The 67,867-nt window shown below is 37.0% G+C and overlaps 8 protein-coding genes across 17 annotated transcripts; 4 read left to right on the top strand and 4 right to left on the bottom strand.

Moving 5' to 3' along the window:
* The first annotated feature begins 7,735 nt into the window (after positions 1–7,735).
* LOC120261160 (phosphatidylinositol/phosphatidylcholine transfer protein SFH8-like) lies at positions 7,736–13,881 on the top strand. 2 transcript variants are annotated; one of them, XM_039268912.1, is made up of 15 exons: positions 7,736–7,895; positions 7,996–8,048; positions 8,369–8,669; positions 9,565–9,664; positions 10,354–10,620; positions 10,719–10,796; positions 10,878–10,979; positions 11,075–11,124; positions 11,229–11,328; positions 11,416–11,514; positions 11,608–11,724; positions 12,253–12,382; positions 12,880–13,274; positions 13,385–13,459; positions 13,552–13,881. In XM_039268912.1, the coding sequence occupies exons 2-15, from the start codon at positions 8,015–8,017 to the stop codon at positions 13,570–13,572; spliced, it is 1,869 nt and encodes a 622-aa protein (XP_039124846.1). In that variant the 5' UTR covers positions 7,736–7,895; positions 7,996–8,014; the 3' UTR covers positions 13,573–13,881. The 2 variants fall into 2 exon arrangements, with proteins under 2 accessions (XP_039124846.1, XP_039124845.1); XM_039268911.1 differs by having other exon boundaries at positions 12,874–13,274.
* A 6,652-nt stretch (positions 13,882–20,533) lies between these two features.
* Positions 20,534–26,355, top strand: LOC120261006 (vacuolar protein sorting-associated protein 45 homolog). Of its 3 annotated transcripts, XR_005536537.1 has the most exons (14): positions 20,540–20,817; positions 21,366–21,561; positions 21,650–21,729; positions 22,430–22,657; positions 22,806–22,931; positions 23,021–23,101; positions 23,203–23,344; positions 23,464–23,642; positions 24,009–24,164; positions 24,524–24,631; positions 24,714–24,835; positions 24,948–25,079; positions 25,647–25,763; positions 26,262–26,355. XR_005536537.1 is itself a non-coding variant. In XM_039268659.1 (13 exons), the coding sequence occupies exons 1-13, from the start codon at positions 20,728–20,730 to the stop codon at positions 25,702–25,704; spliced, it is 1,698 nt and encodes a 565-aa protein (XP_039124593.1). In that variant the 5' UTR covers positions 20,540–20,727; the 3' UTR covers positions 25,705–25,935. The 3 variants fall into 3 exon arrangements, 2 of the variants coding, with proteins under 2 accessions (XP_039124594.1, XP_039124593.1); XM_039268659.1 differs by lacking the exon at positions 26,262–26,355 and having other exon boundaries at positions 25,647–25,935; XM_039268660.1 differs by lacking the exons at positions 24,948–25,079; positions 25,647–25,763; positions 26,262–26,355 and having other exon boundaries at positions 20,534–20,817; positions 24,009–24,169.
* Positions 26,356–26,385: 30 nt separating this feature from the next.
* Positions 26,386–29,445, bottom strand: LOC120261008 (iron-sulfur assembly protein IscA-like 1, mitochondrial). The gene is made up of 4 exons (XM_039268661.1): positions 29,308–29,445; positions 27,868–28,117; positions 27,016–27,133; positions 26,386–26,927 (listed from the first exon to the last, which is right to left on the bottom strand). Exons 2-4 carry the CDS (start codon positions 28,055–28,057, stop codon positions 26,825–26,827), a joined length of 411 nt encoding a protein of 136 aa, XP_039124595.1. The 5' UTR covers positions 28,058–28,117; positions 29,308–29,445; the 3' UTR covers positions 26,386–26,824.
* Positions 28,445–33,986, bottom strand: LOC120260166 (phosphatidylinositol/phosphatidylcholine transfer protein SFH3-like). The gene is made up of 14 exons (XM_039267607.1): positions 33,953–33,986; positions 33,551–33,848; positions 33,353–33,452; positions 33,005–33,271; positions 32,832–32,909; positions 32,647–32,748; positions 32,522–32,571; positions 32,333–32,432; positions 32,147–32,242; positions 31,686–31,803; positions 31,185–31,603; positions 31,030–31,110; positions 29,308–29,398; positions 28,445–28,581 (listed from the first exon to the last, which is right to left on the bottom strand). The coding sequence occupies exons 1-14, from the start codon at positions 33,984–33,986 to the stop codon at positions 28,445–28,447; spliced, it is 1,971 nt and encodes a 656-aa protein (XP_039123541.1).
* A 1,260-nt stretch (positions 33,987–35,246) lies between these two features.
* On the top strand, positions 35,247–39,041 carry LOC120261955 (diaminopimelate decarboxylase 1, chloroplastic-like). Its single transcript, XM_039269977.1, has 8 exons — positions 35,247–35,775; positions 36,096–36,270; positions 36,396–36,545; positions 37,084–37,245; positions 37,796–37,981; positions 38,319–38,441; positions 38,531–38,620; positions 38,722–39,041. Exons 1-8 carry the CDS (start codon positions 35,288–35,290, stop codon positions 38,797–38,799), a joined length of 1,452 nt encoding a protein of 483 aa, XP_039125911.1. The 5' UTR covers positions 35,247–35,287; the 3' UTR covers positions 38,800–39,041.
* Positions 39,042–41,578: 2,537 nt separating this feature from the next.
* Positions 41,579–47,171, top strand: LOC120261325 (putative bifunctional dihydrofolate reductase-thymidylate synthase). 4 transcript variants are annotated; one of them, XM_039269177.1, is made up of 13 exons: positions 41,579–41,727; positions 42,929–42,973; positions 43,158–43,747; positions 43,834–44,239; positions 44,332–44,376; positions 44,555–44,620; positions 44,793–44,854; positions 44,937–45,011; positions 45,087–45,252; positions 45,616–45,739; positions 46,250–46,356; positions 46,456–46,622; positions 46,813–47,171. In XM_039269177.1, exons 2-12 carry the CDS (start codon positions 42,929–42,931, stop codon positions 46,564–46,566), a joined length of 1,797 nt encoding a protein of 598 aa, XP_039125111.1. In that variant the 5' UTR covers positions 41,579–41,727; the 3' UTR covers positions 46,567–46,622; positions 46,813–47,171. The 4 variants fall into 4 exon arrangements, with proteins under 4 accessions (XP_039125111.1, XP_039125113.1, XP_039125112.1 ...); XM_039269179.1 differs by having other exon boundaries at positions 42,929–43,048; XM_039269178.1 differs by lacking the exon at positions 42,929–42,973.
* Positions 47,172–47,514: 343 nt separating this feature from the next.
* On the bottom strand, positions 47,515–53,284 carry LOC120261445 (toMV susceptible protein tm-1(GCR26)). Of its 4 annotated transcripts, none has more exons than XM_039269335.1 (10): positions 53,221–53,284; positions 52,900–53,118; positions 51,226–51,885; positions 50,826–51,032; positions 50,276–50,491; positions 49,943–50,168; positions 48,682–48,929; positions 48,378–48,556; positions 47,899–48,152; positions 47,515–47,803 (listed from the first exon to the last, which is right to left on the bottom strand). In XM_039269335.1, the coding sequence occupies exons 2-10, from the start codon at positions 53,083–53,085 to the stop codon at positions 47,646–47,648; spliced, it is 2,334 nt and encodes a 777-aa protein (XP_039125269.1). In that variant the 5' UTR covers positions 53,086–53,118; positions 53,221–53,284; the 3' UTR covers positions 47,515–47,645. The 4 variants fall into 4 exon arrangements, with proteins under 4 accessions (XP_039125269.1, XP_039125270.1, XP_039125268.1 ...); XM_039269336.1 differs by having other exon boundaries at positions 53,238–53,280; XM_039269334.1 differs by lacking the exon at positions 53,221–53,284 and having other exon boundaries at positions 52,900–53,141.
* Positions 53,285–53,494: 210 nt separating this feature from the next.
* On the bottom strand, positions 53,495–55,130 carry LOC120260847 (salicylate carboxymethyltransferase-like). Its single transcript, XM_039268423.1, has 5 exons — positions 55,092–55,130; positions 54,835–55,010; positions 54,344–54,739; positions 53,999–54,271; positions 53,495–53,912 (listed from the first exon to the last, which is right to left on the bottom strand). The coding sequence occupies exons 2-5, from the start codon at positions 54,928–54,930 to the stop codon at positions 53,577–53,579; spliced, it is 1,101 nt and encodes a 366-aa protein (XP_039124357.1). The 5' UTR covers positions 54,931–55,010; positions 55,092–55,130; the 3' UTR covers positions 53,495–53,576.
* Between the last annotated feature and the right edge of the window lie 12,737 nt (positions 55,131–67,867).

The following is a 67,867-nucleotide window of genomic DNA, read 5'->3' as shown; positions in this document are numbered from 1 at the left end:
GAATCTATTCGACCTTCAGCATACGGAGTTTGCTTAGCCACGATCAAGAAAAGTACCCGCACAGATCGGCTACGTAAAACCCCACGCTAAACAAGGAAAGGCCGATCGACTACCGGCCCACGCCATGCGTTTATCGAGCACCATCGTGAGTGAGAAGTTACTAGCCACGCGCATGTACGCTCTTACCTCGACACTGACAAGTCACCCGCATACTCTGAGGGAGTGAGGGGCCAGGCCCATGACAAAGTAGGGTCGCTGCTGCGTGGTTAAATTGCTTTTGAATAACATGTCTCAGATATCCGATCGTCAATTTTGTTTTTTCACGTAACTGACAAATTCAATTCATTGTTTTCGTGTTCGAAGAACACTACTGTATATCTTAATGTAAATTTTGTTTGTTTTGAATCATGAAAGCGGGTTAAATTCCATTCGGGTTTTTATTTCATCGTTTAATTTTACGCTGCGATTGCAGTACATTTCACTTTCATTGTTTTAAATATAGTATATATCGCTTTAAACATCGCTTTTAAATATTTTCAAATTACGTTGCACTCGCTTAAAATAACACTTTCTCCTGCTTAAATGAACGCACCCTATTGTTTAACTAAATACGGAAAGTTGCCCCATCAATACACAATTCAATTCATTGTTTTTGTTTTCAAGAACACGACTAGATATCTCAATGTAAATTTTGTTTGTTTTCAATCAGAAGGCGAGTTAAATTTCATTCGGCCATTTCATTGTTTAATTTACGCTCAGAAGTTGTGTACATTTCCGCTTCACTGTTTAAATATACCATATATCGCTTTAAACATCAGCTGAAATATTTCAAATTACAAAACAGATCCGCTTAAAAATAACAATGTCTCCGCGTAAATACATTCAATTGCTATAAATACACAATGTTTCCGCTCATCGCTCGGCTTATTAACAATGCCTAGCCTGACGAGCTCATCGTAAAGATCGCTCGATCAGCGACCGGATCCTCGCGTCGGGCCGCAATGTAACTCATGGACATCAAACGCTGGCGACTCGATCCTCTTTCGCTCTAGGCCGCCCAGTCGCCTTTCTAGTCACAAAGTGTCGCAAACGAAGCTCACGCATTTCCGTCAAGGCCTCGCTCATCGCTTGCATGGGAATATAGCTTCCTTTGTACGCCACTTTGTAATTGTCGACGCGAAGTACCCGCTCATAAATCGATGTACGCCGCGTGTCTGTCTGCATTATTGGCCGCAAGCATGTTTCGCAGCGATACCATAAACCTGCCACCTCTCGATTACGAACAAGTTCTCACTGGCGAGATCCACGGAGTCACGCGATCGGGTCAATCACTTCGTAACGATCATCGACACAACGACTCAACACGAAGATTTCTACTGCCCTCAACAATGATCTCTAACTTCAAACGTATGTCCGGCATAAGTAGGTCTCCCATTTGGTCGCTTGCTCACGCCTGCTATATAACATGCGCATCAACTCAACCCTGCAAATAAGGTTAAACAAAGACAAAACGATGGTTAAATAATTCCAACATGTTTAAACATTATCGTAATTAAATAAACGAAAATGATTAATATTTAAAGTCGAAAAGTGTAATTAAACAAAGATTGAGAACGTTTAAAAGGGTAATACTAAATGTTAAGCTGTAAATCAACATTCGCAGCACCTTACGGAGTCGACCATTTTCGCCACTCTAGAAACGACGAGCTTCCTCGATCCAAGCATCGAACGACTCCGCGACGCTCGAATACATCTCACCCCAACGATCACCTCCGAATGTATAATTCCACCAATGTGCCATATCCGATTTATTAATCAACCAAACGATGAGCTTCGGTGATACGGGCTCAGCAGCTCATTCTACTGTGATCATCGAAATCTTTAGTCCGTGATGCCCACGCAACGCGGAAAGCATATGCACCAAAGACTCCTCCCTCAACGCCTTCCCAAGTCCGACATCGCTTTCATAAAATCGGGCCTCCAAACGTCGAAGACGCAGACGCATGGGCGTAAGAAGCAAGACTCTCAATCGCGCCTACAAGGCCCTCGACCCGTCCGACACGTAAGGTAATTATCTCACGATAATCTCCACCCTCGTACGAGGCATCGCCCAACTTAGATACTGAACTAAGTCCAATTGGCATCGGGTCTCGCTGTCGACTCATACCCAGGCGACGTGGAAAAACCATTGCTACTATCTTTCCCCGCGGCACCCAAGAGTGTAATCTCGACATTTTTCCAAGGAGGCGTGGTACCATCGAGAAACACGCTAGCCGCTCCCGCAAGCCCTCTCAATCCCACAATACACGCTACCGAAAAGAAAAAGAACGCACGCTTAAAAACGATCACCGCCTTCTCCACGATCGCAACGCCGCCGGATTTGTCTCACGCACCTTATCCACATACCAAAAGCAAACAAATGCATAGCTCGGAGATGCCACCGCGGCCGAGGACCACCCGCATGCTCTTTTCCCAACCAAGCTCGCTCAGACGGTATGTGACACCATGCTCCCCGCAACACGTCCTTCCGAACGTCGACGGCCTCGCATAGGGACTCGGCCCCTGAGCTTCGAATCACTCGCAGCGCTAACCCATTTTTTGACGCTTTGACGCGACGAACCTACGCCACCACCGCAAAGTGCGTGCGACGGTCGATTGTCTTGATTCCGAAAGTATTTTTGTTATACTCTTTTGACGCACGATACGCCCAACGACAACCATCTGCGATCGCATTCCACGTCATCTCGACGTTTTTTTCGCTCTTTACGAATTTGAAGTCAAAAATTCCTTTTCGATCGCATGATTTCAAGTACATCCCTCGAAATGTTCGACACCGTCACAAACGCTGACCAATATCCAACGACAACACTTCGTGAACGATCCGACGAGGAAGGGAAGACATCCCACACCGCTGTGGTCACCATGGGGATGAATGGGAGCACTCGTAGATCTCAATTCCCCGCCAACACTTCAAACTAAATGAAAAGATCAATACGTTAAGCTTTGAGAATATAATGTTTAAGCTGATAATGACAATAGTTAAACGTTAAATTAAATACTTAAACAATTAACTAATAACGTAAAAGGACTGAGTACAATATGTTAACCAGGTGATTTGGGACATATTTAAAACAATAACGACCCCCTGCACAACCGAAATAATTAAAAGAAAAGGAACTTACAACGAGTAAACCTCGCTTTTCATTAGGATTCAGCAATGGCACATTTTACTGCCCCTCGACGACAAGATCAACTACAGAGACATTTGAAGATGGAGTGGGACGTCGACACATCCGATGGAAGTCAACATCGCTTTTCTATTGGGCAAAACCGCTTTTATATCCATCCGGTGTGATGAACTTAACTCGACAAGAGAAACTTCGAGACCCCATCGCTCACATATCTCGCCTAACACCAATTCCCAAGAAGTCTCGAGCCGTGAACATTAGCACTCTTCCCTCCCCCGTTTGAATCTAGCAATACCACAAAAAACTCTCCATAATATATCGATCGAAAACCAAATCGTATAAAACCAAATGAAATGAAGAACAAAACGAAGACGACGAAGAAGAAGTAGAAGATGTAGAACAAACAAAGCAGTCGAGATCGCAAACAAAAAGTGCTATGATTGTACGATAGAGGTTAGATTAGACGTGATGTGATTGGGCGGTATTTTTCCCTCCATCCCAAGAGCAAAAAAAGTGAAATATATGTCATTGTCAGTGAGGAAGACATGTTGTCATCGCTCGAATGAAAGTTCTCAACTCAACATGAGTCTCGTGTAAACGCTCAAGCTTTTTTATGTTTAAACAGATACATATAGTGTTTAAAAATAACTGTTAAGCTGTTTAACTAAAAGTCTATATCATGTAAATAATATGTTATTGTTTAAATTGAATGCTTTCATCGACATCGCGTCATGCTAGATGGGTACCTCCCGGGTCATCTGTTTAAACATATTTACGTATTTTTTCTTAAACACCGTTGTCATTGTTTAAAGAGTAACTTGAGTATTGTTTAACTTTTTTTCTATTGTTTACAATGACGTTTTTGTTTCCCACATTGTTTTTACTAGGTCTCTGTTTAAATTTCGTAGTTCACAGTCAAATACGATTGTTTCGCTTTTATTTATAAAAGATTTACAACATTTACTAACATTTACAACGTCCGCTCGGACTTTGGACACTCACGACTCGACCCTCGTGATAACGAAACAAGTGTGCATGACATTCGAACGCTCACAGGCCGTGCATAACAAGCGCATCAACTCGAACCTCGCAAAAACGTACTAACATTAAAAAAAGGTTAAACAACACACATTCATGAAAAACGACTATTAATCAATGTGTCATGGTAGGGACTTAAACGACGATCCCGATAGTTAAACACGTAGCGTAATAGCTTGTCATCGACGTCATTTTCTTAAACGCTAACGTAAAAGTCTCAGTGGTAAATGTCAACCCTCGTCTTTAAAGGATGTTTCAGCGATCTCCTCCTCTAGAGAATCCTCCGCAATCACGCAATACGTGAAAACTTTCTTTTCATACCCAAGTCAAAATGCTCTCTTAATTGCTTTCCCGTCATCCACCTGGAGAATCCTCGCGATTCGAGCAATTATGAGAGGACTTGCTCAGGGCGTGAAAAGATAGTTTAACTAGTTCAGATGATTACGGCTAATCGATTCTCAAGATAAGGAAGAAGGCTCACGAAACATCCTTTCGGATAGAGTGGTCTGTCCATGGGAAGAGGAGGAAGAGGAGGAGGAGGAGGAGGAGGATGATGAGGACGACGAGGAGTGGTTGTCCATGGGGAGGGTTCTTCCTGGTTATTTATGGTGTGAAGTCCATAGCAGTCGACTCTTCAGATCCGAGAAAAAAAGTTAAACGACAGATGGCCGACATCGATCGACGAGAACGAACGGGTGTTCGGGAAATTTATGTTCTGCGCATAAGAATTAATGCCATCATTAATTCTTACGCACGGATACCATAACCCTTGCCACCGCCACGCGCCACATGCCAACAATTCGGATCAAACGAAAAAGATCACCGCTTTTACGCAGAGACTTTGAGAATTTACACGCTTTATGAATAGTTATACATGTAAAGATAATGTTAAACGGAGATGGGAAGTATTAAACGGATATGACAATTATTAAAACATATTAGTAAAATATTTAAACGGATAATAGCAAATAGTTAAACATTATTTAAAAATATACAAATAGATAACCATAAACGAGAAGAACTTTACAACGAAATGAACTCGTCGTAATTCATCGTTCTTCTCGTCGTAATACAACTTTACAACCATAAACGAGAAGACGACTAATGGCACATGCTCGCCTCGACAATAAAATCGACTGCTACTCATTTTGAAGATGAAGTGCGACTTGACCAATCCGATGGAAATCAATTTCATTTTTTCGCTCGGAAACCGATTTATATATTTCGGGTATGATAATGAGGAGAATAACAAGATGTAATGTAACTCCTCGGCATTGCTCTATCGAAACCAAGCTAGAAAGTCCCTTCAAAAAGGTCGAACATGATGTGATTTTGGCGCTTTCCTTTCCCACCATTTTCAGTACTAAAATGGGATTTCACAACACGGACCCATTTGAAGTGAACAGTAGGGGGTAAAAGGGAAGTTAAACACTAACTAAGCAATCGTCAGTGGGTGTAAAAGTAGGAGGGTTTTGGGAAGTTTTGAAAATTACGAGGGGTGAACAGTAATTTTCCCTTAAATAAATCAATAAAGAGTATCTACACTGTGTTTTTGGGGCTTTTGACTTTGTAAGATGGTCAACATCTTTTGGACCAAGTCCCTTTTGACTTAAAAAAATATTTCTTAGTTCTTGATAACGTTTTTCAGTTTGTTTCTTTAATAGCATTCCGGATTTAAATTTTAAATGAAACAGATAAATCACATTCCCAATGCTTTTTTTTTTTTTTGGTCTCTTATCATTATGAAATTTATTTTGCAGCAAAGCTTTAATTTTGTTGGGTTCCATTGTTTTCCATGAAGATGTTGAGAACTTGCAGAGCATCATAAACTTGTCTCACTAATCCTCTGTTTCTTTTGTTTCCATTAGACTAACGATGTTTCTTAGGGTGTTCAATTTAATTAAAAATTATATATATATACACATACAAGCATATGCTTCCTTTTGTCTTCTTTCATTAGGCTGTTTTCTTTATGAATGATGCACATTTTTTTAAAAAAAAAATTTCAGTCAATTATGCAACATTATTTATTGCATTTCTATCCTTGTTACTTTCCGTGTGATCTCATTTATCTCATTGCACCACAAGCACTCAAATCTTATCCTTGAGTCAATGACTTTTAATAAGATGAAGTGAACTGATGAAGCAATTGAACGCTGGGTGCTTGGCTAAACTCCATCTTTTTGTATCATGAATGGTGTGTCCTTTTATAAATTCCTCCATTTGGTACAATGACTAAAAAAAAAAAAAATCAAATCAAGAATCTAGATCCTCATAAAGTTTTGTTCGTTATTCAATAAATTGTTACAAGATGGACGGCTATCAAGCAAACTTTTTTTTTTAATTTTTTTTATAACGTTGACAAGTGATAAACCAAAAAATAAACTGGTATAAAAGTGCACCAATTATAATAATTTAACTGGTCTTCTAGAAATAAATCTCCTGCTATATAATTTTGGAGGAGGGAAAGTGACTCTGCTATGTAATTTTGGAGGAGGGAAAGTGACTAATCTACGCTTCCTTAAACAAATCTTATTCATTAAAAATATAGAAATATATGAATATTTTAAATATAAATACACAAAACAAAAAAAAAAGTGTGGTTATATATATATAATAATAATAATAATAATAATAATAAACATTAAAGAAGTTTTATTTGTCTCCTGTTAAAAACATGCCTTATGCAAAGATTTATAACACAGTAGTATTAGCCTCAATATGAAAAATGAGTGATATATTTAAAAAGTCTCAAGTTCAAGTCTTACTGAATACAATGGTGGTAGCGATTCCTGGTTGTGGATTTACATCCCAAGTTTTATATTCTTAGCTAAGAATGAAACCCCAGTGTGGGCCAAGGACGCATAGGTATATCATTTTTGTTAACAAATTTTGGGTATTAAAAACCACTATATAGTTAAGCATGAAACTTGAAAAAAAAATGACAATATTTTTTTTTTCATAAAATATTAATTATTATTCAAATATCCAAATTTATTAAACAATAAATATATGTATATATTTGCAAGGAAAACATTTTATTACATTAAACTTTTATACCAGTGATTTACCTGTTTTAGTCAAAACAAAGCAAAAAAAATGTGAATTTGTCTAAAAAAGAAGTGCAAAGCCGAGGTTGTTTTTGAAAATAAAGACAAATGTCAGGGGCTAAAATATTAAAATGCATCCCAAATTAAAAGAAAAAAAAAAACTCATTTAAGAACCAGCAGCCATCTTTGGATGACCAAGCTGAAAAGTCTAACCCAGCAAGCTCATCTCATTAAAATCCACATTAATAATACTAATCATTGTGTTATTATAATTATATATATTTATATTAATTAAAATTCCTTTTTTATAAATTAAAAATTAAAATAAATAAAAATTCGGACCTCTTCTAGTTCTTGCTCGCCGGCTGCTATCGAATCAAAGACCTTCTCACTGCCACCTGTCACACGTGGGTCCCACTCATAGTTTTAATATTAATATTTCTCTTTCACTCTTTCCACCCTCTCAAATTTTTTCTCCTCAAAATCCCTAGAATTTATTCTCTTGTTAAATCGGCGATTTCCATCTTGATTCTCTCCTTGCGTTGTGGATCAAGCTCAGAAGGAGCTCAACCTGAGATAAGTGGGTTTTTTGAGGGGAAATTGAGCTATTTGGTTCCAGGTTTGGAGGAATTTTGGTCTTGAATTGCTGTTTTTGTTGTTATTTTTTTTTTTTTTCTAGGAAAAAGGATTTCTTATCGGGATGTTGCTGTGTTTTTTAGGATTGTATGATTGTTGGAGATGTCGGGACCGCTGGATCGATTCGCCAGGCCATGTGGGTTTTGTTCTGCTTGGAATTCCTTATTTTTGTGAATTTTGTTGATTTTTTTTATTTTTAATTTGATTCAGAGGATGTTTCAGAAATGGGGGTTTTTATTGATATGCTTGATATGAGCCTTTTTTTTTTGGGTGGGGGGGTTGGGGTTTGGACTTGAATCTAGGGTTCCTGCTTAGAATTTTGGGTAGTTCTTACTTTTTATGCTTGTTATTTGGATTTCATGGAAATTGATTAAATGTTCACTATGATGATTCAATTTAATTTTTTTTATTAAGAATTCCGCCATTAAATCTTCATTTCTTGTTTAATTGTTACAGGTTTTGATGGGTCCTCCAGTGTTGATGACAGGAAGGAGAGAAAATCTGATTTTGACTGCTCAGAAGATGAAAGGAGGACAAGAATTGGATCGCTGAAAAAAAAGGCAATAGATGCATCCACTAAATTCAGGCATTCTTTGAAGAGGAGAAGCAGGAGGAAGAGCAACGGCCGTATCAATTCTGTTTCAATTGAAGATGTGAGGGATATCGAGGAGCTTGAGGCTGTTGACGCGTTTCGCCAGTCTTTGATTTTGGATGAGTTGCTACCTGCAAGACATGATGATTACCACATGTTGCTAAGGTATATTTTGTCTTTCATATTGTTTGATTTAGCTGCTTAGGTTCTCACCAACAAAGAGGGCAATTAAACTATTAATTCCAAGCTAAGTTAATAGTAACTCTGCCAATCATTCTGCTTTTCTGAATTTTTAAACTTAACTTGTCCAACCAAACATCAGTTTGTAATGATGGTAGTTGTTTATAATAACAGTTTTTGCTGAGGGGTTTTTGGAGTTTTGGATGAGTTAGTATTGGCAATTTACAACTAAGATTATAGATCTTATGAACAACAGATGGCTTCCCAACTTTATATGTCAAATTTGTGGGTTTTTACTAGCATTAGGTATCTCTTCTGCTTAATTTGGTAACCAAAGGGTAACTTGCTTGAGACTTAAAGAGTTTCTTTCTTTCCTTTTTTTTTTTTTTTTTTTTTTTGTGCTTTTATGCACCTCAAGATTTTGTGTAGAATTCTTTTTTTCCTCTTGATGTTTTCTGTAGCATTATTCTGATTTTTATTTTGCTTGAAAAGAATTGTTTTCTTTGGGATAAATTTTTTAAAGTAATTTCATATAATGATAACTTGTAAGATTTTCAATGTATTGAATATCTCCTACTTCTCTCGTGTGGGTTTGGAGTTAATTTTGAAAGGCTTTTTATTTCGCTGTTGTTTAAAAATTGTTTGAACAGTTACCTATTTTTCAGTAGTCTATTGTTACTTGTATAGGAATGATAATGGTTTTATCAGATATTAGCTCATGAAAAAAATACAATTGTTCACCTGATTCTTGTTCTTCTTGTAACTTTTTGGCTAGTTAAATTTTTTGTGGATTGCAGTATCTAGTAAACTTTTCTTTCTTACCATGTTTGATGTCACTGATTGGGGTCTTGCATCTAATTTTGCCAATTTTTTTCTCTAGATTCTTGAAGGCTAGGAAATTTGATGTTGAGAAAGCAAAACATATGTGGGCTGAAATGCTTCAATGGAGGAAGGAGTTCGGTGTTGACACTATTTTGGAGGTAAAAGTTATCATCACTGGCACCTTACATTGAAAGGTTTTTAAGAGAAATTGTGCAACTATTATAGCATTAGACTAAGTGAGCATAATCTACCTAAATGTTTTAAAGACTAGAGAGAACAAAACATTAAAATGGAATGTGTAAATGTAATCAGCAGTCCTACTATCTTTCTTTGCAACCTGGCACCGAACTGCAAAAGTTTGTCCTCATGAAGTAGGGAAATTTCCTGATTGATATGGCCCATAGTTCCACTAATTGCACTCATGAAGCTTGACCCTGCGACTCAGTAGTAATGGGAATTTCAGAAATTTCTACTACAATAAATTATAAATTTGTAATTTCTGTATTAGAAAGGCTTAACTATTATCTTATTAGTGCTATAATATCGCACCAATATGACATGTTTTCTCTATGAACCCTTTCAACAGAATGCACATGCATGCCAGCACCTCATAATATGCTATACCATCGGGTGTTGCATTTCTTTTCAACCATCATTTCACTGCCCCCATTTGTTATCCTGCTTTAGACATTTTGGCCTATCTTGGATTCTATGCATTGAACTTAAATCTGAATCTCTTCTTGAAGTTTTTGGACTAGATTGGAAACAAAACTTCAGTTTTGTGGTTTACTTTTGTCATTGATAATCGGTTATAAATTTTTTTTTTTTTGCTTCTATTTTCTAACAGGACTTTGAGTACACTGAGTTGGATGAAGTGCTTAAGTACTATCCACATGGTTATCATGGTGTGGACAAGGAGGGTAGGCCTATTTACATTGAAAGGCTTGGAAAAGTTGATCCCAACAAACTCATGCAAGTGACGACTTTGGATCGATACGTAAGATATCATGTGCTGGAGTTTGAGAAAAGCTTCCAGATTAAGTTCCCTGCTTGTTCAATTGCTGCAAAAAAACACATTGATTCTAGCACAACAATTCTGGATGTTCAAGGCTTGGTATGCTCTCTTTTCTCTTTTTTCCCTCACTGAAATGCAATTTTTTTTCTTGCCTAATTTAATTGAAGTTTTACTCATAATATTCTTCTTTTCTTTAGGGCATGAAGAACTTCAGCAAAACTGCTCGAGAACTGATTCAGAGGCTGCAAAAAATTGACTCTGACAATTACCCAGAGGTATGCAACTGTGTTAATGTTGTGTGGTTGAAACATCTATAAACTTTAATTCTGCCTTAACCTGTGGCTATGTCTCTGCAGACTTTACACAGAATGTTCATCATCAATGCTGGCACCGGTTTTAAGCTTCTGTGGAACACTGTTAAATCTTTTCTTGATCCTAAAACTACCTCAAAGATTCATGTAAGCAAAGCACCAAATGATCCTCTAGTATCTTATATTGGATTCATGGATTGCAAAAGCATATGGTGTTCATGTACTGTTAATATCTCTTTCAGGTTCTTGGAAGCAAGTATCAGAACAAACTGCTTGAAATAATTGATCCAAGGTAAGTGATTTGTCATTTTAACTGATATGTATTAACCATTGAATCTTTTCATATTTGAGAGGCTTGGAAATGGTGAAATTTGTGTTTATCTGGATTTTCTTTAGTGAATTGCCGGAGTTTCTTGGTGGTACTTGTACCTGTGCTGATTTAGGTGGATGCCTTAAATCAGAAAAGGGCCCATGGAAAGATCCCAACATTTTGAAGGTTTTCAATTTTTGCTTTTACTTTTCCCTTCGATTTCCATTCAGTCTTTCATTGTTTCATTTATGTACCTTTGGTTTTGTTATCCAGATGGTTGAAAATGGTGAAGCACGATATTCCAGACAAATTGTAACTGTTTCCAATGGTGATGGAAAGATCATTGCTTATGCGAAGCCACCATACACAGCAGTAAGAGCTTCTACTTTGCTTGATCCTTTCCTACTTATTCAATTTTATTTATCAAAACATATACAAGTTTGTCTTTTTCGCTTGTTGATTCAGGTAAAGTTAAGTGATACATCTACCGCTGAGTCTGGTTCCGAAGCAGAAGACATGACTTCACCAAAGCCAAGAAGAAGTTACATGTCACATCCTCAATTGACCCCTGTGCATGAAGAGGTAAGCTTACTTGTAAGAGTGTTTAAACAACTTATCCTATTCTTTTATGCCAAAATGCTTTATTATTCTGAATTCTGTGTCATAGTTTATTGATGGATGCGTGAAATGACAAATTTTCTATTGTTATTCTGTTGTTAATTTGTAATATCCCACACAATTAGACGATCATTGGCATGAGATATGCTTCAGAAGCGCTCTATGTTGATACTCATACTTGCATAACAATCAATCTAGGGTATGCACTTCTTTATATATTAGCCGCTTGCATTAACAAGAGCAATGCTGAGTCAAGATCAATTGGAAAAACAGACTGTAAGATGATGCACAGAGCTTTTGATGCTTTGTAGTGATGCTAGCTGCCAGCTAGTGATCTCCATATATTAAATCTTTTTTCCAGTGTTTGAGAATTAGTCACTAAATATTTTTTATCTTAAATGATGTAAAGGATCAAATCCAAGAGTATTCCTTTGCCTATAATAAGTGCTTGATCAATTTCCTCAATAAGTAATTTCTACAATTATTTGGCAGGCAAAGCTCGGAAAGGTTGGGTTGTCTGTTGGCTTTGTAGAGTATGAAGAGTCTGTTCCCATGGTTGACAAGGCTGTAGTGACTGGTTGGAAAAGGGAGGATTCCAACCCAATGCTTCCAGCCTCCAAAGGTGTGTTGATTTTATGTGAGCTCACAGGGCAGTTTCGTTTATGTTAATTTATGTTATAGTTTTGACTTCTGAGCATATGCTTGGTAATAAATTCTTAAATCTGTTAGACTACCTAGCTTCATGTTCCAAGCCCTATTCATATTTTATTACTCATTTGCTTGGTCTATTACTAGTTTTTATTCAGTTGATAAGAATCCCACCTTGTCATTATATACTTTGTCTAAGGTATAGTAAAAATAATTGGATGTCTTTCATAATGTGTTTTATCAAGCAATATTTCTTTATAGAAATCTGGTTGGTAAGGTCAAAACTGTCAAATAACTGTGGCATTATTGTTTGATTTAGATATTGTTGCTTGTTTCTTGTGTACAAGAAATTGATAATTTCATGACAAGAGATATAGCTTTTGTCATTGCAGCCTGAAATTGATTTTTCCTAAAGGCTTCATCATGAACTCCGCTGACTGGGTTGTGTTGTTTTTCTTTTCTTAGGGGCAGTTTACTTATCTGACACAGTGAAGTCTCAGGAAGGATACTGTACACAAATAGTTGCATTCCTTATGACCTTAATCATGACTCTTTTTACATTATGCTGCTCAATGACTAATCATGTGATGAAGAAGCTTCCTGATCAAGCTCAGCAAAATAGCCAATGTCATTCCTTGTCATCGGAGTCATCACCCAAAGAAGAATTTCGTCCACCATCACCAACTCCAGGATTTACACAGGCTGATCTACTTTCATCTCTTGTAAAACGGCTGGCAGAGCTGGAAGACAAGGTGGACACGCTGCAAGCAAAGCCATCTGAAATGCCCTATGAGAAAGAGGAATTACTCAATGCTGCTGTTCGCCGGGTTGATGCATTGGAAGCTGAGCTTATATCCACAAAGAAGGTAAATTTCTGCTGTTAACCTGTGTATAATGAAAGCATATTTCAAGTTGTTTTATATTGCTGAAGTAGTGCGCGGAGGCTTATATTTAATTGTTTCACCATGCTGTTCAGGCTTTGTATGAGGCATTAATGAGGCAAGAAGAGTTGCTTGCATACATTGATCGGCAACAGGATGCCAAGTTCCGGGTGAGTGAGACCCTTCTATTCAATTTTATCCTTATATAATCTTTGCATCTCTTGTTAATTATCACTGACAAATTGTTTTCACATATCTCCAGAAGAAGAAATTCTGTATATGAAACATGAGGAATGCACAGATCAATCTGGCCAAGGTCGTCTGTACTGCCTCGTCATGCTTTATGATGGGAGAAACAGGTTCTCATTAGCATGTGTTGTTGGAGAACTTACTTTATCCTGTAAAAATCTTAACATTATTTTTCATGTTAAACACTTTGCCTTGCATTCTTTGTCATCGTGTCAGCAGAGTGCGATGCTACTGTGACGAACTTGTGTGCTTGCAGTGTTGCAGTTGCATCTGAGTTTGTAATATAATGGTCAATGTTGTTGTGAGGAAAAAAGGCTCAAAAGATGATCTGTTTTAATGTTAATTATGTCTCTTTGTGTTTTATTATTTCTTATCTTCCTTTTTTTCACTGAGGATCAAAATGGTTCATTTGATTGAAAGAGCTCCAATTTCCAACCATCATTTATATAAGTGGAAATTGCCAAAAAAACCCTACAACTTTTGCCAAATTGCCAAACAAACCCCCATAGTTTCGGAATACCCAAAAACCCCTTCTTTTTCAACTCCATGATTTTGAAACCCCCAAAGTACGTAAATCGGCATTAAACGGAGTGTATTTAAAATTTTATGGACGAAAAACGCCCTCAGACTGGAAGTCGTGCTCGCACTCCATTTCAGGGCGTGAGAGGAAGTGGGTGGGTTTTTTTCTTAGGCATTACACTGCTTGTCTTATCTCAACTCACTGACTCAGCTCAACTCGCTCTCCAGCTCTTCTCTTCCCACCCTAAGACTCTTCCCTTTCCACCGTGTCTCAAGAAGAAGTCCCGTGCAAAGTATTCTGCGATTTCGTCACTTTGCAGCCCTAAGGTATTCATTATGGTTTTTGTTAACTATTCTCATACGTAAGAGACATTTTTTTCGGTTTTGGTTTTGTGATTTTGTTTTTGTTGGAAGACATCAAGCTTTCGTGGGGATTAATCTACCGGGGTTTTTGTTAGTCCGCAGGGAGATGTCCTCAGCTAGGGTTTTTTTGTTTTGTTTTACATTTTCCCTCGTCAGTATACGATCGAAATGGTTTTTCCGATTGTTGTGCTTTGTGTAATGTTTATAATCTACGCTACTCTTTCGGCTGATATGGTTGCAGCTTGTAAAAACGAGGTCTCCGCTTAAACAACGAGCTTTACCGCTTAAGTTAGTTCGTCTCGCTTTAATTATTTGTATCTCGCTTTAATAGTATATGTCATCGCTTAAAAAAATGATATCGGTGTTTAAGAACCGAGTGTTTACCGCTTAACAAATTACATTTCCGCTTAACAATGTGTCATATTGTCGCAGTGCTTGTGATTACGGCGGTCAATCTAGTTAACGGGCGATGCTACTTGACACCCGTGAGTGGAGACCGTGGGTCGAATTGAAAGTTCACATGATCCCTCGACATCGGGAGATCATCCGAAGCGACACCGCTCACGAGATTTCATCGAGTTGAAGTCAGATACCAAGAGCGGGCCCTTCTCGACTCTCTGCAGAGATACGATAACCGCACCAATAAATTCAGGATCGGGGAAAGCATGCCGACTTTCGAGCCCGAAGATGTGGCAATCGTTTTGCCTCGCTGCGATGGGGAGGCAGCGTGTTTCGTAAGAAGAAAACACTGCGCCTTTCAAGAGAGGTATTTATCGAAGACGACGAGAGACACGGAGACTCCATCAGAGCACTCTTCAAAGAACTCGTCGGACGGAGGGAGAAGAGGAGAATTTTGCCAAACCATCGATGGTGTACTCTCCCGGTACAATCCTCTTCCCAAATACCTCCCCGCTCGGTTCCCTAACCCGGATCGCTGATTGCGTCGATGATCTACCCGGAATGGGGCGCCACGCACGGGCGCAAGCGACACACAAGCTGGCTTATGGAGGACATACCACAAGCCGCTACCCGAGTGCAATCTAGATGCGCGGGAAGAAGACCAACACCGGGTATGTTAAGGGTCGCACGTGAGCGCTTAACATCCGGTTTTACGAGTCGACCGGAACCGGAAAGAAAGTCCGCTTTCGCGAAGATCCCAAGGATGCTCGTGCTACGGTGAAAATACTTTACCGAAGTAAGCTGACGATAGAGACGAGTTTGTCATCTCTCGAAGGAAAAGAGGTAATAATTCAAAAATATTTTTGTTTAATCGTAGACGTTAACGCTTTAACCATATCATTTACCGCTTAACTTTATTCATCTATCGCTTTAACATTATAACTTCACCGCTTTAACTTTGTTCAACTACCGCTTAAACTTTTTTAGTTTAATGTTTAATTTGTTTGTTTATCTGCTTTAACACAATAGGTTATAACGCTTTAAATATACTGAGTTACATGTGTAAATATAGTTTTTAATTGTTTAAACTAAATAATTTCGCTAAGATTGTTTGCTTTTACACATGCTAGTTTCTCGAAATGGTTCCGCGAATCGTCGATGAAGAAGTATTTGTTCAGCCAACCGCTCGGTCGGATGCTATTGCTCCCGAACCGCTGGCTCAAAGGCAAGATGAGAGGGCAACCTCTTCCTTGCGCTACGGACGCCCGCTCTCCCGCCTCGAGCCAAAACGCATTCGCCGAGGCCGAGAAGCCCCTACCCCACCCCGCCCGACCGCGGCTTCCCCCGACCGTGTCAGCCCTCGAACGTGGCGCCTCACGGCACTAGGCGAGGATGTCACTCGCAACTCTCGCAGTGCTTGCGATTTTGATGACCGAGTTCCCTCGACTTGTCGCCGGGTGGAGGCATTGAAGGCCGGTCACGATCACAATCGATCGCGCCTTCCCTTCAAACAAAATGAAGCACCCGGGATCGGATACGCGGTCGGAGTTCGACGACGAGGACATCATCGGGGTGGCCCTTCAAAGACGGCCTCATTCGAAGAAGCTTGCAAAAAGAGGAAAACAATAATGCCTCCGTCTCCACCCGCGCTACGGGCGACGATGAAATAATAGCAAAAGACCATCGGCAGCAGCACCATCACCGGGCCGATGTTGTTAACGCTGATGACATGCCCATCACGGTGGAGGAGATCGAAGATGGCGCTGAGTTTGCCGTGGTGGAAAAAGATCGTCGACTCGCTGTTGACGACATCATGCATCACGGTGGAACCGGCGCTGACAAATGCGGCATCAAAGATGGACACAATACATGAAGAAGAACAACCGGACAACGCTGTGTCTCCCATCGATGCCGCCGCGTGGAACTCATGGTTGAGAAGGTCGCTGAGTCTATCCTCAACGAAGTGGAATTCACTGTGGAACCAACGGTCGACCGCTGCCGCATCGAAGCGCGTACACAATCCCACAAGAACAAGAAGCATGTAAGGAAGTGTCTCCGTTGATGCCGTGCCGTCGTCCCCCATTAAAGGAAGCCAATAAAAAGTAGAAGAACTTCGGAAAGTCTTCATTCGAAGAAAAAAATACGCCGCCAATCGCGCCTCAATAAGTACGAGCAGGAGTTGATAAGGATCTTCCTCAACCCGCCCCTATGGACAAGTAAGTTTGAAGTTTTTTTATGATATTGTTTTAAAACTGCTTTTTAGTTACCGCTTTAAGTAGGAGCGTTAACGCTTTAAAAATTTACGATAACATTTAACTTATAAGTGATACCCTTTTAAATATTATCGCTACTGCTTTAAACATTCAATATAGAATTTAAAGTTTATAGTTTAACGCTTTAATTTTATACTTACAACATTGTTTACATGTCTTTGTTCCGCTCAACCACGAAAGACCGTCGCTGTGGAAGAACGACTGCTGCACGACCACACGGGCCAATCTATTCGACCCGCTCGAGGGGAAGGAGATGGTCACGCATCGATGTGATGGACGATTCGTATGTATCTTGCAAAAGACGACGAGCGAGTGCCATATCGCTATAAGAGGCGCGCCTCCATCACACCCGCCACCCGGCCTTGTTCATGTCAAAGCGAGGCGACGACGCACATGAATCCACGATGGCTATGATTGGAGATGCCGCGCGCAACTTGCACTGAAGTGGACATCGTCATCCTCCCGATAATTATGAGTGGGCACTTCCATGTCGTCGTCCTCGACAATGAAAAAAACAAGAATACGTGCATTATTCTTCATGCCAAAGCTAAGAATACGATAAAAAAATGCGCTAGAAATGGTAAGTGCTTTAATAATTTGTGTTTGTGTAATAGTGTTCGTAAAATAATCGACATTCTAATATGAACTTGTATATCTCGACAATGGAACCTATTCGACCTCTGATCGACATGGAGTTGGGCGAGTCGGCGATCAAAGTAGCACCCGCTTGTTCACGATAATCGAAGCCCCACGACGTAAAAAGGAAGTGTCGATCGCAGTCGTCTATGTCATGCGGTTTATCGAGCGAGCTACTCACGGGTGAGAAGCTACGGGATCACGCAGATCGACGTCCCTTATCTCGCGACTAAGGTATGTTTCCGCATACTTAGGGAGGGGAGGCGCTAAGCATCACGTAGAAGAGGGGAGTCTTCGCAAGCGGGTTCTTAGTCATTCTTTTCTATATTTGTATACACGATTCTTTCTTTAATAATCCAGATTCATTGTTTAACATACACTTTCGGTGTTTAAGTATATAGTTCATTGTGTAAAATATCAATGTAATTGTTTAAACTCCGCTTTTACTCGTGTAAAACGAACCGTAGGGGAGTGTACGCAAAGCGGGTCATAGTCATCAGTATAGGTGTAATAGTTTCAAAATGTAAACCGCTTTTAAATTCAATTCATTTTCAAGAACATGACAAATTTTTGTCAATGTAAATGTACATGTATCTAAATTCAATTAAATTCATTCTGCTTTCGCTTTTGAGGTTCTGTTCTTGTTGGATGATATTGTAGTCCGCAGGGTACATTATCGGGTAGGGTTCTGTTTCATTTTCATTTTTCATTATCGGCTAATATCAACATTCATTTTTAACTCAGTATAATGATAACTTTTCGCCCTTTAACTTTCGCTTTTCTCTGTTTAAGTTTAGGTTTCTCTCGCTTTAAATTTAATATTTTTCTGCTTAAAAATATCCTTATTATTTAATAATATCAATGTAATTACAACAAAAAAATATACTTAATATTTTTCTCGCTTTAAAAATATCCTTATTACTTAATAATCTCTTATAGAATGTAATGTAATGTTCCGATTTTTATGTGCGACGGGAGTGGAAACGCTTGGGGAACCGAGCGTGTATTAATTACGCTTGGGGAACCGCTAGCACCATCCCGGTTGTACATTTTTAAGCGGATACAAATTTATTTTTAAACGATAAAAAAATAATGAGTTAAACAGAGAATAAAATATTTAAAAACGTAAGAGATATATTTAAATATGAAGTTCAATATTTAAACAATAATAAGAAGTATATACACAATGCCTAGTCGGCAATGTATTCATTCCACGATCCGCGATCATGACCGAAACGTGGCAATGGCTACAACGCAACTTGCGGACCTCTGACGCTCACGACTCGATCCTCTTCGCTCTAGGACACCCGTGTCGCTTTCTCGCCACAGCGGTCGCAAACGTAGTTCGTGATTTTCATCCATCGACTCGTCATTGTCTCGGTATGGGGAATATAGCTTCCTTATACGCCATTTTTGAAGTCGAAGCTTCCTTCCACGATCACCCGGTGTTTCTCGTTCTTCAGAATTTGAAGTCAAAATTCCTTTTGATTGCAAAAATTAGTAAGTGCGTCTCGAAATGTTCAACGCCTTCAAAAACATCGTCCAATATCCAACGACAACACTTCGACTTGATCGGATGAGGAAGGAAGGCATGCCACACCCTCGGGCTCGCCATGATGTGGGAAATGAAGCGTTGCCAGATCTCGAATTCTCGCCAACACTTTAGTTTAAACGAACACGATCAATATTTAAACAGAGACACAAAAATATTTAAACGATAAACATAAATCTTAAACGTTAAAACAAAAAGTTAAATAATAAGTTAATAAGTTAATCGGAGACAATAGTGTTTAAATGGAAACTTGATAAATGTAAAATGATGCATGGGGATAATAAACAATAATTAACTTCTACAACTATATAAACATAAACGAGAAGAAACTTACAACGAGAAGAACTCGCTTTTCGATGAGGATACGATGCCACATCATCCGCTCTCAACAACAAGATCAACAATGTAACATTTTGAAGATGGAGTCGCACGTGACATACGCGCTCGGAAGTCAACCTCGCTTTTATATGAGACATACCATTTTTATGTCCATCGGGTGTGATAAACTTCACTCGACACGGAAATATCGAGACCCCATCGCTCACATATTTCACCTAACACTCGATTCCCAAGAAGTCGGGCAGTGAACATTAGCACTCGTCCCCTCCCCGTCATGTATCTAGCAATAGCACAAAAACTCTCCATAATTTAATCGAAGAGCTAAAATCGAATACACCAAACGAGTAAGAAGAAAAAGAAGAAGAAGAACAAGAACAAGAAGAAGAACAAGATATGAGCCTTCTAAACTTTGTTTGAGAAAAAGCAAGCAGGAGAAAAAAAAATTTGAAAAAAACTATGCATAAAGAAAAGTTATGATTGGGCGCTATTTTTTTCCCACCTTTTGCAAGGGCAAAAAGGAATTTCATATCGTGACCCACTTCAACTTACCGGCGGGGGGTTAAAAGGAATGTAAAATATAACGGAGGGCTGTCCGGGGTGTGCAAAAGTTGGAGGGGGTTTTTGGGAAGTTTTGAAAATTACGAGGGGTGAACAGTAATTTTCCCTTTATATAACTGTGTATGATTATGCCTTTTTAAAGATAACAAGCACTACAATAATAAACTACAAAGAGAACCAAAAAAAGGTCATTTTTTAATATGTATTTACAAAGAAAGTATTACTATTTATTTATATTTATTTAAAAATAACTAACTTTTAATCGTGTATGTATAAATGTGAATAAATGTGATTTTATAAACGAGGCGCAAATGAAAATAATTTTAGTTCCTCGGTCACTGTTAGTTCCTCGAGGTTGGCCTGAAGCGATCCGACCCGAACTGGGTCGTAAATATCCGAACCGATCCGATCCGATCCGGTCCATTAAGCCAACTATACAAATCTACAAAGCTCTCACCGTTCGTCTTTTCAGGGAGTGGGAAGAAGGGAGGAGAAACGGAGAGGGAGAAGAAAATCGAAAGGAAACCCTAGATCTCGAGTCGAAGCGAAGATGGTGCTGATCTCTCTGACACGGGACTATATTGGGCGCATGCTCCAGGATATCTCCGGCATGAAGGTCCTCGTCCTCGATTCCCACACGGTATTGATCTTCGTTATCCTTCTCATTTCTCCTTTATTTCATGATATAACTTGCGAGTAACTTGGAGAAATGTTTGATTCCATGGTTATATTGATTGATCTCTCACGCGATCCACCTTCATTTGTTCGTGTTGTTGAAAGAATCGATTGAGATCTTGCGGTGAATTCCATGAATTTGATAGAAAGGATTTACTCCATATCATGTTTGATCAGCTTGTTGAAGTTTAGGGTATCTTGTTTGCTTTGTTTTGATTTGTTTCTTAACAGGTTTCTCCTTGATTATGTTCCTGTGGCAGCTGCAAATGCTTTATGAGCAAAGAAATCATAAGAGGAACACTCACTAGTTTTTGTGTTCACTTAATGTTATGATTTCTTCATAGTGATGAGATCTTTTAGTGGGTGTTTGGATTTGAGGGATATACAGTAAACGAAAATGGAAAATGAGAAAATAGAAGAAAGTATATTAGAATATGGTTTATTATATCTAATTTAATTGGTTATACAAAAGAGAGTTTAATTTGGTGTATGCTATGTGATGTCTGCTTTCAGGTTAGCATTGTGAGTGTTGTGTATTCTCAGTCTATGTTGCTTCAGAAGGAGGTGTATTTGGTAGAACTAGTGGATTCCATGTCAAAAGAATCAATGATGCACCTTAAAGCAGTTTACTTCCTTCGTCCTACTTTGGAAAATATTCAGCACTTACGGAGGCAGTTGACGAACCCGAGATTTGGAGAATATCACCTTTGTATGCTGTTTATAATGTCTATTTTGTTCTGGTTTTTTAAATTGTGTTTTCCAAAGGTTAGTGCTAGTTATATTTAGTATTTTTGCAGTTTTCTCCAACATCTTGAAGACTAACCAAATTCAAGTTCTTGCTGATTCGGATGAGCAAGAAGTTGTCCAACAAGTTCAAGTAAGTTCAGTTTAGTGATTCAGTAATATCTCTCCTTAACCTTCTTGCTTACCTTAATGATCATGCATGCATGTATGCACTAGTTATTGATGAGGCTAGTTTATTCAGGCTTTACGTGGGCTGCATACAACACAAAGTATTTTCTAATAACTGGTTAAACTCAGGATTTTCCTTTGAAATATAAGTTTTAGTGTTTCAATTTATTAGAAGTTTAGTTCTGAAACTGCATGATGCAGAAGGAAGGCAGCAGCCTTTTAAAACTGCAGATGAAGTGGCCACGCCTTTTGAAAATTACAAACACAGTCAATTCTGCAGCTGCTAGTTTATAAGTAATGATAAATAGTTATCTAGGCTATGGTGAAAGGAGGTGATCTTTTGCTGTATTTTAGAGACAAGATTGCATGGAGGATCAGACATGAACGCTCACTAAAGCAACCAATTTAATTATAATGGCACAAAGTAAGCAATTAATATGTTGGAACAAGTTGATGAATAATGATAAAGTCTGCTTATTCACCTAGAAGGGAAATTTTAGTCCTCTTTCCCCTGTTAGTTAGAAACTTAGAATGCGACAAAGGATTTGTGGTCGTCCTACTACATGTTCTTCTCCACGTGCAAAATCCACAATTTATGTAGAAGTCATGCAATCATTTATTTCTCAGTTTTGCAATAACTAACATTAATTATATTAAAATTGCAGGAATTTTATGCCGATTTTGTCGCGATTGATCCTTATCATTTCACTTTGAATATGAACATGAATCACATATACATGTTCCCAGCTGTCATTGATCCCCCAAGTTCACAAAACTTTTGTGATCGAATTGTTGATGCAATTGCGGCGGTTTTTTTGGCGTTGAAGCGTCGTCCTGTTGTTCGTTATCAGCGCACCTCTGATATTGCAAAGAAGGTTGCTCAGGAAACTGCTGTGAGTAAATGAAAATGCCCTACTTGTTGTTTGCAACTTTATGACAACAGATAATTTCCCTTTCACCATATGTTTATGTGGTTTCTAATTAATATTCATAAACTATGTAGTAGTTGACACTGAATTTTATTGCTTTTAACTTCTGCAGAAGCTTATGTATGAGCAGGAGAGTGGTCTATTTGATTTTAGGCGTACAGAAATATCTCCACTATTGCTAGTAATTGATAGAAGGGATGACCCTGTGACACCGTTGCTGAACCAATGGACATATCAAGTACCTTTGCTAAACTCTTAATTTGGCTCTTCGGATACTTGTTCCAGCTGGCAGTCTAAACTAGCCATGGTGTTTCTTCTGTTCAACAGGCAATGGTCCATGAACTTATTGGCATTCAAGACAATAAAGTAGATTTGAGGAACATTGGCAAAGTTCCTAAAGATCAGCAGGTTTCTTTCTGTTTTTACTTGTTGGGTGGGGGAGGGGGCACCCTTTTCATTATTTTGATGCATACACAAATTGACTCATGAATTTTCTTTTTTGCCCACAGGAGGTAGTACTATCATCAGAGCAAGATCTTTTCTTTAAAGCTAATATGTATGAAAACTTTGGAGATCTTGGGATGAATATTAAAAGGATGGTGGATGAATTCCAACAGGTTGCAAAGAGCAACCAGAATATTCAGACAATAGGTGCACATATGAACAAAGTCATACACTTGTACAAGAAAATATATGTGCTCTATTATTTGCTATACCTGCATTATTTTTCTTAAAGTTGATTGACATTTTCCCCATGTTGGCATCTGAAGAGGATATGGCCAAGTTTGTTGACAACTATCCGGAGTACCGAAAGATGCAAGGCAATGTCTCAAAGCATGTCGCAATGGTTACAGAGATGAGCCGGATCGTTGAAGAGCAGAAGCTCATGTCAGTTTCCCAAATAGAGCAGGAGCTGGCATGTAATGGTGGCCAAGGGGCTGCTTTTGAGGTAACTAACCGTCTATATGGTATACTCACAGTGGTTGCAATTATCTTGCTTTTTATATTTCTATGGTGTTACATCATTATCCCTTTTCTAATGGGATGAATTAACTAGTAACTGACGCATTATGTATTTGTAAGACTTCATTTCTAAGTTGAACCTGTTGGATCGCCATTGTGTGGTAATCTGCATCTTTCTTTTTTTTGCAAAGAAGTTTGAAGCAGCAGTGCCTACTTATGTTTCAGGGATTGATCTAGATATATATTGTCATATATCTAGTTATCTTAGCCTGTAGATTGTTACCAAAACAACATAATCTTCTGTGTGATATGAAGCTGTTGTGTGATCCTAGATGCTCGTCTTTGTTTTCAGGCGGTCACGAGTCTTCTAAACAATGAAGGTGTTTCAGATGTCGACTGCCTTCGGCTTGTAATGTTGTATGCTTTGCGATATGAGAAGGAGAGTCCTGTTCAGCTAATGCAGCTTTTTAACAAACTAGCTTCACGATCTGCAAAGTATAAGTCTGGTGTAATGTAACTAAACTGACTCCCAATTTGTTATTTTGAAATTTTAAATTCCTAACTGCAATCTCAGATTTTGCAACTTGCATACTATATGGGCATTTCTCTTTGTTCTTGCATAACATTTATCATCCAAATGTTCATAATAGTTGTTCTTAAGTAGAGAATGTTTACTGGCAATTTATATATATATATATATATATATGATCAGCTGGATTATTGTGTTAAAAGTTCAGATGATAATCTTGCTCTCTATAAACATACTTGTATTTAAGTCTCTGGTTTTTTCATTATTGTTATCATTATTATTATTTTGAGTTTTTCAACTGTTAACAAATCTATTTGTTTATATATGTGTATAAACAGCTGGTCCAATTCCTCCTTAAACAAGCAGGTGTTGACAAGAGAACTGGTGATTTGTACGGTAATCGTGACCTTCTGAATATTGCTCGCAATATGGCCCGTGGGTTAAAGGTTCCCAAGTTTGCTTTTGTCTATTTTATATACATTACTTCATTAGCATACTTTTAAGCCAATTGAGGGCCGTTTGTTGCAGGGTGTTGAGAATGTTTACACCCAACACCAGCCGCTTCTCTTCCAAACCATGGAAAACATCACCAAGGGGCGACTCAGGGATGTTGATTACCCATTTATTGGCAATCACTTTCAACAGGGCAGGTAAATGTTGCAAAATTATTTTTTAATATTGATCGAACAATTGTTAGTTATAACTATCTGTGCATGTATATGAGTACAAATAATTGAAGAGGTATCTGGTTTGTGATGGCAGACCTCAGGACGTAGTCATCTTCATTATAGGAGGGACAACCTATGAGGAGGCACGGACTGTGGCTCTCCATAATGCATCCAATTCTGGAACGCGGTTTATTCTTGGAGGATCTTTCGTTCTTAATTCCAAGAGGTACTACAATTTGACACCCTCATTTGTGTTGGCAACTCTATCCAGTGCAAACCTAAAAATAGTGCGTGGTTATTTGTGTTTGTGTGTGTGTGTGTAACTTCGATTGCTTTCATGGATATTTTGCAGGTTCCTTGATGTGTGTGTGTATAATCTGTTAACTGCTGACAGAATTTGTCTTGAATTTGTGTGTGTGTGTGTGTATATATATATATAGTAGTAATTGTTGAGTTTGTGGCTCTTGAATTTGTGCGTATATATATTTAGTAGCTGAGATTTGAATATGGAGCATCATTCACAAAATTTGGGGTTTCAAATTTGTATGTATGCATGTTTGCATATTCATTGGTGATGACTGACAACTCATGAATTTAGATCATCATTCACTTTAGTTTTTGCATGTTACGAAATTTATGCATGCATAGCAATGACTGCTGACAATTCATGAATGTCAAGCATCATTCTCTTATATTTACATGTTTCTAAATTTGGGCATGTATAGTAGTGTCTGTGGAGAACATTTGAATATGTTGTTCCTGAATCTGCATTTATTATGCTAATATTTTGCAGGTTCCTGAAAGACCTAGAAGAGGCACAGAAGATGAGCCGCTCAAACAGCGCTGTTTAAACTGAGGATTATTTACATTTAAGGGGGGTTTCCTGTCTTGCCAAATGACCCCTTTTGAGGTGTATACTTAGTTGTAAAATTCATTTGAGTTATAGCTTTTCTTTTTCCTTTACTTTTCTTTTCTTTTCTTTTCTTTTCTTTGCGTTCTCTATTTCATTCGACTGTAGCATTGAATGCACATGCGCATGTTTAGCAACACTTGAGAGATTGAAGGATGTAAAGGTTGTAGAATGGTTGTTTTAGCATCAACTTTTCACAAGCCGTAATCCCCAGCTCTATTAAGCATATTTGTGGCATGAAGTTTAAAAAAATAATAGAACTAAATAAACTAAAAAAATAAAAAAGCGATAAGGCTAAGTTAATTTATCCAACGGCTCTATGAACTTCATCAATCCACTGTTTGTTTTATCAATGCTCACCCTGCCATTCATTCTTTTGAGCCTGTGCAATGCTGCATCTTGGTCCAAATTCCCTCATCTCCTCCCTACCGCAACATCACCCGTATCTCTTGCCGTTGACCTTCTCTGAACAATAGAATTTTTTTTTTCTTAATCCAGGCATTTTCTCATGAAGAAACTGCGGATTTCTGTTGGAACATGAAAAGGAATTTGACTGGTGTGGGTTATACTTGAAAAGTCAGCCCAAGCAAGGAAGGACGGTGAAGAGGGCAGGCAGAACTGATTCAAGCAAATTCGACAATATATAAATTTATCTTTATAATAAAGTTTCTATTGTTAAACCCAAACTTATGGGTGTGATGGGCAGCACAATGAAACACATACATATCAGCAATGAACAGCATATTAGGGTTCGGATACAAAACATCTAGAACCTGGATATACAGTAATTACTTGGGTAGGTAATGAATGTGGTAACAATATACATCCCGGTACATGCTCACACCTCGTTTTTAATAGCTGTGCACCACACGCCTCTTTTGTCAGCATCAAAGTTGATAGTTGGTTCCTGAGAAGAATTCCATATCTAGCAGATAAAGTAAGACTTTAATAGTTGAAAATCACTCCAAGTATCGGCGTATCTACTTGAAAATGTAATTCTGGAAGAGAAAAAAATGCAAGAGAATTTGGACTTGAATCGATCCATTTCTGCTTTAGGAATCTCATTGACCAACACCAGACCTAGCATTTGGGCTGCTTGTCATAAATGATTCACCACAGCCACACTGCCCTTTTGAGTTTGGATTGATAAATAAAAATTCTGACCTGCACAACAGAAATATTAATTTCACACAAAAGGAAAGATGGCCAAGAATCACAGCCATAACTACAACTAATGCAAGCAGTAACATACTTCAGTGAGTCATCTACAAAATCCATCTTGGTGCCAATGACGTGCATGAGAGCTTTTGGATCGATTAGGATCTTGACACCCTTGTCCTCAACTAGCTCATCGAACTTCCCTTTCTCATCTGTTCATCAATTAGCATAGAAAATGGCTGATGAGGTATGGTTAAAGAGAGTAAAAAGGCATTTTCTCAACCAAAGCAACAACAAACCTCATTGAAAGACATTTTCTTTAATTTGAGAAACAACAAGCTTAAAACAATAACAGAGATTTGAATTCAGCTTACGGGTACATCATCAAAGGTGACAACATACAATAGCAGATCACTCATCATCAGTAGACAAATGTGGTGATCTTGCAGGGTAAGGCCCATTCAGGCAAATCTAATTTTTTTCTAATAGGACACAAATTCAAAACATTAAAAATAATAATTTAAATGGACAAGGAAGCCAAATAATTGTTTTGAATCCTTCCCTAGTTAAGCTCATCATATAAAATCATAGATAAAGCAAAACATCTTTCCCACAATCAGGGAACCAGAAAATCGATTCTACACCTCATCAAATTTCTTACCAAACTAAAATTGTTAATTTTTACTTTGAAGTCATCCAAATGTTATTTCAATGGTAATCTTCAATAGAAACCAAGCATGGAAACTACATATGATTGTGCTGATGTGGCAAAATTCTGTCATGGCCAGTAGTAGTCAAGAATGCTAATGATTCCACATATCAAAAGCATGCCATCTTCTTTCCCCATTACAATTATGAATATATAAAACTAATAAATCAGAATGGCAAAGAAATGAACCAAACAGAAAAAGATGGATGATAATAGAAGTTGAAGCAAGGGGCAAACCAGCATAATTGAGTGTGTATGATAAACCATTGCAACCACGAGATTTGACACCAAGTCGTAGAAAAGGACGCTGGCGAAGGTTAAGGAGATGATGTATCCTTGAAGCAGCAGCATCAGTCAAGGATAAGGCCTGCTTTCGCACAGATGGGCCTACCTTCTCTGCTGCTGCCTTGAGGACAGATGAAGCCATCTCCAACTAGTAGTTTGAACTGTGCGAAATGCTTGAGTGAACAAAGAATTAACAAATATCCTGAAAGAAAAAAGTCAACTGTGTCAACAAAACTGTAGTTGCCACATCAGGCACTTCAATTAACAGAGATTATACATCAGGTGAAAAAGAGAAGAGAACAACAAAATTCAGTTGCTGTTAAATCATATGCATAGAGGTTCTCAAAGTAATCCAACAGATTTATAACAAACTTTGCATGATCAAATTCTTGAACCAATCTCAGACAAAAGTCTCACCCATCAAAAAACATATGCTTTATGCAAGCAATTAATCTGGATCACATGGAAATATGGGATTGAATAACTAAACCCAAATCCTTAACTGTTAACACTACATCAGTTCAAATATCTATAATTTAGCCGAGCTTGCTATTAAACACATGCTAAGCATTTCCTGTTGTCCATCACATTGAAATATAGGATCAAGTCCAACACTAGAACAATCATAAAAAGTCGAGTTCAATCCCTGTACCCTGTACTCATTTTCTGAGAAAAAAAAAGGATATACAATATTCATTAACAGATCACCATGCAGACCATGAAAAGTTGGAACTAGTGCACTCAAATGGCGGGATGAATTCAAGGATGACATGAGAAAAGAAAAATCATTTTAAAGGCACAAAATTATAAACTCAAATAAACCCTAGACACTATCTTCGGCCAAATTCACAAAAATTAACAGTTGGAAGAAACCATAGCCGACAATCATGACATATCCAAAATGTCAGGCCAAACGCACCAGAAATCGAGGAATTTCAGCCTTTCCAACCACGAAACCAAATGCAGCGAAAGATTGAATCAATACGCCCTAAAAGAAAATAAATAAGATTTTTTTTTTAAAAAAAAATACAAATACAAACCCTAGACTGAAATTCCAACCCATCTAAACCAATAAGAAATAAAAAATTGAACACACGGATTCCCAACTATGGATCAAAATTAGCAGCTCCAACAAACCCTAAACAAAAATCTCAATTAATCTAACAATCTCCAATTAAAACCACAATAAATTGAGACCGAATCTACGAGCTCCAATACTGAAATCATACCCAGCAAACATTCATTTAACCCTAAACAAAAACAAGATCAACTCACAAAGCCCACACAAACAAAAAAAAGAGAAAAAAAATCAGGAAAAAAAAAAAAGAAATCGGCGACCCAATTAAAAGAACAACGAATAACAAGATAAAGATGAGGTTGATGATCACTAACCCCCCAAACGAGAATGGAGATGAAGAGAGGCAGCGATCCAATCCGAAGGCCAAGCAGAGAATTCTCGATTCTTCTTCTTCTTCTTCTTCTTCTTCTTCAATTTCGTTGGACGTGTGTGTTCCGGGAGCTTTAAAAAATAAAAATAGGCCGCGGTCGTGAATTTGATCTAATATGAGGGGGTCTATATAAATATACACTGGAAGCTTGGCACGTGCTTTCCTCAACGGTTGATAGGCTCTATGGCCATATCTCGAGGCAAGCTTGGAAATTAATTTTGATTGGGTATTGGATTTATTGGGTTGTGAATCTTGTGATTAAGAGGATGGTTAATCTTAAAAACCATATGTAACTCATATTAATTTTCTCTTATATATTTGATATATATACATTATACACACATAAAAAAGCTGAATTAACCACAGTAAATATACAATAAATTTTAATGAACCACACTTTATTAAAGATATCCAATAAATTTTGATAGAAATCCTTGACATTTAAGAAAAAGAAAAAGAAAAAAGAAAAATACAAAGTATTAAGTTAGTAACCGGCAAGTTAATCCACTTAAATGCCTATCACAAATTCACAATGATCTAATTCATTATATTTAGGCAGATGCTCAGGGTTGTTCTCAGTCCAATGATAAATGTGACAAAAATGAATGAAAGATCATTCTGCAAAAATATGATAGACATAGCTAGTCTTTGGTCAGTTTAGATCAAGCACTGCAGTCAAGCGGTCATATAATCAGAAGTAATAGCAAAAATTTAACATCCCAATCCATGTAAATTGGTTTATGTCATCAGAAATGAGCTAGCACCACAAGTTTAATAATTTTTTACCTCCTCAAGTGCAAGATTGAGATTTCGGATCTTCCTCAAATCAGATGGAAGGTTAATTAAGGACTAAATAATAATAATAATAATAATAATAATAATAATAATAATAACAACAACTCCTGACTCGTGGGCATTTGCATGATTATAAGAAATAGAATCAATAATGAAACCATTTTAAATTGGAGAGAGTGCCTTCATGGACTGTTTTTGCTACTTTTGAATGTGGTTGTCGGTCTTATTTTGGATTTTGAAGCAAGTTTGCAAAAATTTAGAAATGAAACTCCAGTAAGTTTTAAACTGATCGAAGAACAATCAAATTAGTCTTGCTATAATTTTATGAATACTTATCTCTGTTTTCTTTTCAGAAAAAAAAAATTAGGAGTTTAAATCCAATTAAAAATTGGAAAACATTAAGCTTCTATATATTTTCTCCTTCAAACTATACAGTTTATGGCAATGGCAATTCACTGTCAAAACTCAGTCCTAAAGAAACCAAAAAATTATAACAAGCTCTTAAAGTTTCTCTTGCTCAGAGGAGACCCTGATAGACTTCCATAATCATAACATAAACATCAGATGAACTGGAACTGGTGATGCAGAAAGTTGAGAGAATTGTGAATGATATATAACTGAAACCTTGGATCAATATATGACAAGTATACAGAGATCAAACATAAAGGAGTACAACATTCAGTTGTCCCTAATTAGGAGCTGCCATTAATCAGCTTCAACAACAATTCACAGCTAAAGTATTCAGACTGTAAGCTTCCCCACCTTTCTACCAACAAAACGGATTCTGCAATCAAAATGCCAAATTATTAATCACATTGTTAAAAAAAATTCCAATCATGTACTTAATAGCAATATCCTGGGTCTCAATTACCAACTTGTTTTTCTTCTTCTTCTTCTTGTTATCAATATAAGCAAGAACCTCCTGTTGGCGAGCAAGAGCGTCCTCCAGAAGCTGTGACAAGAATTCTCATTATATTAAAATAGTTCTCTGATTTAATTGTTATTTTTTTTTTTTTATATTCATACCTTCTTAGTAGTACTAAGTTCAGCTTCCAAAGCTTCAACACGGCTAACAGCAGCATTAAGCATCTCTTCCTTATCCAATGGCATCTCTGCAGGCTTCATGCTGACATTGGTCATCTTTTCTTCCATATCTGCAAGACGCTTCACCACTGCTGAGAATTCAGCCGGTGAAACAACCCGCGAGAACATCTGCTGCTGCTGCTGCTGCAGCATTTGGCTTTTAACTAAAGTGTCAGCAGATTGCACAGGAGCAGCATACTCTAATGCTGCTCCGACGATCTTGTTCGGCATTCTTCTTGATACTCTGACAACTGTGACAATACCCATGACAAAGGCCATTACTCCTGTCAGTATATTGTTGTTTTTGTTGTTGTTCAGATATACTGGGACTTTGCAAGGATCTGGCATGTCATAAGAAGCACCTACAGCACCAAATAACAACAGTTTTGATTTTGATTCATCTGATGAGCACATTGGATGAAGAGTTTGCATTATAAGACATACCTTTATTGATTGCAAGCTTATCATTCAGTGCATTCTTATTCCAGGTTGTTGCATCCACAACCTTGTCAACCATGGGGATGTAATCATCATAAACAAAAGAGGAAGTCACAGGAGGAATCTGCAGATTAGAGTTGCGAATACATTGAGATCTTTAGATATATTAGAATGTTACTTTATGTATTTACATTATATTAGATCATTATTGTATATAGTATAGTTGTATGTTAATGTGAAAATAGGCAGAGAAGCTGAAACCTGGTGGTAGTCTCTTACTTCTTCGCGGAGCGGGGACAAGTGTGGGTGCTCAATCTTCGACCTTGGAAATCTAGGAGATTCGGCATCCACAATGGTCTCCTTTGGAAAGGATTTGAAGAAGAAAATTCATTAAGTTTTAATTAATACATGATGCAAAGGACATTATCAAAAAAGCGAAACCGGTCTCATGAAGCATAGAGTATCACCGACGGATATGTTATGTCATCCTCAGAGATAGTCTTTTCATCAATGGATGAATTTCTCCTGTGCCTTCCACACTTTGCATATCCATTCCGAACCATCTGTTGACATGCAAATTATGAATGTAGTATTATTAATCAGCAAAATTGAAAATACCGAATGGGATATCGAACTAACAAGGCAATGTTTACCCTAAGGATGTCAGCATCCTTCCATGGACCTTTGTCGGATCGAAGGCAGCCTCCATGTTCTGAGCATGTGCAAGTACCTCCGAGGAAGTCAGGGAGTTCACTATCGAAACAAATTAAACTCAATTAACACCTTAACTTGCATTTTTTGCTGTAAAAGAGCACCAATTACATGATATGGTTCCTCTTTACCTTGCATCAATCACTTCAAGCAGCTTACTCTGATACTTATTGCCAAGAACCTGAAGTGATACATTAACACTAGGATCAAAAAGCAAGCTCTGCAGAAATGCAGATATTAATGGAAAAGAGCTCACATGAATCTTTGCAGTTGTTTTAGGGTCAAGGAAAGTCTTTATGGTATTCCAAAGCAGTCTAAATCCATTACCAGCATTGATGATGAACATTTGATTCAAGGTCTGCCATAAAAAAAAAACGAAGAAGATAATTCCAACATTTAAAACACATTTGCTAGAGTAATTATATTGATAATTTTGTATACCTCAGGATAATTATCACCATCAATTTTCTGAAGACGGCCGATAAGTTCTCTTGCTGTCTTAGTCAGATGTTTATATCCCTAAAAATTGAATTCCACAACAAAAACATAAAAGAAAAGGTTACATATAAATAGCATTCAGATAAAATTCAAAGATTTGAGTGACATTAACATACAACACCCTGAACATCAAGAATGGTAGTGCTCTGATCAATGTGTTTCTTTGCTGCAAGAGAACAAGCAGGGAATTTGACTTTGAAGGTCCTCTCAAACTCCTTTACATGATATTTAACGTATCGATCCATGGTTGTCACTTGCATGAGCTTATTCACATCTATCTGCCCCAGCCTTTCAATGTAAACAGGCCTGCCTTGCTTGTCCACTCCATGATGACCTTGTGGGTAATGTTGCAAGACTTGATCTATTTCTGCGAATTCAAAATCCTATACATAGCACCAAACCTTTTAACACCAAATTCAATCCATCCTAAAACCTTAATCTGAAAAAAATAAAAAAAGACATACTTCAAGGATTGCATCAGCATCGAATTCCTTACGCCATTGAAGCATGTCACTCCACATTTGCTTTGCCTTCTCGATATCAAACTTTCTCGCCCTCAAAAATCTGCGTGTATCATATACACACACAGACACTAATTCTAGCTCTGATACCATGATAAAATTATAAAATACATTCGACAACATTCTAATATAAAAAAGCACCTAAGCATCATATGATAATCATCATGTTGAGAGGGGAGCAACTCCTCGAGAATAAGAGTTTGTCGGAAGGCATCAACAGCGCCCATTTCTTCAGCGTCGCGCACGTCCTCAATCGAGACAGACATGACCCTGCTACTACTACGTCTTCTACTCCTCTTTGTCAATGAGTTCTTGAATTTTGCAGAGGCAGTAATAGCCTTCTTCTTCAAAGAACCAGCCCTTTTCTTCCTTTCATCCTCTGAGTTAATATCTACATCGGATCTTCTGTCTCTTTTCTCCTCTTGATAACCATTCAAACCTTTTTTTTTTTTTTAAACTTAGTTAACATCATTATACAATTAATACATGAAATTCAAAACAAGAAAAACCAGAGAAGAACACTGAATATATATATTGAATCACCTGGTCTGGAAGATCGGTCTAGAGGTCCTGACATTACTTCATTCATGGCTCGCGCGCGAGCTGGACCTGTTCATCAAGAACTTACAAGCTTGTTATGTTGAAATAGGAATAGTTAATGTAATTCATGCATTACTTTGAAGAAGGAATGCAAATGGCATGGAGAGAAAAGAGAACAAGAGAGAAAGAGAGAAGAGAGGACCTATGTGATGCAATATTGGGGCATAGAAAGAAAGGGAGAAAGAGGAGGGTGTTTTAATGACCTGCAAAAATGGAGGGAGAGTGCTTTTTGTTATGGAGTGTTTGACGTGGTCCTTTTAAGAAGAGAAAAGGATGTCAAAATGCAAGCCACTCCGTTAATTCTTTAAACTAACTATCAAGTGCTAATTATAGGTTTAAGGGTGGCGGTGCAACCCATCTTGGGTTGGATACACATTAACCATTAACCAATTCAAGTCTCTCTAATTCTGGTTCTTTTGGTTGTTGAGTTTTATCAATTGATTTATTTATTATAAATGAATGTTATATAATATAATTAAATTAAAATTATGTATAATTTTTTTTTTTTTAAAAAAAGATAAACTACATCCATTAATATAATAACATTATATAATAATGAGACAAAAATAAGAGTGGTTTTTTTTCATCATTAGTGTATATTTGAATTAAAAAATACATATGTAAAGCCAATTTTAATTTCTATTTTCTACTCCCTTAGCGGTTTTTTAAATTATTATTATATTTTTTTAAAAAAAATTATTAAAAATGTGCATTTTTGTTGAACTCGGGTTATTATTAATCAAAGTGCGCATAAAATATTAAAAGCAGTACATATTATATCTTTTTGAGTTATAAAAAACTCCTTTTTTTTTTTAACCATATAACTAAAAACAGTACAATATGTATTTGATATATTTTTTAAATTTAATATATATATATATTAAAAAAAAAACCTTTGCTCTTTGTTTTTTATAAAGACCCCCAAAAAATTTTTTTTTTGTAGTGGATAAAATAACAATGAATAATAAGTTGATAAATAAAGAAAATAAATATAAAAACTTAACAAATGCTTTAAAAGGAAATGAATTAACCTCTGTGCTCATGTGCTCAGCTAAAACTACCATCATTTGAAACTATTACCAATTAAAAAAAATAAAAATAAAAAACTCTGGCATCATTCAAAGAAAAAAAAAAATTAATATGGTTTATTTCCCTAATTCAATTTAAAAATCCAAAACCCTAAACCTTGAACCAACAACTGTCGCTATAAAAATCCCAACATGAGGCTACTGTTCCATCTCCCACGGAAGTCTGGAAGTCCACCATCCAAAAAGCTCCATGGCGGCCGCCAAATCCATCTCCAATCCCCCAACCTCCTCCTTCTTCCCAAAGTGCCCTCAGCTCTCTTCCGCTTTTACTACCAAGCCCTCCCTTCGTTTCCCCTCTCTCTCCAACCAGAGAGCACTACTCCTCCGCGCTGCTATATCCGATGCTCCGGCGCCGACTACTGCGGTGGAAGCACCGTTCCGCCACTGCTTCTCGAAGTCCTCCGATGGGTTCCTCTACTGTGAGGGCGTCCGGGTTGAGGATGCCATGGAGCTGGCCCAGCGAAGCCCCTTCTATCTCTACAGCAAGGACCAGATCTCCAGGAACTTCGAAGCTTATAGACAGGCTCTTGAGGGGTTGAGGTCAATCATTGGGTATGCCGTCAAGGCTAATAACAACCTCAAGATCCTCGAGCACCTCTGCGGGCTCGGCTGCGGTGCTGTTCTTGTTAGTGGGAATGAGCTCCGGCTTGCGCTTAAGGCTGGTTTCGATCCCGAGAGGTGAATTTCTTGTGTTTAGCTTATATGACTCTGATTTTGAAAAGGAATTTGATGGGAATACTGAATTTTTTTATTTTATGTCTTTAGAATATAGGGCATCTCGAAATCATAGCTTCTCACTAGGAGGAAGTTAGGAAAAATTTGAACTTGCTTCTGGTTTATTGGAATCTATGTTAAAATTTTAGTTTTTAAGTTGTTGAGGAGTAATTTTGTTGTCTGGTTTTAAAGCTCAAGTTGATATTCCAGCTATTTGTAGAGAATAGTGATTTTGTGTGCTGCTGTTGTGTATAATTTTGCTTAATTGGCGTTTTCATGTTCAGGTGCATATTCAATGGAAATGGGAAGATTTTGGAGGACCTGGTCCTGGCTGCAAAGGAAGGGGTATTTATAAATGTTGACAGCGAATTTGATTATGAGAATATTGTCACCGCTGCAAGGGTTGCAGGGAGGAAAGTGAAGGTTTTGCTTCGGATAAATCCTGATGTTGATCCACAGGTATGAAGGAAGCGCTCTTTATGTTAGGTTGCTTAAGATACTTCTCTTTTTTCATAAATTCATACCTGCGGATTTTGTATTACTTTGGCAGTGTCACATCTTCAGTTTCCCCCAATTGTTGTTAGGTTCATCCTTATGTTGCTACTGGAAACAAGAACTCAAAATTTGGTATTCGGAATGAGAAACTGCAGTGGTTTTTAGATGCTATCAAGTCGCATCCAAATGAACTTAAGCTTGTTGGAGCTCATTGTCATCTGGGGTCAACAATTACAAAGGTGATTCTTCATGATGATTACCATTGTCATTGAAAATTGCATTTGTGATGTTTGATTTCTGTTGCATATGTAATCATCCTATGCTGCACTTGTGTTTGCTTTTATCATCCTCAGGTTTATATTACTTTGTAACTTGTTTGGTGTGTACTCGCCGTGCTGAAGGTTCACCTGTGGATCTATCAACCTGAAAGATGATATGTATTATTGTTTGATGACTGTGCTAGGCAATTTAGATGGATCGTTATTCTCCCTAGAGCCCTCAAATTATATAATTAGTACATATTTTGTTCTATTTTTTACTTATTAAACACAAGCAGTTAACATGCAGAATATAGAGAGAACATTTACTTTGCAATGCTGCATTTGTGTGTTTTTTTCCTTCTTAAGCCAAATGCATGACATTTGTGATTACTAATCACAATCAATTTTTCTCATAAAAAGTTGGTTGCCCGAGTTGATACACACACATAAAGAATATGGTCTTGTATGGTTTTTGGTATCATTGAATAAGGTTTGTCTTTACTTTTTTTTTCCCCAGGTGGATATATTTAGAGATGCAGCGGTTCTTATGGTAAATTACATCGATGAAATTCGATCTCAAGGCTTTGAATTGGAGTATCTGAACATTGGAGGTGGTCTAGGGATAGATTATCATCATACAGGTGCTGTCCTTCCTGCACCCATGGATCTTATCAACACTGTAAGTTCAGCATTTAAACCATACTCTTGTGTACCTTTGTCTGCTGATACCCTTTTACTAGTCTTGATGGTGAGCTCACTTAATAGGTGCTTGATTTCATTTTGCCTTTATGTCTTATTCTGGTATACTTTAGTTGCATGAGCGTATCTATGGTTTCCTATTTTGATGTTTAAGTTTGAATTGGTATCAATTGAGTATTGATATCTAATAAGATAATTTTTGACATTTCATATGGGGTTCTCATAACTAGCATAATGTTGATTTGTCACATCATTTGGTCACCAAGATTTAACTAATATGTTTATAAGTTTAAGCTCTGGGAAACAAAGAAAGATCTGCACTGAACTACTTGGGCATACTCATGATACATGATTAGTGTAATTTTTATTTTTATTTTTTCAAAATCAAATTTTCCGTACTTAATGCCTGACCTAGTAATGTTTCTCTACAAAGATTGTATTATTTTCTATTATTCCATTTGGTGAGATGCATGCCTATAGTTTTCTATGGATCTATTTATTGTTCATATACAATGTTGGCCTTTTTAAAGGTACGTGAGCTGGTTCTCTCTCGGAATCTGAATCTTATCATTGAACCTGGAAGATCACTTATTGCCAACACTTGCTGCTTTGTTAATCGAGTTACTGGTGTCAAAACAAATGGGACAAAAAACTTTATTGTAATTGATGGCAGTATGGCGGAGCTCATCCGACCTAGTCTCTATGGAGCATATCAGGTATGTCATACGTGTCAACTGACCTTCAGTGGGTGTATATGTGTGATCCAATTTGCAAGTCAAAACTGTTGGGTATACTGCTTTATGAAAAAAGAGAGACAGTTTTCCTGCATGTAGGTGCAATAATTGGCTGATTTTAGTTAAACTATGATGACAACAATGACCTTTGTCCATGCACTTACTTTTCTTTTGCGCACAAGTTTATTGGGCCATATATTTCATAATGATTCATTGCACTGCTACATAATTTTGGTATTAAGCAATGCTGTTGGCATAATTATTCCACCATGACATCTCATAATCAAGCAATTGAGAGTTTTTTTTTTTATTGTTGTAGCATATCGAACTTGTTTCTCCTCCTTCTCAAGATGCAGAAGTTTCAACCTTTGATATTGTGGGTCCTGTCTGTGAGTCTGCAGATTTCTTAGGGAAGGATAGAGTACTTCCAACTCCTGAAAAGGTTGAATCCTTCTGTTCTGCTGCCTACCTTTTTTTTCAAGCTGTTTATGTTTCTGTATAGTTGCTAACGGAAGTTAAAACCATTCACAGGGAGCTGGTTTGGTTGTTCATGATGCTGGTGCGTACTGCATGAGTATGGCATCAACTTATAACCTAAAAATGCGGCCACCTGAGTACTGGGTATACAATTCACTGGCCATATTTGATCATTCCTTTTTTTTTCTTCTAAGGCAATTGATAATGGTTCTTGGTTCTTATGCAATCTTTGCCTCTTTCTACAGGTTGACAATGGGTCAGTGGTGAAAATTAGGCATGGAGAGACATTTGAAGACTACTTGAGATTCTTCGATGGCCTATGAACTATGATTATTGATGAATGAAATCTGAAAGGAAGGTGACTTCTCGTTTGGGCTTTAAGTCAGTGTTGCAACTGTTTTCTTGCCGTGTAATTTTATTAGTGTATTTGGAACAATGTCTTTTCCAATCTCCATTGTACTGCCTAAGTTCATTATATCATTTTGGCTAGCAATGTTCAAATTAATTGAAAATTTATTAGCAAATTATTCATTGAGCAATAAAAGTGTCTCAGACAATTCTATCAGTAAGCATCACAAGTAGTTTTCTTTCCATTTCATTTCTTTTGGATACTTGGCAACTGATGAATATGGTTTAGCTTGCTTTGATCTTATCAGTTGTTGCATTTACATAAAAGGCAACTACAGTTGCAGCATTAATTGGTCAGTTGCTTATTCTTCATGTTAATTATCGTATTTCTAACTGTTTGTTTATCAATAACTTATGGATCAAACTGACATCTCATGTGTACCAGTGCATGCCTCATCTGTTTTGAAACTGAAATTAATCTGAATGAAGAATCCACTGTTTTGTTTGTCTTTATTTTTATATTATATATATATTTTTTTAAATCATATCTCAATTGGATGCTAATCTAAACTCTTGTGATAAAAAACTATGTCTGTTAGCCCCAGGTATTTCAACTCATGGTTTCTATCTTCTGTACAACAAAGGTAGTTGATAGTTATTGATTGAGAATATGAATGATCACCATTAATGGTGGAATTTTCAATATTTCTAATTACTTCAGAAAGTGCCTGGATTAGTGATGTCTTTTGTTTCAACAAATAGCTTTTATAGTCAAATTGTGAGAATGAAACTACTGCTTCTGGCCCTGCATAGCTTCAGAGCTAGCACATTGGAATTGAAATTTTTGTTTCTGGTTTTCAGCTAAAAAGGGACCACTGATTCTACAAAGGTAATTAATTAATCCTGTTCATCATGCTCTCTTTGTCATTTGATTGTGTACTGAACTAAATAAACACTATATGATGTGACAATTTCCTCATGTTTAAAGGAGAAATCTGTATTGTTTTCTTGTACTTATGCTTGTTTTTGTACAGGATTATTACTTGGTGTTTGCTAATCTTTGATTAGATAGAACTTAAAATTTAAGCAACATTGGATGAATTTGGAAATGAAATTGTTAGTTGGGGAAATTCATGCATCACATGATGTTATGGTGGCCACCTATTAATCATTTCCCTAAAAAAGTATATAATTGGAATTAAACTTTCACCTTTATGCCCTAGTTTGTCCTTTGTGATTTGGGAAAATAATAAATATTCCACCCAACAACTTGAGAATGATCTTGAAAAAAATTAATTGATATGGTCAATTATTTAGGGAGAGTTTAGTAATATTATATGAAAATTTTTATTTTGGGTTTTAATCTGGAAGTTATTATTATAGTTTATGGTATATATGAAAATGTTTACTTTGATCACAGAACCACGTAAAATATATTTATTTTATATTTACTTTGATCACTTTCCAAGTATACTTAATTTAGTCTTTTCATAACATTTTATTTGAATTTAAACTAAAAAGATTTATTTAATAAATGAGGCGATGTTTTATGATGTTAAGAATGAACATAAATATTTAATTACAATCTATTGTCAACTTTTTTTTCAGTATTGATTCAACGTATTATTTATTTATTTATTTTTTATGAAAATAGGTTTTGATTGAAGGAAGAGTTTGAATATCTTTATTTGACGCAATCTAAAAACTTAAACGAGACACAAGTATCTTGAATGCAAACAAAAATGAAAGAGTAATTGATGTCCCCACGTCAACACAATTAATTGAGAGGTTCTTAATTAGTAGAGAAGGGAGGAGATGATGGTAATGCCCTTTTTAATATTTTTATACTTTTTTTTTTTTTTTAATACAAATGTGTCATTTTGGTGTGATCATGCTCATGTGAATCCATGCAACGGGTGAGAGTTTCTTGCGCATAAGATCACGGTTGCACATGATTTGCCAACTCTAACATATAATTGAACTGCCAAATAGTTTTTGGTCTACCAACATGGGTCCTACTGTGGACAGTATGATTTACACAAAGCTAATGGAAGCTAGTGGTCCGGATTAATAGCTAAAGGTCCCATTACTTGCTCTCATATTGGCAAGCCTGTATTGCTCTTGTACACACACATCTGATCGTATATGAGTTTGTCACATTTTGTTAAAAAAAAAAAAATTAATCAAGCTTAGTTTAATGAATCAATAAAAAAGGCTAACTCTATAATATAACCCGAAGTTTGGTTGTATCCACGTGAAATATTTCAGTAAAATATCATTCTATCAATTTTTTTTTTTTTTGTTTTAACCCATTAATCTCAGTAAATATTTAAGTCATCAAATAATGATTTTAGAAATTTTATTTTATTTTTAAATTTTATTAATATAGTTTCAAGAATTAAAAAATTTTAAAACATAATCAACAAATTTTGGTTGTTATTTATTTATTTATTTATTTTTTTTTTTTGAGAAAGGTGACAAACGTCGGAACCCAGAGATGAACACAATTGTGCTTTTATTTTAGAAGCTACGCTTGACACTCAAGACGAATACCCTACGCAAAAGATCTGATGTCAATAGACTAAATGGTCGTTGATATTACTTTTTTATTTTAGAAGGACATCTTCGTCTGAATTAACAAATTTATGCAGTAAATTGAGGTGAAAAACAGGGACAGTTTGGTAAATGTGGCTGGCTCCCAATTCTTTTCCCCTTATAAATAGAGGGCCGGGCGGGCGACTTGGCGGCACTATCGAACCCAAAAAACACGCGTTCTCGAAGTTCGCTCACTGTTCCTTTTGCTCTGCCTGGGTTTTGTTCCAATCCAAACCCTCGGCCCTTTCTTGGAAACTCCAAGATCAGGAGGGGCTGATTCCGGCGCTAGGGATTCGATCCAAGTCCAGGTGAGAGCTCTGATCACTTGGTACGTTTTCTTTTTCTTGATGATTTGATCTGTTGGAATGGATGTTTTGTTGAATGGAGATCGATGGTGATGTGTGAAATCTATGGGGGGAATGTGGGTTTTGAGGTGTGAATGGATATTAGGGTTTTGGTTTGTTGGAATTTGGGGTGTTGTGTGATAATCTGATAGTTTGAATTGCAATCTTGGTTTGATTTTCTTGGATTTTTTTTTTTTAAAGAAATGTCTAAAGGGAAGCGATCGGATTGTTTGAGAATTGGTGATTGGAATCTTTATTTATGAAGGAATCGGCGTTTTTTTTCTATTGTTTTGGGAGATTGGAGGTTTTCTTTTGTTGTATTCTTGATTGGCTGTGTTTTGAACCGCAGATTCTTGTGGGGTTTGTCTCGGAAATGGAGATTTTAATTTGTTTTTACGTTATTTGATTAAGCGTTTTGTAGGTTTTGATTTTGCCTGAAATTGATGCAGCATTAGTGAAATTTGATCTTGATTAGGCCTTTGTTGTTCGTTTGATTGGTTTTCTGAGTGATTTTAGGTTTTGGATTATTGTGGAATCTTCCTAAGATTGGAGAACTTGAATTTCATGACAAGATGGGAAAAAGATTGAAAGAATTATCTTGTTGTATTGACTAGTTGCATCAACTATCCCTTTGTTTCTTGGATTACAGATAGATAAAAAGCATGATTTTATGTTTTGTCCAGGGTTTCTAGGTTGATGTTTTGATCTTTAATCAAAGGTTAAACAATGCCTCTGCCAGTTAATTCAAATAGTTATGACATCTTTGCCTGAGGAAATAGGAATTTTAAGTTAAAATTTGTTGGTATAGAGTTTCATGAATTACTTGGTTTTATTGGATTTCACTTTGTTTTCTCCTTTCCACGTTTTTCTTTCTCTTTGTTGATCTTTTCTTTTTCATTGTCTTTTTTTTAAAAGGTTATCTGTTGTTAGTCAGGATTATCCCGTTCACCTAAATATGTCTGTTGGTCTTTAGGAGTTTAGGTTATGCTATGCTGGTCTATAGTGGTCTGTGAATGTAACTCATGGTTGTTCAAGGAATGAAATATGTATAAGCTGGCTAGCGCTCTCATTTGTCTCAAATATTCTTTGTAGCTTATAGTGAACTTTGATTTCTATATAGTAATTATGAAAATGCATGGTTGATTATGATTAGTTTTCGGTCCAGATGTTGATGTTCAGGATAATCTACTCAGCAAGGATTGCTTCCAAGGTTATTCCAGAGATATGTTAAGTCTGTTTATTTCCTCTATGTGATGAGCATTTACTTTGGATTGCCATCAACACTGTAACCATTTATCTTGCCATTATCTTTTCCTTGTTGACAGTTTTGGATATCTTTCATTATTGTGGTAATACTGTTTTTTTTTTTTTTATATTTTTTGTAACAAGCACAGTTCGTACCATCTGTTAGTTCAAGTTGCTCTTTAGGAGTTGAATTTAGGAAATCCTACCTAAAATCAAGGCTTCTCAGCAAAGTGACAAGGCATCACTGTTTTTCTAGAGTTTCGCCTACAGCTATGGATGTTGTTAAACCCGTAACAAGTCAAAATGAAAATGTGCAACATGACCTTCATAGGGGCATGACTGTTCAAAATGGAAATGCACAACATGATACTCGGAGGACTTTCCAAGTCATAGTTGCTGCAACTAGAAATTTGGGTATTGGCAAAGATGGGAAACTGCCATGGAAGCTACCATCTGACCTCAAATTTTTCAAGGAAGTAACAATGGCCACATCAGATCCTGGTAAAAAGAATGCAGTTATAATGGGCAGGAGAACTTGGGAAAGTATACCTGTCCAAAACAGGCCTTTGCCTGGGCGTTTGAATGTTGTGCTTACTCGGTCTGGAAGTTTTGATCTTGCAACAGCAGAGAATGTTGTTACTTGTGGAAGCATGACTTCAGCTTTAGATTTGCTTGCAGCATCTCCCTATTGTCTATCAATTGAAAAGGTGTTTGTCATTGGAGGTGGCCAGGTGCTAAGGTGAGGACTTGGCTGCCCTTTCTATAAATTGTTCCAACTAAGAAACTTTGCCTTTGTTTATAAATTTGTATGTTGATTTACTGCAGTGAAGCCCTTAATGCAACAGGATGTGAGGCTATTCATTTTACAGACATTGAGACGAGTATTGAATGCAATACTTTTATCCCTCCAATCAATTTTTCAGTATTCCAGCCGTGGTACTCTTCCCACCCATCAGTAGAGAATGACATCAGATTTTCTTTTGTCACATATGTTCGTGTTCGAAATAACTCTGATATTGAGCGCCTTGAGGCTGTTAGCATTGGCGAAGCAACTGATCACCACCTACAAATGGATAAGTTTGGTGTTGAGAAATTCTCATTTCTTCCTAAAATGATATTTGAAAAGCATGAAGAATACATGTACCTTCACCTGGTTGAAGATATTATAACAAATGGTGCTCGAAAGAATGACAGGACTGGGACTGGAACTTTATCAAAATTTGGTTGTCAGGTACATCTATTCTCCCAACTTGTGCTTGTTTATTTTTCTTTGCAATAAATCATTAATAAATGTTTTTCTAATTTCCCACTTGTGTTCTGCAGATGCGATTTAATTTGAGACACTCTTTTCCACTACTTACAACAAAGGTATTTCATGTCTCTCTCTCCCTCTCTCTCTCTCTCACACTCGCGCGCGCACACACACACAACTTTTAGGTGCTTCTGTCCCTTTTGATATATATAATTTCTGTTTTACAATCCTTGGTTTTGTGATTCATTTTAGTTATGTGGCTTTTATTAACTGGCATGCATTGTTCTTACATAGAGAGTATTTTGGCGAGGTGTTGTTGAAGAACTCCTTTGGTTTATCAGTGGCTCAACAAATGCCAAGGTAATAGAATTTTCATAACCCACTGGTGATGTTTTCCGTGGTCCATTTTTAGTTATCTTGTTTTACCATATTTCATTGGTTGATTCATGGTTCCTTACTTTCTCTGCCTCTCTGCATATTTCAGAGGAAGCATTTATGTCTGGGATTTTTCGATTTGTTCTCTTTTTAACAGGTTCTACAAGAAAAGGGCATTCATATATGGGATGGCAATGCATCAAGGGAATACCTTGACAGGCATGCATCTGCCATGCTTGTTCAAACATCAAAACAGTTCATGGGATCATTCTTTCCTAATGTCATGTGGGATCTTTTGCAGTGTTGGCTTGGCACATAGGGAAGAGGGGGACTTAGGACCGATCTATGGGTTCCAATGGAGACACTTTGGTGCCGAGTAGGCATTGATTACACCTTAGACTGTCTTAAGTAATAACCTTATAATTTCAGTGTTCTTATGCGTATACTTCAGGTACACAAACATGCATGCTGATTACACTGGCGAAGGATTTGATCAGTTGATGGATGTGATTCTCAAAATTAAGAACAACCCAGATGATCGTCGCATCATTCTTTCAGCTTGGAATCCTCCAGATCTCAAACAAATGGCTCTCCCTCCATGTCACATGTTTGCACAAGTTAGTCACTACTCATAACAGTGAATTTTATGGATATATATATATATATATATAAGTTATATCAGTCCTGTTCTTATTTACCTTGAAAATTTTGGTGGAGCTACCATGTTTTAGCATTACAGTGGTTGTGCTTGCTTGCTTTGGAACTTCTCTTGCGTGTACCAATAATATACTCTTGTTTTCACATATCCAAGAGCCCACTATCAATATGCTTTTATTAAGGTGACTGGAGCATGGTTTTAGTTAGAATATCTCATATGTCATGGACAGCCACAGGATACCATGGACGTGCATCATATCCCGATGGTTTTCACCATTTTCTTTTTGAGTAATTTAATTTAATTTAACTTATTGTTGTTTCAGTTTTATGTGGAGAATGGGGAGCTATCGTGCCAGATGTACCAGCGATCAGCAGATATGGGTCTTGGAGTGCCCTTCAACATTGCATCCTATTCTCTTTTGACATGCATCATTGCTCAAGTCTGTGGTAAGTAATTATCTCTTTGCTACATATATGCTGATATATATTGTGTACTGTGTTGTGATGTTTCTCTACATATGCCCTCTCTGTTATCACACTTGTTCTCTTCCAACCTTGACAATTTGGTATGCTATAAGACTTTTTGAGGTGTATTATGACAGCTTTACCTTTTAGATTTCCACTTTAAGGATTCATTTAATTTTCGCTTTATTAGTATCATCCTTTTGTGGGTTCTTTTAGTTTGTTTGAAATTATATTATCTCAAGCAGAGTAAATCATGAGAAAGTGTTGAATTTTTGAAGATTTTGGTTGAAATTAAAGAACTTTGTGATCAGCTGCGAGCACACTATCACTGCATTGTATTCACATTATATATCTTTTAGAATAAGATTTGTTGTGGTAAACTAATTTAAAATGGAAGATCACTTATTGTTATTATTATTATCATCATCATCATTGTTATTAAGATTTTGGCGGTGTTGTTATATTAGATAGGCTTATTGCTGCTATGCACAGGTCTTGTTCCGGGAGAGTTCATTCATGTACTGGGTGATGCTCATGTCTATATGACTCATGTCAGGCCGTTGCAGGAGCAGCTTCAGAAGTTACCCAAACCATTTCCTGTAATTATGGCAATCTTTTCATATTAGTTATTAGCCACTAATTTATGTTAGTTATAATCCACTAATTTTCTCCTTTACACATGTAAACAATGACCACAGGTGCTGAAGATAAACCCTTTGAAGAAGGATATTGATTCTTTTGTGGCATCTGACTTTGAGCTCATTGGATATGATCCTCACTTTAAGATAGAAATGAAGATGGCTGTATAGGGCAACAAGCTCTTCTAGTCAACTAGCATGGCTTACTCTTTGCACAACTTATGAGGGTAAATGAAAATTCTTACTTGCATTCGCATTTTGCCAGAAACAGCCTGTTTAGAATAAACTGCTTTTATATACAAATTTGCTTAATATGCATGTGTACAATCTTTTGGTAGCATCTGTTTTCTACGTTTAACTAATCCCCCGCCCGCCCCGCCCCGCCCCGCCCTCTTTTTTCTCTGGTGGATCTTGCAGGTACCATTAGCTTTCTGTTTGACAGAAGGGTAGTTTTATAAGAGTACAATATAAAAAAGGGAATTAGTATCAAAATCAGCAAGCGGCAATGAGATGGCGTTCGTTTTTGCAGCTGTGGTGTTTCTTGTTTTTGAGTTAGCACACCATAAAGCAGTTTCTGGCGTGGACGCCTGGCTGAAACTCTGGCTTTTGTTTTTTTGTTTTTGTTCAGAGCCTATCATATCAGCAGGCCTCGGTTATTATTATTTTTTTTTAAAAGAAAATTTATTTCACCTCTGTTTGGTCATGGTATGAACTTCTTTCATATGCTAAAAGCTTATATTTTGAGAGCCCATCTGCAATGCAAGATATTAGAAACACTGCTGGCTTGCTTTCAAATTTAGTTTTATCTTGTTGCTTTAAAGATAGCGTGTGCGCAATGATAAACAAACCGATAAAGATGAGGGATGATGGACGAAGTTAATCAAGTGGAGGGTGTCATTAGCTCTCAACTCACTCAATGGAAAGCTTATGATTGTTCATGACACCAGATGACACAAAGCCTACTTATTAATAATAATAGTAGTGGTAATGACCATTGAGCAAAATCAAACCAGTGAACCAACCTGAGCTGGTGGTTGATGAACTTTGCCTTCTTCAGAGCTCCATAGCTCTTCCAGCTGCTGCTAAATGGAGACACAGAAAGGTTTGATTTCTACAGGAGCAGATAAAAGTTAAATTTATTATTTTACACATCATATTTATGTCATTTCATTTGACACAGTTTGAATACACACACAGCACATAGAAAACATGATAGGGGAATAAAAAAAAAAAATTTAAGTAACACTGTTTTAATCTCTCTTAATGCTAATGGATTTGTACTCCTTGACCGTGTTTGTGATTGCTTGTTCAACTGGAAGCCTCTCCAAGCTTGACGCACCATAGAAGCCATGCACCCCCTTGGTGCTCTTTAATACAAACTCTGCTTCTCGAGGGCCTGAGATGGGACCTGTGAAACAATTGCTCATACTCATTTAGTTCCTCTTCCAGTATAACATTGTGAGACTAAAGAGAATAGGACTGACTGCATAGAACTTTACATACCTCCATGGCAGAGAACAATAACATTGGGATTGATTGAAAGAGCAGCATCTGCAATAGCTTGAACAAGGGCAACACTGTCATCAAGCGTGATGGCTGTTTGTGCTCCAATTGATCCTGATGTTGTCAGACCCATATGCGCCACTATGATACTAGCACCAGCCTTGGCCATGGCAATGGCTTCATTTATGTTGAAAGCATACGGGGTTGTCAGGAGGCCTAACCTATGGGCTTTGTGGATCATTTCAACCTCCAAGCTGAAAAAAGTATAGCAACACTAGTAAGCATAATTCTTCACCATTAAAATTATATATGCATAGTGATTGGGCACACATGCACATTCACCAGAAAATTATCACCGTACAATATGAAATTAATGCATGGATTGTAACAACTCACGTTGACAGCAGCCAAATTTCTCTTAAAAGAGATTACTATAATAGAATTAAATGAACATGACAATACTTTTATATTAGACCAACCTGTAGCCCATTCCTGTCTCTTCAAGGTTCTGGCGGAAGTTACCATCAAAGAGTCCAACAGTTGGAAAATTCTGCACCCCACAAAATCCAATTGCTTCCAGCTGCTTTAGGAATTGATCCATTTGCCGAAATGGATCAGTAGCACATACTCCAGCTAGAACTGGTACTCCTTTTACTACCTATTTACGAAGAGACAGATGCTTTAAAAGCAAAGTTAATCACTCAAACAATGTTCCCGGTTACGTTCAATTCATTTAGAATTCATAATTACAAAGCTAGATATATAACAAGTCGAGGTGCTCACAGGCAATACTTCATTGGCCATCTCAAGGACAACTCCATTTGCATCTGCAAAGGGCAATAAGCCAGCCAAAGATCCCCTTCCTGCCATTCGAAATCGACCAGAATTATACAGCACAATCAAATCCACTCCACCAACCTCTTCAAACTTTGCAGATATGCCAGTTCCAGCACCTGCCCCTATTATTGGGACACCATTATTGATCTGTTGCTTCAGTTGGTTTAATATCCCCAATGTCCTCAGTAAAGTTTCTGAAGGACAACCAACAAATAAGGTCATGATGCATATAGATGCAAGATGATAAATCATGTTAATTATAGTTTATTGAAATTTGAGTGAATATCCCAGTCAAGCAAAATAGGATGGAGAATTATATTAAGCGTTGAAATATTGTGAAGAGTAAGACATTGCACTAAATTACTAGAACATTCACTACAAGAATATGAATGGCAGAGATTGAGGTATAAAGCATCATTACCTGCTAAAGAAAAATAAGGACATTCCTGGAACGTTCAGCATAAAAATCTAATTTTTTTTTTTTAAAAAGCTAAGAAATAAAAATAAGAAATTTATAATGTGTAAGATTTTGAAAAAAGAGACCACCCACTCTTCTCTGTCTATGTTTTGACATCCAAGCCTCCTTGAATTCCTGACCTCTCAATTGGAGAGAGCAAGTGTCTCTTCTATGAGTTTGCCCACTTTCTGATACTTTAAAGTATCAATTTATGATATACTGAACTTTTGTGATCACCAAATAATGGCTCTAACAAACTCTATCAGCTTAGTTAGGCATGAAATTAGATACTGTTGAATTCTTTTCCAAGTCCATGACAATATCAGTCATATATTAAATGATACTTTAATCACACATACGAAGATTTATAAAGGTCCATGCATGTCTCTATACCCACAAATTAAAAGGCCATATGCTGGGTAAATATCTATTGCATTTAAGAAGACCCTACAGCAGGAATTAATTACCAATAATCAATTTTGTTACGATTATAGGATTCATTGGCAGAGATGATTCAAGCATGCAAGGTTGTTAACAAAAACCACAGATTGATTCTAAATTAAACAAATAGAAAAATTTATGCTTCACAATCTTGTCAATAATGGGTAACCTATAGGATTGATTCAATGCTCAGTGATACAGATCATCTAACAAATACATTTTGATTGATTCAAAAGTAAACAAAAAGAAAAATTAATGGCTCACAATCTTCTCAAAAGATAATGTGACAAAAAGGAAAGAAAAGAAAACCTGGGTTTGCATCAGGGAAGTCTAACGGAGCCTTCCACAAGGCTTTATCATCAAGAAATTTCACCTCTGAAATGTCAACTTCATTATCTAGGCCTTTTTTTTGCCCATGAGGAGCCCTTAGTTGAGGGCTTGCCATTGAAGAAAACTTGGTACTAATCTCTAAGAATGAGTCAACCAATATGTCTGCAAATGCAGGATCATTTATGTGGTACGGATAAGACCGCACCTATTAAAACGAAAATCATATTTAGGAGGTAGACATGACCAGAGGAACAAAACATAGACAATATTGAAATTAAAACAAAATATTTTAAATTAACTCAATAAAACTACCTGTCGTTCTTCATTCTTGTCAACCAGTTTATCAAGTTCATCTATAAGAGAACATGTAGCTTGCAGGTCATAAAATGGCTTTCCAGGTGCATCCAGTGCAGAGACTCCATTCTGGGGCAGACAAATGCGAATTTTTGATGATGATTTATTCACCTTGTCAGCTATAAACCTTGCAATTTTTTTGTTTTCTACCACAGTAGTTCGAACTAACGAAACCTGCTATTGATGATGTTAGCTTACTACTAAGCAATCCCATGAATCTATATACACAAATGCTTAAGTCACAAATTGAGATGAAGAACATACGAAAAGCAATAATTGCATACTTGATTAGATTATAGTTCGAACCAGTGCTTAGAAAAATTATTCGTCTAAATGGGATGCCCACATCATTACTGTGGTAAGGAAGTTCGGATTGAAAAAGGGGAGGACATGAACTGTAAACACATCTATCATTTTCTCATTGGCATCTATATGCAAAAAGAATAATTCATAGAACTATGATTAATTGAAAATACTAAATTTAGATGCAAAGGGTGTAAAATCTGACCTGGTCATTATGTATATAAATCTTTCTGTTTTCAAAAGCTGGAGGTATGGTATGTTTAGCCCCCAAATTCACCATATCCAAGGCACCTACACTGAGAACCAAGGGAACCTTTTTCTCTATCATGACATCAAACCGAGAACTGTCACAAGCCATAACACCACCCACTATATAATCAGCAACTTCAGTGGTTGTAATATCCAAAACCCCCTGCATTAGGCAATGGACAAAGAAAGTTATAATAAATACTTAAAGCTTTCAAAAAGAGCACACCTACATGCACTCCACACACACACACACAGACTCACACACACACACAAAAAAAAAGGAAAAAGAAGAAGAAAAAACCTTTGCAAGGTCTACTCCAAAAACTAGTTGTTTATTGTAACCATGGAATACATACCTGTATAAACCCCCCTCTAACAAGGTCCTCCATGGCTTTGCCACCAACACCAGTGGCATGGAAGACAAGCGTCTCATAGCCTTCATTCATCAATTTTTCTTTTACAGCAGTTACACATGGTGTGGTAACCCCAAACATAGTTATCCCAACTGTAGGTTTCTCAGCCATCTCCCCATAAGCATCAGCTTTTATCAATAATCTTCCAATGATCATACCAGCAGCAGCCGCTCCAGCATTAGACAAAACAACCTGGCTAACACTGTTGATACCACAGATGTCGACAACAGAAGGAAACAATACTAAATCAGATGTTCCAATGTAAGGTCCAGTTTGACCACTCGCCACAGTGGATACAATTATCTTTGGAACACCCAAAGGAAGAGATCTTAATGCAGAAGCAATTAGTGAAGTTCCACCACTTCCTCCAAGACCTATGGCTCCAACAAGGATTTCATCTTCATATGCTTTCTTTAGGAAACATTCAAGCCCCATGCTCATAATTGCAACGGCTTTGCCTCTGTCATCGGGAAGCTTGTAAAATAAATGTCCTTCAGCCTCTGGGTAGCAAGAGAGAACAGCATCTCTACTCACAAATGGAATATCTTTCACACCGGCAATCGCCTTTTGGCCAGTGGAAACATCCACTATAGTCACCTTGACCTGTTAATTTAATAAAATCACATACTAATACATTGAAAAACCATAAAGACATGGAAGATATTTACTTTCACATTTACATATTAAGACAGCAATAACTTTGCAATGGTTCGGAACCTCAAAATTTTCTTCATATGTATGCAGGACATGATAATTCAGAAATGCTTAGAAGTGACATTGAGCACTAAGCACATAATTATAACCACAGCTTGAGTGTCCTTGTTGCCATGGACTTTACCTTTTCTTATTGGTCTTAAAATGTTAGTTCCTAAGTTTTCAAGAAAATCTTCTCCTTAAACTCCAAAATTTGGCCATGGGATCACTTCATAATTTGCTCTATACAGAGATCTCAATCACCTTTATAGTGATATTTCTACAAATTTTCAGTCAAGATGTGCATAAAGTTAGATAATTAGCTATAGGTAGAACATAGAGACAACAATAAGAATAACTGTCAGATATCCAAAGCAATACAATCACTTACCCACAAACATAGAGACAGTATCGAATGTCTTACAAAAAATGGTTGCATTTCCCATTTGATTATCGAAACACAACATTTCTGGCAGCATGGAAACTCTTCAATAAAAATATAAAACAACGGAAATTATCAGGATGAGACAGAGCAGGCAGTGAATAAAAAACCCAATACAAGATATCACTGGGATCATAAGATGTGCTTCATGAATAATCCGGTAAAGACTAAAAGACACTTCATATCACCAGCATTGGCTTCACAGATAGCACCATTTCCTTCATTACAAGTATTTTAAATACATCCACTCCACACACATCACCAGGAAATACAAAATCGAAGTCAATAAAGTCCAGCTTTCAACTATCCAATAAAAGTACACTAATGATTCACCAGTGATTCACAAAATGTACACTAGTGATTCACAAAAGAACACTAGTGAACCAATAAGGTCTCAACGATCCAATAAAACAGCACTAGTGATTCACTAAAAAAGAAAAAAAAAAAAAGAGTTTCAATCTAATCCAAGAGATTACGTATACCTTGATTGAAGAGCCCTTAGAGAAGACATCGAGATCAGATCGGAGGCGATCGTAGAGGAACCGGAGCTCGTCCAGCTTCGTGTCGGCAGTGCCGATGCAGAAGACCTGGAGGGTCTTCTCCCCGTGAGCCATTTCTCTGCCAATCTCTCCAGGGTTTCCGATCTCTCGACTAGGGTTTCCCTCCATTCAAGGCCTTCCACCGCCCTTAGGTCGAGCTCTCTAGAGTAACAGCGAAGCAAGAAGCCAATTGAAATTGGGTGAGATATCGCTACATATATATATATATATATATACAGGAGAAGGAGGTGGCGTTGTGGTTACCCGCGGAGAAGTCTTACTTTTAAATGTTTGGCGCCCTGGCTTCCATCATCCATCCCATGGCTTGTTGTTAAAAGAATATATATATATATATATATACACACACAAGGTCAGAACAAACAACATTGGACAATCAAATAGAGATAAAATAACAGGTTCTGTGATTCCAAGGTCAAACATTTGTATAATACTCCTCTTTGGTGAAATGCATGTGAGCAAGGTTTGACTTACACATTTTCAAGCAAATTTTTTATTATTGGAGATTTTATAAAATATATGACACATGAAAGGGTACCATGAGAGGTGTTTTTATTTATTTATTTTGAAACAAAGAAAATTACATGAAAGAACAGTGAATCTCAAGCTGATTTTTTGAGAATTACAATTAAGTGCACTCCTTTTATTTCTGCTTTTGCTCTTGCCTCAGTAAGCAGGTCAGTAAAAACTTTGAATAAAGGATCAATGATTTGTTCTCCAAAGTGGTGCTTGATCATGGACTCTTGAATGGCTCTGATTGCCATTGCTGCGGTTCTCACATCCTTCTCTGCATCTCCACTGCTAGAACTGAACTCACACACCTCTATGTGCTCAATTGCAAATGACCCTTCTCTCTCTACTTCATCTTCTACTTCCTTTGATGATGGAGCATAGAATGGAACATTATATGAATCCACCTTATCTTCTTCAACCATTCCCTGTTCATCAAAAATATAACATTTACGAAATGAATTAAAAGGAACAGAAATTACTGCAAATTGAGCAGAGAAAAACCATTTCTCACTTGAGAAACCAAGATTGAGAATGATTTGTCAAGCATGTTCCAAAAGAAATTGGTTGCCATGTCTTGATGGCCTTGAGTTCTCCTTCCAAGCAAGAGCAGAGCCATTTTTCCACTGGATTTTAATTCTGCTGATCTTGACTTGAGAAAGAGATTGAAATCCATTTGAAATTGTTTGAAATAGGCTGTTGTTACAATCGGTTGACTTGTTTCTGATATATATGCTTTTCCCTTATTCATCGACTTGCCTTCATCATTATAAAGTCCCAAAGGCACCTGAAAACTATTCATGTTAGATATATTTAAGTCCAAATTGACTCTATTAATTGATATGAGACTATTAGTTACTTGGGAAAGCCAATGAAGGCTATAGCATGAGAAGATGAAATGCAAGCAAACTTTTCCGAAGAGCCTGCCATAGAAATTCCCGGGGACACCAGCCAAGAACACCTGAGCCCCTGCATCAGCACCAATCCTCACGATGAATCCCGGAAAGCTCGAAAACATGGCATTGAAGTCATTGCTAGGAAGATCATTAAGAAACACCATGAACTCTGGTACCGGCCTCGCCCCCTCCCCACTCTTCTGACATACAGCTTTGATTATATCCCCCACTAAAGACAGTGAGTTCGGTCCCGAAGCGCAGCCTAGATCGGCCATAGTCATGCTTTCTAATGCCAAAGACTCACTAGCTTCCGCTGCGGCTTTCACTATCATGTGTCTTAAAGTTTGCATAGTCTTATTCTGATGAATGAAACATGAAGGAGAAGATTGAAAGCCTGATCATTTTCTGTTTGTAATTAGATGAGGTGAAAAGGCAAGCTCAAACACAAACTCACCTGAAGGGATGAGTTTTGGGCATAGCTGGTGTCTCCAAGGCCTTCTTTCATACGGAGAACATGCTCTACATCCATGGCCACTCCTGGTTCTGCCATGGTTTGATGATGAAACTCTCAAGGAGAACATTGGTGTTATAACTCTGCGGGAGAATCTTTGGCCGGCACAAAATGAGATTCTGTGATGCAGCAGATCACAAACAGACAATTAAACAGGTTCCACAAGTTGTTATATTAACTAGTTTAGTTCATTCACCCACACGAAGCTGGTCTGAGCTCCTTAAATTTATTTCTTTATTTGTTTTCGGACTAAGTCGTTCATTCACTTGCCCTTCCGATCTGCAATTTGGGCGTTTGTTAACTGATATATATATATATATATATATATATATATTAAATCTAGTGTTATACATGGAGTAACATTAGTTTACTGATATTTGTAAGTCTAGTAGTTGTACATGGAGTGCATTTTAATTTGAGGGTGTGTTTAATTAATTAAATTTTATCATCTAGATTTTTAATATGGCATTGATAAAAAATCTGATGTTTGTTTTGAGGATTTTTTTCTTCTTTATAAAATGTACTAGGAACGTTAATTACATTATTCACCATATGTGAAGTGGGGTTCCCGATCTTCCGTGTGAGACTCCAGTGCTTTATAATTGGGCTATATCAATATTAGCGGATCTTAGAATATTAAACATAAATTTTATTTATTTATTTTCAGAATTTTTTTTATTAAATTAAGTCTTTTATAGTTAGTAATCCATCCTTCAATCAAACAAAAAAACTCTTGTGTTTGTTATAAAGTTTTCAAACTATTATAACTACTTTAACATTAAAAGGATGATAACTCTTTCTTTTATCAATATCAAGTGAGAGATTGAGGAATCAATTTCCCCTCTCAACGATGAAAGTGAAGAAGAAACAAAAAAGGGAGCAACAAACATACAACCCTAACAAAACACAAAACAACACACTGAGTCCACTAGACATAAAGATACATATTGAAACATAAGACAACAAATAGAATAAACATTGATGCCTCGAAAGAAGATAAAGAAAAAAATATCTTCTTCTTGGGCAGCACAAGCCTACATACACTATAAAATTAGCCGTTTCACAGGTTGGTCAATGGATCTTCAAAACTGCATCTCGCATGGAACCTCTCAAAACCCAAATTTTAAATTCTTCCAATTATATACAAATTTTTTGAGTTTATAGTAATAATTTGCATTTTTTTTTTTTTTGAATGTTTGTAATTCTGAGCACTAGTTCAAGATCCAAAAGATTTGTGAATATCTTCAATTGAATATGTGCCTCCTCAAGGAGAAGACTACATCTCATCTTCTTTGAGGGGTTTATGTTTTTCTTTTGTTATTTTTTAGTGTTTTTTTTTATTTCTTTGTGTCCTTATATTCATTTACGATGGTTTTTTTTTTGTTATCATTTTTTTAATAAGGTGAATAAACCATAAATTTATTGAAAATAAAATAAAACAAACATATACAAAACAAACCCAAAATGAAGTGGGAATAGACAAAACAAATAGGAAAACAACTGAAAAGCAAATAAGAGAAAAAAAACAACAGTCACCAGAGATGAGGCCAACCAGAATAACCACCAACAAAAACCACACGCAGAAAAAAAACAACTAGGAAGGCGAGGGCCATCATCTGAAGTCCAAGTCTTCACAAGCTGAGGAGGGGAGTGAATCACTCCTAGCTAGAGGGAGGAGTCGACGCACCTGCGAGATCTCTCTGTATGGCGCTCAGGAAGTCAATGGAGCGCCGGAGTGTCTGAATGGAATCACCTGGGAAGCACTGGTCAGGATCTCTAACTGTAGAAGACCAAGTAAGTAGCAAGTGAATAGTTTTAGGGATAACAGAGTGAGTGGCAGAGACATGCAAATTAAAGTTACGGTTGTTTCTTTCCAACCAAATGTTCCATAAAATAGCCCTAGAAATGAGATCCCAGAGGGGGTGAAGCTGATCTTGGATAGCGGGGATTCAGGAAGTCTAGATCTTAGGAACGTTTCTTGGCAAAGTATGAACACCTAAAATTTGCTTAAAATGGACCTAGATATGGTTGGAGTAGTCACATTGAAGCAAAAGATGCTCTACCAATGCACACAAGTATCCGTAACACAATGGATTTTACAACCTTCCTTGGCAAGATCGGAAAGGGCTAGAATTTTGTTGTCCTAAACGAGCCAATAAAAGAGTGTAATTTTGCTGGGGCACCCCACTTTCCAAAAAGCCAGGGTAAAGTGGGCTACGAATTCTCCCATCTACAAGGAACCTGTAATAAGATTTGACTGAGAATATCTTACTGTTCTCCAGAGTCCAAATTCTCTCATCCTCGTTCTCACTAAGACAATCCAGAATTGAAGACAAGAGGGAAGAATTGTTTCCCAGGTAGTAGAGCAGAAGAGTCTCTCTGGGGGAAAAAAAAGAAGAAAAGTCTCGCAAGGAGTTCACGGATCAATACAGTCCACAAAGAGGTCTAGCTAAACTTCTTTAGGTGCTCCGCCATTCAGCCTGTTGTCATGCTAGAGTAGAGTCGAAGCTCCATTCTTGATGATTTTCGATATACGGAATCAGAATGAAGGCAAAAGTGGTGTAATTCTTGCCCAAAAAAACTCCTCTTTTGTGTTATATTTTTTGTATTCTTTTTCATTTTAAATTAAATGGTTTATCGATTTAAAAAAAAAATCTCTAATATAAGCACACACTCTTAATATACATGTAAAAACTGCTTTCAAGATGGCTATAAAATAAAAAATTCTATGGTAATGAACATGAGCTAGCTAGAACAAAGTTTCAGAAAAAGATTAAATTATCAGCACCAAGTATGTTCTGTGGTACAAGAATGAGCATCATTAATCTCAACCTTTAAAAATGGTGAGAGAGAGTGAGAGAGAGAGAGAGAGAGAGAGAGAGCTTGCTAGAACATAGTTTCAGAAAAAGATTAAATTATCAGCACCAAGTATGTTCTATGGTACAAGAATGAGCATCATTAATCTCAACCTTTAAAAATGGTGAGAGAGAGAGAGAGAGCTAGCTAGAACAAAGTTTAAGAAAAAGATTAAATTATCAGCACCAAGTATGTTCTATGGTACAAGAATGAGCATCATTAATCTCAACCTTTAAAAATGGTTAGAGAGAGAGAGAGAGAGAGAGAGAGAGAGAGTGAGTGAGTGACTTGTGTGGACTGTTGTTGAGCTGGTGAAGGTTGTTGGAGATGCCTCAACTGTTAAAGGAATCTTGTTTCTCCACTTCTCAGCCAATAATAATTTTTAAAACTCTTCTATTAGGTGACCTTAATAATAGTTTAAAAATTATTATTTTTTAATAAAATATGGATAAGACTGTTAGAATTGATTGAAGAATGAACGAATTTTAGAAAAGATTGCAGTGAAGAAGCAGTGAAAGTGCAGTTCAATTGTCCTGGTATAAATAGTTTAGAAGTAGAGGGTAGCTGTGTCATTTCCTGTGTTTGAAAGTTCGTTAAGTTGGTTGAGGAATCGGAGGGAAGGTGATGGGTGGCCAAGATTGAAAGATCAAGAGAACACATAGTTTGAGGCAGGAAGAACAACCCCAGCATCGGGGTTAGGTTAGTGATCATGCGGTTCAAATGTAATCCATCAAAGATAAAAAAGTTTAAGTTTGAGGCAACTGAGAAGACCTGGATTGTGTTTCTGATGGATGACTGCGATTTGATGATCAAGGAACTTGTATTAAGTTCGAGGCATGGAAGCCGGTTAAGCGGTGAAGCTGAGGAGAACCTGACGCGTGTGGTGTAACTAAGTGGCTCGTATCGTTTCAGTCATTGAACTTTTACAGGAATATATTGTGCTTTTTCTCATTAAAACAGAGAGGTTTTTTTTTTCTTTGGTTTCTGATATACACTGTATGCTTGTGTGAATTTTCAAGGATAATTGGGTGAGTATTGTGTTTTACTTTGAATACAAAAGTTGTTTCTCTTGATCTTTAGTTTCCATATAGTGATTATCAGTGGTATCAGAGCTATATGGTGTGAGTTCTAGGTTTTGTTTGTAGTTGTTGTTCTTTGTCGTCTTTGTGTAAGTTGTTGGAGAGGTTGAAGTTGTTATTTGTTGTTGAATTTTGGTTTGCAGTTGGTGTTATTATTTTTGTTGGCTTGTGTGGTTATGTGAGGTGATTTAAGGAGGACTGATGAGCAAGGAGGAAGTGAAGACTACTAAATCAATGGCTTCAAGTTCATCTTCTGCACCAACACCTGATATATCTCACACACTGTTGCCTATTTTCAGAGGAGATGGGTATGAGCATTGAAGTTACAGAATGAAGACATTCTTTAGATTCCAAAGGCTGTGGAAGGTGATTGAGGAAGGCATTAGTGCAAAAGAACCAACAGACAAAGAAGTTGAAGATGATGCCAAGGCTCTTTTCTTATTACAACAAGCAGTAGACGAGACAATTTTGCACAGAATTGTAAGGTTTGATTCTGCAAAGGAGGCCTGGGATCATATCAAAAATGAGAATCAAGGGACTTCAAGGATGGTGTCAGTTAGACAGCAAACCTTGAGGCAAAGATTTGATCTTTTGCAGATGAAAGAAGATGAAACAGTTCAGCATTATATTACAAGAGTATTGGCTGTGGTAAACCAGATTAAAGGCATGGAAAGTGAGTTGAAAGATTCTGAAGTGGTTTTGAAGGTGATGAGGAGTTTATTATCAAGGTTTGTCCATGCAGTGACTTCAATTGAAGAGGCAAGGGATATGTCAAAGGTGACTCTTGATGAATTGAGTGGCTCTCTTCAAGCTCATGAGGCCAGATTCAATCAATTTACTGAAAGGCCAGAGAAACATGAAGCTTTTGTAATACAGGGAGGTTCAAGAAGTGGTGGAACTAATTGGAGAGGAAGAGGTAGATTTGGAGGGTTTAGAGGCAGAGGAAGAGCTGGTGATAATTCTAGATATGGTAATTAGAGAGCAAATATGCAAGGACAACAGAATTCAGGAGAATCTAGTAGAGGAGGTTCAAGGGCTTTTGGTAGATTTGGAAGAGGTCAAAGACAATTTGGAAGAGGTTTCAATAGAGGAGGACTGCAAAATATTCAATGTTTTAAATGCAAGAAATATGGGCATTATCAGTCACATTGCTAGTCTACACAAGATAGAAATACAAGTGAAGCAGGAAGCTTATCTAATGTAGCAAATTCAGGTGATTATGGGTATTTGTTTATGGTTCATGATGGGCAAGGCATGGAGAACTCATCCATATGGTTGTTGGATAGTAGAATATCTTGTCACATGACTGGAAGAAGGGAGTTATTTCATAGTCTTGATGAAACACTACAGCACAAGGTCAAACTAGGTGATAATAAAGAATTGAATGTGTGCGACAGAGGTTTAGTTGCAATCAGAATGTTTGATGGGCAATTGAGATTGATTGATGGTGTGCAATATGTTCCTTTATTGGCACATAATTTATTGAGTGTAGGAAAGCTCAATGAAGGAGGTTATGATGTTAATTTTAGTAAAGAATATGGATGTGTGATTAGAGATGGAAGTACTAGGAGAATTTTGTTCAAAATTCAGAAAAATACCAACAATCTGTTTCCTGTGGAGTTTGCAAGTCAATAGCAGGTCAATTTAGCAAGGAATGAGGAATTGGCAATGTTGTGGCATAAGAGGTATGGACACTTGAATTTTCAGGGATTGAAATTGCTTGTACAGCAGGATATGGTTCTGGGTTTACCTGAAGTTGAAAAGAAAAATTATTGTGAAGAATGTATATTTGGAAAGCTAACAAGATGTCCATTTCAGTCTGGCAAGTCTTGGAGGGCTAGGAGAAGACTTTATCTTGTCCATGCTGATGTATGTGGTCCTATGCAGACAGAATCCAATGGTGGAGGTAAATATTTTTTGCTTTTCATTGATGACTTCTCAAGAATGTGCTGGGTGTATATTCTGAAATTCAAATATGAAGTATTTAGTTGTTTTAAAAAATTTGTGGCTATGGTGGAAAGGAAATCTGGGAATCAGTTGAGAATTCTCAAGACTGATAAAGGTGGAGAGTTCATGTCAAAATAATTTGAAGATTTCTATGATCAGAAGGGCATAAAGCATGAATTAACAGCTCCTTATTCTCCTCAGCAGAATGGTGTAGCTGAAAGGAAGAATAGAACATTGGTTGAGAAGGCAAGAAGCATGCTCAAAACTAGTAATTTGCCAAAAAAGTTTCTGGGCTGAGGCAATTATAATAGCAGTATATCTATCTAATGTGTCTCCAACCTTTGCAGTATGGGAAAGAACACCTTATGAAGCTTGGTTTAAATTTAAGCCTAAAGTTTCTCATCTTAGAGTTTTTGGTTGTGTAGCTATGGTGCATATGCCTATACAAAAATTACAGAAGTTGGATGATAGAGCAGTAAAAGGGATTTTCATTGGTTATTGTTTAGATGCAAAAGCCTACAGAATCTATTTACCAGATTCAGGGAAAGTGCTGATCAGTAGAGATGTGAGGTTTGTGAAATCAGAATTTTGGCAATGGACAGTAATGAATGATCAGACATCTAAGGTGATTGTGTTACAAGTAAGGAAATCAGATTCAATTGCAGGAAGTCAAGAAACTGGGAATCAAGTTGAATCAAGTTCAGGAATTGATAGTAGTAGTGGGAATGGTAATTCTGCAGCTTAGAAGGATTCAGAATCAGATTCTAGTTTTGATGAGTCTCCAACTCAGAAGGTTAGAGCACTAAAAGACTTGTATGAGAGCTGTTCATTTTCATTGAATGTAACTGATCCAAGCTGTTATGAAGAAGCTGAAAAATCAGATCATTGGAGACAAGCAATGTCAGTTGAAATTGATGCAATTCAGAGAAATAATACTTGGAAGTTTTGTGAATTACCTGCAGGAAAGAAGGCAATTGGAGTTAAGTGGATATATAAGACCAAATAGAAGCCAAATGGTGAGATTAACAAGTATAAAGCCAGGCTTGTTGTTAAGGGCTATGCCCAAGAATTTGGAATTGATTATGATGAAGTTTTTGCTCCTGTGGCAAGAATGGAGACAGTGAGGATGGTGTTGGCACTTGGAGCTCAAAAAGGTTGGTTAATTTATCAATTGGATGTTAAGTCTGCTTTTTTGAATGGAACACTTGAAGAAGAAGTTTATGTGTCACAACTAAAGGGTTTTGAAGTGCAGGGAAAAGAAGATCAAGTGTATAAATTATTTAAAGCCTTGTATGGTTTAAAACAAGCCCCAAAGGCCTGGTATGCAAGGTTGGATGGGTGGTTTGAGTCACAGAATTTCAGTAAAAGTGAGACAGAACACACTTTGTATAAAAAGACAAAGAATGAAGGGGAGATGCTGTTGATATGTGTATATGTTGATGATCTTATCTGTTTAGGATCATCAATGAAGATGGTGGAGGAATTTAAGGTAACTATGAAATAGGAATTTGAAATGTCAGATTTAGGTCTGATCAAGTATTTTCTGGGACTTGAGATACATCAAAGCAATCAAGGTGTACATGTATCACAGAAGAGGTATGCAAAGGAAATGTTGAAGCAGTTCAATATGCAGAAATGTAAAGCAGTGAATGTGCCAATGAATCAGTGTACTAAATTGCAACTCACTCAAGAAGCAGAAGGGACAGATGCAGCTATCTATAAAAGATTAATTGGCAAATTGCTATACTTGACACATACTAGACCTGATTTGGTGGTTGCTGTAAATCAGTTGTATAGATACATGCAAAATCCTACAAGGATTCACTTGGGAGCTACTAAACAAGTGTTAAGGTATGTTGTTGGTTCTCTTAATTATGGAATTCAGTATAATAGTAGAGTAGAGTGTGTGCTTGAAGGTTACTGTGACAGTGATTGGTGTGGTGATAAAGAAGATAGAAAGAGTACCTCGGGTTATGTCTTTAACATAGGTTCAGGTGCTGTTTGCTGGGCATCAAAGAAGCAGGAAATTGTGGCCTTATCATTTACTGAAGCTGAATATGTTTCACTGAGTTCAGCTTGTTGTCAAAGCTTGTGGATGGAGAAAATTTTGAGTGATTGTGGATTGAATTGTGAATCATCTACTCAGATTTGGTGTGACAACAAGTCTTGTATTGCTATTGCAAAGAATCCAACTCTTCATGGCAGAACAAAGCATATGGATGTTAAATTTCATCATGTTAGAGAGCTTATAGCAAGGAAGAAAATTCAGTTGAATTATTGTTCAACTGATGTACAAGTTGCCGATATATTCACCAAATGTCTTAGTATTCAGAAGCACAAGCAGTTCAGAGGTGAGATGGGTGTATGTCATCGATCTTCAATCAAGGGGAGAAATTGTTAGAATTGATTGAAGAATGAACGAATTTCAAAAAAGATTGCAGTGAAGAAGCAGTGAAAGTGCAGTTCAATTGTCCTGGTGTAAATAGTTTAGAAGTAGAGGGTAGTTTGTCATTTCCTGTGTTTGAAAGTCTGTTAAGTTGGTTGAGGAATCTGAGGGAAGGTGATGGGTGGCCAGGATTGGAAGATCAAGAGAACACATAGTTTGAGGCAGGAAAAACAACCCCAACATCGGGGTTAGGTCAGTGATCGTGCATTTCGGATGTAATCCATCAAAGATAAAAAAGTTTAAGTTCGAGGCAGCTAAGAAGACCTGGATTGTGTTTCTGATGGATGGTTGTGATTTGATGATCAAGGAACTTGTATTAAGTTCGAGGCATGGAAGCCGGTTAAGCGGTGAAGCTGAGGAGAACCTGACGCGTGTGGTGTGACTAAGCTGGCTTGTATCATTTCAGTCACTGAACTTTTACAGGAATATATTGTGTGTTTTCTCATTAGAACAGAGAGGTTTTTTTTTTCTTTGGTTTCTGATATACACTGTGTGCTTGTGTGAATTTTCAAAGATAATTGGGTTAGTTTTATGTTTTACTTTGAATACAAAAGTTGTTTCTGATATACACTGTGTGCTTGTGTGAATTTTCAAGGATAATTGGGTGAGTTTTATGTTTTACTTTGAATACAAAAGTTGCTTCTCTTGATCTTTAGTTTCCATATAGTGATTATCAAAAACACATGTTAGAATAGTGTATAAAGAGAAGTTAATTCCTCAATAGATATGTTCTTTTACCTGATGTTTGTATTCAGAAACCATTAATTGTTATTATTCATGATGTTTTAGATAATTATAAATGATCCAACTACTCATGTCTTGTTCATTCAAATTCTTCATTTTCTTAATTTAAGTGAATAAACGATATGGCTTAGGTCATCTGATGGGCAAGTCAAACATCATATAACAAGGACAGATAATATACATATACATAAATGTGTGTTTGTAGTTTTAGTGTAATATCAGCGCCTAGAACATCTTCTATATATTAGTTTATACTTGTTAACAATGTGTTGATAAAGGGTTTATTTAAAAAGAAATTTAACATATATTTTTTGTTTGTACTAAATCATTTCATCATACATTTCAACATTTAATAAAGAGTTTTTTGTTATTTATTTAATTTATTTAAAAAATTTGTAGTATCTCTTTTCAGAATATGTTCATTCTATCCTAGACTATATCCTTTGTAAAAATTTTATGTAAATTTTTGTTAATTATTACTTTTCACCACAGCACCAAACTCTTCACATTATTGCATGCACTTTGTCAAGCTTGTATATCTACCTCAATGTCCTGCGAGCTAAAATTTATGTTAGTTTTTCCAAAATTAAAATATACTTGAGCTAGCAAACCTAATGAATTAAATTACATCCGTTAGAGCACGATTCATCCCGATAAGGGAAGTGATTTGAACTCAAAAATACAATCATTTTTCACCATTCAGGTAATCCAAACAAGACTTTAGCTAAAAGATTTCAAAAATCTCTAATCACTAGATTAAGTTCTCAACGCCAGACTCCCCAAAAGTTAGCTAAGGATAGCAAGGTGCACAGTATCCTTACAATTTGAGCAAATTGGTCTCCAATGAGTTTGACAAAAGAGCCATGAATAAAAAAATGGTCCACATACATATTTAATTACTGCGTGATAGAAAACATACTTGACAGTAGTACACATGTACAAATAAAATTAATAAATAATAATAATAATAGTAATAGTAATTATAATTATAGTCAAACTATCAAAAGTTTAAGAAAATGTATATATGTTAAATGCTTTGGTAATGTCAAAATGACTGTAACAACCAAATATTCTAACCACTCCAATGTCAATCATATATCATGCAGGGTGTTGTGGAGAAGGAGAAGATAGACTTCTTCAATGCACCATACTATGCACCATCTCCAGAGGAAGTGAAGCGTGTTATAGAGACTGAGGGATCATTCTCCATTAACAGCCTTAAGAGCTTTGAAGCAAGTTGGGATGCAGTGAAGGAGCACAATGACATGGTTAAAGAGAATGCATGCATTGCTGTGAAAATAAGACCACTGCTAAACTAATGACTAAGTGCATAAGGGCATGCATTGAATCCATGTTTGTGAGCCACTTTGGAGAAGAAATCTTTGATGAATTGTTTGTGAGGTATAACAACTTGTTGGAAGCTACTTCTCCAAGAACAAAGTTAAGCTTACCAACATTGTTGTCAATATGAAATGGTCTATTGGTATATAAGTCGCCGATAAAGCTTTTCACCGAGTGGTGAGATTTTGATTCTCGGCTGAGGGTACATTTCTGGGAGATATGAGCGGTGGTTGTGTGCAGGTAGTCCCAGCGCCCATGTGTGCGTGGGCCCTGCCCTCACTTGCTCCACCGAGACTTGTGCACACCTCTGACGGTTTAGCAGAGCCTTCGGGCTATTTGTTCCTCTTGTCAAAAAAAATATGAAAAGGATGTATCCATAATTAATAAGATGTAGTTACCTAATTGTTACCCATCTGGCTAGACCTTACATTTTGTTCACTCTTTCAGTTGCCTCCACAGGCTTTCTCAAGTCAATTTTATTGAGCACATGGATAAACTCATTTTCTATTTGTCACTCACATCGACATGTACCCGTGCATAGACTTGCTAATCAATAATAGTTATATTAAAAGTTTTCTAACATTAACTATTGATAAGAAGACAGACAGACTTACCGTTTGATTCTATCTATTTCTATGGGCTTTAAAATGGGTTAAACAAAGAATATATATATATATATTCTCAATTTTCATGTAAGATGAGGGCATAGATGTTTGTTAAATTTGCGGTTATGCTTCACATTTGTGTATGTCTCTGACTTCTTTTATATATATGGGGTACTTATGATAAATTTATGGGAAAATTACTGTTCACCCCTCGTAATTTTCAAAACTTCCCAAAAACCCCCTCCTACTTTTGCACACCCCGGACAGCCCTTCCGTTAGTGTTTAACTTCCCTTTTACCCCCTATCTGCTCACTTCAAATGGGTCCATGTTGTGAAATCCCATTTTTGGCCCCGAAAAATGGTGGGAAAGGAAAGCGCCAAATCACATCATGTTCAACCTTTTTGAAGGGCTTTTCGCTTGGTTTAACGCTTTAAATATTTTTACTAATATGTTTAATAATTATCATATCCGTGTAATACTTCCCATCTCCGCTTTAACGTTATCTTTACATGTATAACTATTCATATTAACGTGTAAATTCTCAAAAGTCTCGCAGAAAAGCGGTGATCTTTTTCGCTTTGATCCGAATTCTGGCAGGGTGGCACGTGGCGGTGGCAAGGTTATGGTATCCCGTGCATAAGAATTAATGACGGCATTAAAATTTATGCACGGTAACATAATTTTTCCGAACACCCGCTCGTTCTCATCGACCAATGTCGGCCATCGTGCGCTTTAACTTTTTTTCTCGGATATGAAGAGTCACCGCTCGTGGAATTCACACCATAAATAACCGGAAAAGAACCCTCCCCATGGACAACCACTCCTCGTCGTCCCTCATCATCCTCCTCCTCCTCCTCGTCCTCCTCTTCCCACGGACAACCACTCTATCTCGAAAGGATGTTTCGTGAACCTTCTTCCTTATCTTGAGAATCATTTAGCCGCAATCACGCAACAAGTTAAACTATCTTTTTCGCTTGAGTCGAAATGCTCTCATAATTGCCTCGAATCGCGAGGATTCTTCGATGTGGATGACGGGCAAGCAATTAAGCGAGCATTTCGACTTGGGTAAGAAAAGAAATTTTTTTCACGTATTTCGTGATTGCGGAGGATTCTCTAGAGGAGGAGATCGTGAAACATCCTTTAAGACGGGGTTGATATTTATCACTTGAGACTTTCTGTTACCATTTAAGAACATTACGTTAGTGTACAACTATTACGCTTACGTGTTTAACTATCGGGATCTTCGTTTAAGTCCCGACCATGACACATTGATTAATAGTCGTTTTCATGAATGTGTGTTGTTTAACCTTTTTTTAATGTTGTACGTTAGTGCGGGGTTCAAGTTGATGCGCATGTTATGCAAACCGCTGTGAGCATTCGAATGTACAGACACTTGTTTCGCTATACGAGGGTCGAGTCGTGAGTGTCCAAAGTCCGAGCGGACGTTGTAAATGTTGTAAATCTTTTATAAATAAAAACGAAACAAGCTTATTTGATCGTGAACTTCGAAATTTAAACATAGACCTAATAAAAACAAACAATGTGGGAAACAAAAAGAACGTCATTGTAAACAATAGAAAATACGTAAATATGTTTAAACAAATGACAACGGTGTTTAAGAAAAAAAGTTACTCTTTAAACAATGACAACGGTGTAAACAATAGAAAAAAAGTTAAACAATACTCTAGTTACTCTTTAAACAATGACAACGGTGTTTAAGAAAATACGTAAAGATGTTTAAACAGTGACCCAGGAGGTACCCATCTTCAACGCGATGTCGGTGAAAGCATTCAATTTAAACAATAACATATTATTTACATGATATAGACTTTAGTTAAACAGCTTAACAATTATTTTTAAACACTATATGTATCTGTTTAAACATAAAAAAAGCTTGACGCTTATACGGAGACTCATGTTGAGTTGAGAACATTCATTCGAACGATGACAATATGTC

Source organism: Dioscorea cayenensis, chromosome 5 (assembly GCF_009730915.1).
Source record: "Dioscorea cayenensis subsp. rotundata cultivar TDr96_F1 chromosome 5, TDr96_F1_v2_PseudoChromosome.rev07_lg8_w22 25.fasta, whole genome shotgun sequence".
NCBI lineage: Eukaryota > Viridiplantae > Streptophyta > Magnoliopsida > Dioscoreales > Dioscoreaceae > Dioscorea > Dioscorea cayenensis.
The sequence above is the reverse complement of the archived record's forward strand: the minus strand, read 5'-3'. Positions and strand labels throughout refer to the sequence as shown.

What these genes read in the sequence shown, in the direction of transcription:
- LOC120260847 (XM_039268423.1), bottom strand. Translation starts at nt 54,930, where the DNA reads ATGGCAGAACCAGGAGTGGCCATGGATGTAGAGCATGTTCTCCGTATG. An exon ending in CCCAAAACTCATCCCTTCAG is followed by an intron (nt 54,740 to 54,834) that starts GTGAGTTTGTGT and finishes TTCATTCATCAG; the next exon opens with AATAAGACTATGCAAACTTT. An exon ending in TCTCAATCTTGGTTTCTCAA is followed by an intron (nt 53,913 to 53,998) that starts GTGAGAAATGGT and finishes TTTGATGAACAG; the next exon opens with GGAATGGTTGAAGAAGATAA.
- LOC120261955 (XM_039269977.1), top strand. Translation starts at nt 35,288, where the DNA reads ATGGCGGCCGCCAAATCCATCTCCAATCCCCCAACCTCCTCCTTCTTC. An exon ending in GCTGGTTTCGATCCCGAGAG is followed by an intron (nt 35,776 to 36,095) that starts GTGAATTTCTTG and finishes TTTCATGTTCAG; the next exon opens with GTGCATATTCAATGGAAATG. An exon ending in GTCTCTATGGAGCATATCAG is followed by an intron (nt 37,982 to 38,318) that starts GTATGTCATACG and finishes TTATTGTTGTAG; the next exon opens with CATATCGAACTTGTTTCTCC.
- LOC120261325 (XM_039269177.1), top strand. Translation starts at nt 42,929, where the DNA reads ATGTTGATGTTCAGGATAATCTACTCAGCAAGGATTGCTTCCAAG. An exon ending in GTGGCTCAACAAATGCCAAG is followed by an intron (nt 44,621 to 44,792) that starts GTAATAGAATTT and finishes TCTTTTTAACAG; the next exon opens with GTTCTACAAGAAAAGGGCAT. An exon ending in CATGTCACATGTTTGCACAA is followed by an intron (nt 45,253 to 45,615) that starts GTTAGTCACTAC and finishes TTGTTGTTTCAG; the next exon opens with TTTTATGTGGAGAATGGGGA.
- LOC120261445 (XM_039269335.1), bottom strand. Translation starts at nt 53,085, where the DNA reads ATGGAGGGAAACCCTAGTCGAGAGATCGGAAACCCTGGAGAGATTGGC. An exon ending in TTTATATACATAATGACCAG is followed by an intron (nt 50,492 to 50,825) that starts GTCAGATTTTAC and finishes CATCAATAGCAG; the next exon opens with GTTTCGTTAGTTCGAACTAC. An exon ending in TATTGTTCTCTGCCATGGAG is followed by an intron (nt 47,804 to 47,898) that starts GTATGTAAAGTT and finishes ATTGTTTCACAG; the next exon opens with GTCCCATCTCAGGCCCTCGA.
- LOC120260166 (XM_039267607.1), bottom strand. Translation starts at nt 33,986, where the DNA reads ATGTCAGGACCTCTAGACCGATCTTCCAGACCAG. An exon ending in GATTATCATATGATGCTTAG is followed by an intron (nt 33,453 to 33,550) that starts GTGCTTTTTTAT and finishes TGATACACGCAG; the next exon opens with ATTTTTGAGGGCGAGAAAGT. An exon ending in CTTGAAGTGATTGATGCAAG is followed by an intron (nt 32,433 to 32,521) that starts GTAAAGAGGAAC and finishes TTGTTTCGATAG; the next exon opens with TGAACTCCCTGACTTCCTCG.
- LOC120261006 (XM_039268659.1), top strand. Translation starts at nt 20,728, where the DNA reads ATGGTGCTGATCTCTCTGACACGGGACTATATTGGGCGCATGCTCCAG. An exon ending in AGGTTGCTCAGGAAACTGCT is followed by an intron (nt 22,658 to 22,805) that starts GTGAGTAAATGA and finishes TAACTTCTGCAG; the next exon opens with AAGCTTATGTATGAGCAGGA. An exon ending in GCCAAGGGGCTGCTTTTGAG is followed by an intron (nt 23,643 to 24,008) that starts GTAACTAACCGT and finishes CTTTGTTTTCAG; the next exon opens with GCGGTCACGAGTCTTCTAAA.
- LOC120261008 (XM_039268661.1), bottom strand. Translation starts at nt 28,057, where the DNA reads ATGGCTTCATCTGTCCTCAAGGCAGCAGCAGAGAAGGTAGGCCCATCT. An exon ending in ATACACACTCAATTATGCTG is followed by an intron (nt 27,134 to 27,867) that starts GTTTGCCCCTTG and finishes ATTGATGAACAG; the next exon opens with ATGAGAAAGGGAAGTTCGAT. An exon ending in TTTGTAGATGACTCACTGAA is followed by an intron (nt 26,928 to 27,015) that starts GTATGTTACTGC and finishes TCTGTTGTGCAG; the next exon opens with GTCAGAATTTTTATTTATCA.
- LOC120261160 (XM_039268911.1), top strand. Translation starts at nt 8,015, where the DNA reads ATGTCGGGACCGCTGGATCGATTCGCCAGGCCAT. An exon ending in CGAAGCCACCATACACAGCA is followed by an intron (nt 11,515 to 11,607) that starts GTAAGAGCTTCT and finishes TTGTTGATTCAG; the next exon opens with GTAAAGTTAAGTGATACATC. An exon ending in AACAGGATGCCAAGTTCCGG is followed by an intron (nt 13,460 to 13,551) that starts GTGAGTGAGACC and finishes ACATATCTCCAG; the next exon opens with AAGAAGAAATTCTGTATATG.